At 40.8% G+C, this 72,089-nt stretch overlaps 1 protein-coding gene across 5 annotated transcripts; it reads right to left on the reverse strand.

The window, feature by feature from the left end:
* Positions 1–8,864: 8,864 nt before the first annotated feature.
* Positions 8,865–41,612, reverse strand: LOC139366869 (glycogenin-1-like). 5 transcript variants are annotated; one of them, XR_011626803.1, is made up of 9 exons: positions 41,413–41,596; positions 37,506–37,641; positions 36,834–37,008; positions 36,542–36,704; positions 15,984–16,110; positions 12,050–12,278; positions 11,648–11,740; positions 9,202–11,301; positions 8,865–9,145 (listed from the first exon to the last, which is right to left on the reverse strand). XR_011626803.1 is itself a non-coding variant. In XM_071104568.1 (8 exons), the coding sequence occupies exons 1-8, from the start codon at positions 41,420–41,422 to the stop codon at positions 11,143–11,145; spliced, it is 1,092 nt and encodes a 363-aa protein (XP_070960669.1). In that variant the 5' UTR covers positions 41,423–41,596; the 3' UTR covers positions 8,865–11,142. The 5 variants fall into 5 exon arrangements, 2 of the variants coding, with proteins under 2 accessions (XP_070960669.1, XP_070960670.1); XR_011626805.1 differs by lacking the exon at positions 11,648–11,740 and having other exon boundaries at positions 8,865–9,092; positions 9,234–11,301; positions 41,413–41,559; XR_011626804.1 differs by lacking the exon at positions 11,648–11,740 and having other exon boundaries at positions 41,413–41,559.
* Positions 41,613–72,089: the final 30,477 nt, after the last annotated feature.

The raw sequence follows: 72,089 nt of genomic DNA on the forward strand, positions 1-72,089 counted from the left end.
TTTAGGGTTGGTAGTCATGTTACTGCTGTATTTAGGGTTGGTCGTCATGTTACTGCTGGTAGTCATGTTACTGCTGTATTTAGGGCTGGTAGTCATGTTACTGCTGGTCGTCATGTTACTGCTGTATTTAGGGTTGGTAGTCATGTTACTGCTGTATTTAGGGTTGGTCGTCATGTTACTGCTGGTAGTCATGTTACTGCTGTATTTAGGGCTGGTCGTCATGTTACTGCTGTATTTAGGGCTGATCGTCATGTTACTGCTGTATTTAGGGTTGGTCGTCATGTTACTGCTGTATTTAGGGTTGGTCGTCATGTTACTGCTGTATTTAGGGTTGGTAGTCATGTTACTGCTGGTCGTCATGTTACTGCTGTATTTAGGGTTGGTCGTCATGTTACTGCTGTATTTAGGGTTGGTCGTCATGTTACTGCTGTATTTAGGGTTGGTCGTCATGTTACTGCTGGTAGTCATGTTACTGCTGTATTTAGGGCTGGTCGTCATGTTACTGCTGTATTTAGGGCTGGTCGTCATGTTACTGCTGTATTTAGGGCTGGTCGTCATGTTACTGCTGTATTTAGGGCTGGTCGTCATGTTACTGCTGTATTTAGGGTTGGTAGTCATGTTACTGCTGTATTTAGGGTTGGTCGTCATGTTACTGCTGGTAGTCATGTTACTGCTGTATTTAGGGTTGGTAGTCATGTTACTGCTGTATTTAGGGCTGGTCGTCATGTTACTGCTGTATTTAGGGTTGGTAGTCATGTTACTGCTGTATTCAGGGCTGGTTGTCATGTTACTGCTGTATTTAGGGTTGGTAGTCATGTTACTGCTGTATTTAGGGCTGGTCGTCATGTTACTGCTGTATTTATGGTTGGTAGTCATGTTACTGCTTTATTTAGGGTTGGTCGTCATGTTACTGCTGGTAGTCATGTTACTGCTGTATTTAGGGCTGGTCGTCATGTTACTGCTGGTCGTCATGTTACTGCTGTATTTAGGGTTGGTAGTCATGTTACTGCTGTATTTAGGGTTGGTCGTCATGTTACTGCTTGTAGTCATGTTACTGCTGTATTTAGGGCTGGTAGTCATGTTACTGCTGTATTTAGGGTTGGTAGTCATGTTACTGCTGTATTTAGGGTTAGTCGTCATGTTACTGCTGGTAGTCATGTTACTGCTGTATTTAGGGCTGGTCGTCATGTTACTGCTGTATTTAGGGCTGATCGTCATGTTACTGCTGTATTTAGGGTTGGTAGTCATGTTACTGCTGGTCGTCATGTTACTGCTGTATTTAGGGCTGGTCGTCATGTTACTGCTGTATTTAGGGTTGGTCGTCATGTTACTGCTGTATTTTGGGTTGGTCGTCATGTTACTGCTGTATTTAGGGTTGGTAGTCATGTTACTGCTGGTCGTCATGTTACTGCTGTATTTATGGTTGGTCGTCATGTTACTGCTGTATTTAGGGTTGGTCGTCATGTTACTGCTGTATTTAGGGTTGGTCGTCATGTTACTGCTGTATTTAGGGTTGGTCGTCATGTTACTGCTGGTAGTCATGTTACTGCTGTATTTAGGGCTGGTCGTCATGTTACTGCTGTATTTAGGGCTGGTCGTCATGTTACTGCTGTATTTAGGGCTGGTCGTCATGTTACTGCTGTATTTAGGGCTGGTCGTCATGTTACTGCTGTATTTAGGGCTGATCGTCATGTTACTGCTGTATTTAGGGCTGGTTGTCATGTTACTGCTGGTAGTCATGTTACTGCTGTATTTAGGGCTGGTCGTCATGTTACTGCTGTATTTAGGGTTGGTCGTCATGTTACTGCTGTATTTAGGTTTGGTCGTCATGTTACTGCTGGTAGTCATGTTACTGCTGTATTTAGGGTTGGTCGTCATGTTACTGCTGGTCGTCATGTTACTGCTGTATTTAGGGTTGGTAGTCATGTTACTGCTGTATTTAGGGTTGGTCGTCTTGTTACTGCTGGTAGTCATGTTACTGCTGTATTTAGGGCTGGTCGTCATGTTACTGCTGTATTTAGGGTTGGTCGTCATGTTACTGCTGTATTTAGGGTTGGTCGTCATGTTACTGCTGTATTTAGGGTTGGTCGTCATGTTACTGCTGTATTTAGGGTTGGTAGTCATGTTACTGCTGTATTTAGGGTTGGTCGTCATGTTACTGCTGTATTTAGGGCTGGTCGTCATGTTACTGCTGTATTTAGGGCTGGTCGTCATGTTACTGCTGTATTTAGGGTTGGTAGTCATGTTACTGCTGTATTTAGGGCTGGTCGTCATGTTACTGCTGTATTTAGGGTTGGTCGTCATGTTACTGCTGGTAGTCATGTTACTGCTGTATTTAGGGCTGGTCGTCATGTTACTGCTGTATTTAGGGCTGGTCGTCATGTTACTGCTGTATTTAGGGTTGGTCGTCATGTTACTGCTGTATTTAGGGTTGGTCGTCATGTTACTGCTGTATTTAGGGCTGGTCGTCATGTTACTGCTGGTAGTCATGTTACTGCTGTATTTAGGGCTGGTCGTCATGTTACTGCTGTATTTAGGGTTGGTCGTCATGTTACTGCTGTATTTAGGGCTGGTCGTCATGTTACTGCTGGTAGTCATGTTACTGCTGTATTTAGGGCTGGTCGTCATGTTACTGCTGTATTCAGGGTTGGTCGTCATGTTACTGCTGTATTTAGGGTTGGTCGTCATGTTACTGCTGTATTTAGGGCTGGTCGTCATGTTACTGCTGCATTTAGGGCTGGTCATCATGTTACTGCTGTATTTAGGGCTGGTCGTCATGTTACTGCTGTATTTAGGGTTGGTCGTCATGTTACTGCTGGTAGTCATGTTACTGCTGTATTTAGGGCTGGTCGTCATGTTACTGCTGGTAGTCATGTTACTGCTGTATTTAGGGCTGGTCGTCATGTTACTGCTGGTAGTCATGTTACTGCTGTATTTAGGGCTGGTCATCATGTTACTGCTGTATAGGTTTGTAAAATTACGTTAACTTTCCCCAAATTCCAAGATAGAACGTTGTAGGTGATATTGAACTATTTCTTTTTCAGAGTTAAATATTTGTCAAAGTTGCCTCTGAATATATATTACTTTGTATCTGCTAGGAAGATTTACTAGAACTGCAAATGAATCGTACTTAGATACTGTATAAACTGCATGAGGTGGACTAGGACTGATTCGTCTGTGCTGAAGCCAGATGTAACAACTATTCTGATGTTGATAGCAGATGTGATACCTTGGTGCTGCCTCCATGTTGGTTTGCCTTGCTCTAACCTCATCGCCAGGCACAATGCATGTAATCCTGGGTTAACAACCATTCAAAATTGGCCTTAGTGGGAGTGACCACAGAATTCTATTAGTAAAATATTTGCCATTTAATTTTAGCGAATCACATGACTGTTATACGTGGGAAGTGTTATGGGGAAGGTATTGTGGGAGATGATTGGTTGGTAGATTAAGCTGATTAAGCCGAAAATCTTTGAGCAGGGAGATTTTCCGGGTCTTTCTGTATTGGCTAACGGAGGCCATGTTATCCATTGTGATATGTCAGTTCCCATGGGGGGTTTCGGGGCTGACATCTGCAGAGCTGTGTGTGACTCCTCTGTTATGACTCAGACAGATAATGCATCACGATTCCAACATAGAGAGTATGTTCCTGAGAAGACTAGGCCTGTATATAGTATGCAGTCAATGGAGGATTACATTTGTGATTATGAGGCATGGCAATTCATTTAGTTGTTTATGTGTCAAAATAATAAGGTCTATATGCTGTATACGGGATAGAAATATCATGATATCTGTCCTGAAACACTGTAGTTGATACAGAACATCATGAAAACTGACCTGTTGATACAGAACATCATGATATCTGACCTGTTGATACAGAACATTATGATAACTGACCTGCTGATACAGAACATAGAACATCATGATAACTGACCTGTTGATACAGAACATTATGATAACTGACCTGCTGATACAGAACATTATGATAACTGACCTGCTGATACAGAACATTATGATATCTGACCTGCTGATTATGATATCTGACCTGCTGATACAGAACATTATGATAACTGACCTGCTGATTATATCTGACCTGCTGATACAGAACATTATGATAACTGACCTGTTGATACAGAACATAGAACATCATAACTGACCTGCTGATACAGAACATAGAACATCATAACTGACCTGTTGATACAGAACATCATGATATCTGACCTGTTGATACAGAACATTATGATAACTGACCTGCTGATACAGAAAATAGAACATCATGATAACTGACCTGCTGATACAGAAAATAGAACATCATGATAACTGACCTGTTGATACAGAACATCATGATATCTGACCTGTTGATACAGAACATTATGATAACTGACCTGCTGATACAGAACATAATGATAACTGACCTGCTGATACAGAACATAATGATAACTGACCTGCTGATACAGAACATTATGATATCTGACCTGCTGATACAGAACATTATGATATCTGACCTGCTGATACAGAACATTATGATATCTGACCTGCTGATACAGAACATTATGATAACTGACCCGCTGATACAGAACATTATGATAACTGACCTGTTGATACAGAACATTATGATATCTGACCTGCTGATACAGAACATAGAACATCATGATAACTGACCTGTTGATACAGAACATCATGATAACTGACCTGCTGATACAGAACATAGAACATCATGATAACTGACCTGTTGATACAGATCATAGAACATCATGATAACTGACCTGTTGATATAGATCATAGAACATCATGATAACTGACCTGTGGATACAGAACATCATGATATCTGACCTGTTGATATAGAACATCATGATAACTGACCTGCTGATACAGATTATTATGATAACTGACCTGCTGATACAGAACATTATGATAACTGACCTGCTGATACAGAACATTATGATATCTGACCTGCTGATTATGATATCTGACCTGTTGATATAGAACATCATGATAACTGACCTGTTGATATAGAACATCATGATAACTGACCTGCTGATACAGAACATCATGATAACTGACCTGCTGATACAGAACATCATGATAACTGACCTGCTGATACAGAACATTATGATAACTGACCTGCTGATACAGAACATCATGATATCTGACCTGCTGATACAGAACATTATGATATCTGACCTGCTGATTATGATATCTGACCTGTTGATATAGAACATCATGATAACTGACCTGCTGATACAGAACATCATGATAACTGACCTGCTGATACAGAACATCATGATAACTGACCTGCTGATACAGAACATCATGATATCTGACCTGCTGATACAGAACATTATGATATCTGACCTGCTGATACAGAACATCACCATTTGTCTGTCTTAACATGTTGTGCTGTGCAATTGCATCATCTGGTGGTCAGCTATAATAGTGCACCTTTCCTCTGGTGGTTCGGCTCCAAGTCAAGGAGATGAACCCCCACCGAATGGGAATGAAGGAAATGGAGAATCGTTATCAGTTAGTTGTTTATTCCAGGTCATCTTTGAAAGGAAATCTGATTGCAACATTATTTTATTGTTATCTTTAAATCCACAGATTCCAAACAAAACGTTTTCATCAATTACAAAGTCGTACCTGTTTAAATACAAAATGCTTGTTTACGTTTGCAAGGCCCAAGTCCTCCGATTTATTAAAACCAACCGTGCGGATGATTATAATCTCAGAGAGGAGCCAGCAACACAAAGCCAGTCTGTTGTCATTTCATAGCCTGGAATGAGTCTGGCCAAGTCTCCCAGGGGTCGTACAGTAAGGCAGACTGGCCTGTTCCGGACTGGGCAACAACAGAACAGCAGGAACCCTATAGTTCTTCATCTCTAGCTCTCCATCCAGAAAGCATCTCAGAGTAGGAGAGCTGATCTTGGATCAGCTTAGCCTTTTAGATCATAATAAATAAGAGTGTACGGACAGATCCTAGACCCGTACTTCTACTCTAAGACGGTTTGTGGGTACGGGCCCTGGTCCCTGAGCCAAGCTGACAGCCCAGAAGGGGTCCTGGCCAATCAGAACAAAGGGCCTCCCTCTGCTGAGACAACAGTTAAAACTGAAAGACTCTTTTTGTGGTTAAATGAATGGATATGATGGATGTGATAGATTTGATGGATATGATGGATATGAATGTCAAAGGGACTGCAGTGCATCATGGGTATGATGGATATGATGGAAATGATGGATATTAATGGATATGATGGATGTGAATGTCAAAGGGACTGCAGTGCATCATGGGTATGATGGATGTGATGGATATGATGGATGTGATGGATATGATGGATGTGATAGATTTGATGGATATGATGGATATGAATGTCAAAGGGACTGCAGTGCATCACTTATAACCCATAAGACAGTAACAGTACACCCAGCAGGTCATTAAGACAGTAATGGTACAGCCAGCAGGTCATTAAGACAGTAATGGTACAGCCAGCAGGTCATTAAGACAGTAACAGTACACCCAGCAGGTCATTAAGACAGTAATGGTACAGCCAGCAGGTCATTAAGACAGTAATGGTACAGCCAGCAGGTCATTAAGACAGTAACGGTACAGCCAGCAGGTCATTAAGACAGTAACGGTACACCCAGCAGGTCATTAAGACAGTAACAATACACCCAGCAGGTCATTAAGACAGTAACGGTACAGCCAGCAGGTCATTAAGACAGTAACAGTACACCCAGCAGGTCATTAAGACAGTAACAGTACACCCAGCAGGTCATTAAGACAGTAATGGCACAGCCAGCAGGTCATTAAGACAGTAATGGTACAGCCAGCAGGTCATTAAGACAGTAATGGTACATCCAGCAGGTCATTAAGACAGTAACAGTACACCCAGCAGGTGATACTCTGCCCTACACTATACTACAGAACTGATACTCTGCCCTACACTATACTACATAACTGATACTCTGCCCTACACTATACTACATAACTGATACTCTGCCCTACACAATACTACATAACTATGATACTCTACCCTACACAATACTATATACAGTGGGGCAAAAAATGTATTTAGTCAGCCACCAATTGTGCAAGTTCTCAAACTTAAAAAGATGAGAGAGGCCTGTAATTTCCAACATAGGTACACTTCAACTATGACAGACAAAATGAGAAGAAACAAATCCAGAAAATCACACTGTAGGATTTTTTATGAATTTATTTGCAAATTATGGTGGAAAATAAGTATTTGGTCAATAACAAAAGTTTATCTCAATACTTTGTTATATACCCTTTGTTGGCAATGACAGAGGTCAAATGTTTTCTGTAAGTCTTCACAAGGTTTTCACACACTGTTGCTGGTATTTTGGCCCATTCCTCCATGCAGATCTCCTCTAGAGCAGTGATGTTTTGGGGCTGTTGCTGGGCAACACAGACTTTCAACTCCCTCAATAGATTTTCTATGGGGTTGAGATCTGGAGACCACTCCAGGACCTTGAAATGCTTCTTACGAAGCCACTCCTTCGTTGCCCGAGCGGTGTGTTTGGGATCATTGTCATGCTGAAAGACCCAGCCACGTTTCATCTTCAATGCCCTTGCTGATGGTAGGCTTTGTTACTTTGGTCCCAGCTCTCTGCAGGTCATTCACTAGGTCCCCCCGTGTGGTTCTGGGATTTTTGCTCACCGTTCTTGTGATCATTTTGACCCCACGGGGTGAGATCTTGCGTGGAGCCCCAGATCGAGGGAGATTATCAGTGGACTTGTATGTCTTCCATTTCCTAATAATTGCTCCCACAGTTGATTTCTTCAAACCAAGCTGCTTACATATTGCAGATTCAGTCTTCCCAGCCTGGTGCAGGTCTACAATTTTGTTTCTGGTGTCCTTTGACAGCTCTTTGGTCTTGGCCATAGTGGAGTTTGGAGTGTGACTGTTTGAGGTTGTGGACAGGTGTCTTTTATACTGATAACAAGTTCAAACAGGTGCCATTACTACAGGTAACGAGTGGAGGACAGAGGAGCCTCTTAAAGAAGAAGTTACAGGTCTGTGAGAGCCAGAAATCTTGCTTGTTTGTAGGTGACCAAATACTTGTTTTCCACCATAATTTGCAAATAAATTCATTAAAAATCCTACAATGTGATTTTCTGGATTTTTTTCTTCTCATTTTGTCTGTCATAGTTGAAGTGTACCTATGATGAAAATTACAGGCCTCTCATCTTTTTAAATGGGAGAACTTGCACAATTGGTGGCTGACTAAATACTTTTTTGCCCCACTGTAACTATGATACTCTGCCCTACACAATACTACATAACTGATACTCTGCCCTACACAAAACTACATAACTGATACTCTGCCCTACACAATACTTCATAACTGATACTCTGCCATACACAATACTATAGAACTATGATACTCTGCCCTACACAATTCTACACAAGTATGTGCTCACCTTATTTCCTTTGAACCCAATCCAACCCTCAAGATAATATACAGTGGGAAAGAACAAATACATCAGGATACGAGTACATAACAGATCTCTGCCATACACTATACTACACAATACATCAGGATACGAGTACATAACAGATCTCTGCCATACACTATACTACACAATACATCAGGATACGAGTACATAACAGATCTCTGCCATACACTATACTACACAATACATCAGGATACGAGTACATAACAGATCTCTGCTATACACTATACTACACAATACATCAGGATACGAGTACATAACAGATCAGAGATATGGGGTGTAATGACATATAGTAATGTAATGTCCTGTACCATTGAACCTTCCTGAATGAACCCTGTCTGTCTGTTTTATGGTTAGATGTGCCAAATAAAGACCCAGCACAACTCACTATTTATTCTACAAGTACTTTATTTAGCATGTGACAGCGTCTGTGGTACAGGCACCATTGGGTTGGTAAAACAGCAGTAGGCTAAAAACTAAGAGGTTCAACACGTAGCGGCATTAGGAGCCAGTACCAAGACAAGAGTACAGATGATCAAACACTAGAAGGAGGTGTGAGGGTAACAGGTACTCAAAAGGTCCAACTGTGAGGGTTAAGGCCAACTGAAAACATACCCTGGGTTAAGGCCAACTAAAAAACCTACCTTAGGTTAAGGACAACTAAAAAACCTACCCTAGGTTAAGGCCAACTGGAAACCTACCCTGGGTTAAGGCAAACTAAAAACCTACCCTAGGTTAAGGCCAACTGGAAACCTACCCTGGGTTAAGGCAAACTAAAAACCTACCCTAGGTTAAGGCCAACTGGAAACCTACCCTGGGTTAAGGCCACACAAAAAACTACCCTGGGTAAAACAAACCGGAGAGGAGATCCCTCACAGCAGCTGAAGAAGTGAAGATGGTATGAAAACTAAGGGAGCACAAAAGTCCGTTCAGAAAGTGGTCACTTGACTTATTCCACATGAAAAATTAAACAAATATACAGTATCTTAATTAGGTAAGTATTTAACCCCGAGTCAATACACATTAGAATCACCTTTGGCAGTGATTACATGTGTCTTTCTGGGGAAAGTCTCTAAAAGATTTGCACACCTGGATTGTACAATATTTGCCCATTATTCTGTAAAAAAAAAAAAAAGCTTCATGCTCTCAAGTTGGTTGCTGATCATTGCTAGACTTTTTCAAGCTGCATTAAGTCAAACTAGGCCACTCAGGAACATTCGTCATCTTGGTAAGCAACTCGTGTATAGTTGGCCATGTTTTAGGTTATTGTCCTGCTGAAAGGTGAAATTGTCTCCCAGTGTCTGTTGGAAAGCAGGCAACCAGGGTTTCCTCTAGGATTTTGCCTGTGCTTATAGCTCTGTTTCCTAAAAAACTTGTCCTTGCCAATGACAAGCATACCCAGAACCTGAAGCCACCGCCATGCTTGAAAATATGGCGAGTGGTCCTCCGTAATGTGTTGGATTTGTCCCAAACATAACGCTTTATTCAGGACAAAGTACAGTTCTTTACGTTAGTGCCTTATTGCAAACAGGATGCTTATTCTGTACAGGGTTCATTCTTTTCACTATCAATTAGGTTTGTATTGTGGAGTAGCGGATGGCCCCACAACATTGTATTATCCAATCACAGCCACTAAACGCTGTTAAGTCACCATTGGCCTCATTGTTAAATCCCTGAGCGGTTTCCTTCCTCTCCGGCAACTGAGTTAGGAAGGACGCCTGTTTCTTTGTAGTGTCTGGATGTATTGATACACCATCCCAAGTTTTGTAACTTCACCTCAAATGGATATTCAATGTCTGCTTTTTCTAAAATGTTTACCCCTCTACCAATAGGTGCCCTTCTCTGGCATGGCATTGAAAAACCTCCGATCTTTGTGGTTGAATCTGTTACATTCACATTTAAATGTGTGGGGAGGTACAGCGATGAGTCATTCAGAAATCATGTTCAACACTATTCAGGCAACTTTAGCACTTATTTAGGCCATAAGGGGTTGAATACTTGACATTTCAGTTAATTTAAAATGTGTCTAAAATAAATAAACACACATACTCCGCTGACAAAATGGGATATTGTGTGACAAAATCTCAGTTAAAAATCAAGCTGTGACAACTAAATGTGGATAGAGTTAAGAGTTCTGAACACTTTCTGAAGGCCCAGACTACAGACAGGGCAGGACATCACATCAGCTCAGTTATACAGTGTATAGCCACGCCGACATCTATGAAACTACAAGACGTACTGTATAGATCTTTCATTTGTCAGTGTCCACACGTGGAAAAAAGGCTCATGTCCATATACCAAGGCCATATTTATTTATTATATTTTATTGCGGTTTTAATTCTCTAAACATTTTCTTCACAAATAGAAAAAAACTAGATAGGACTTGTAAAAGCTGGTCAATAAATCGGTGCTTCAGTGTCGTAATCTTCACAGTACATATATGACAGGAAAAACATACTATACAAGTGTTGCTCAGTTGGATGCCCTCTGCCAACAATGTCAGAATGTTTCCCATCGTAACAGAATTGTGTTGTAGTCTTCGGAGCTGGTGGGGTGGGTAATGGCTCACTAATATGGAGAACCAACTATTGGTAAGATGGAGAGTTGGGTGGGGGGGGGGGGGGGGTGAAACTAACTAAACTGAATCAGTCAAACTCAGTTTCCCTTTATTTGAGAAAAGCGTCAAGCTTTTTCTGGATATTGTCAAACGAGTCCATTCCCATGTAGTCTGCCTGGCCCTGCTCCCATTTCTGCTTGCGTTCCTCGGATGTCTCTGGTGACATGTATGGCTCAGTGTGATGGGAGTCATGTGACGAGCTGCTTCCCTGGAGGAGAAGGGAGCACAAAAAAAAGAATATTAGAAGGGAACGATTTGATCAATTACGGAACAAGCCACAAGACTAAGAGCTCTGGAGAAACAGTGGTTCCTTTGCAGTCAGTGCAGCAACAGAACAGTAGCACACCGTGATCTAAAAACCTGGCATTTATATCAAGACATTTCCACTACTGCAAACCACCCATCTACTCGATCATCAGAGAACACACGGCTATGGTATTAGCAAAGCCAGGTGTTTGTTGTACAAACAGATTGTCCACAAGAAGCAGTGACAGTTAGTGACCAGGTGTTTGGTTGTGATGCTGGGCTTAACATACAACTAGTCTTCATCATACCTTCCAGCCACCTTCCTTGTGACTATTGATCTGTGACCATGACCCAGGCCAGTGACCATGGTGGTCACAATTTTCTTTGACAGGGGACTGGAACTTTAGACGGACGAATGAGAGGGTTAAACATCAATAGCCTTCAAGGCTGAAGTATCACTACATTTTAGAAAGACGAATCATAATATATATATATATATATATGTGATGACTTGGATGCTTATTGTTAGTAAAAAGTAATGTTGGACCCACCTCCTGAATGAATATATAGATATATGTAAATATTAATTCATTCAGGAGGGTCCAACATTACTTTTTATTAACAATAAGCATCCAAGTCATCACTTAATTCAACCTGTTATAAACTGTTTTGCTAACATTTTCTGTAGAGGAAGGACAAGAGGTTAATACTTCTAGATGAACTTCCACACAGCCAGAGTGGAAAGGCTGGTCTCCGTATCCCTCCACCATCATGGGCACCACAGAGGAAGAGTAGAGGAACCACCAGTCCTGGAGGAAGCTGGTGTGTGTGGAGGTCTCCTGCATGTCCCCGCTGACCCTCTTGGTCTTGGGGTCGTACGTGTAGCTCCACGGCTTGGTCTGACCCAGGAAGTGGACCACCTTGGCGTTGCCACCGTATCTGGAACAGAGTGCATGTTGATTTACTTAGCTCTTGTTGTGAATGTAACTCATGTCTGTAAAAGTGCAGTTAAAGACTGTTGTAAATGGTTTGATTTGAGAGCGAGCGAGCGAGCGAACCCCACGAGGCCGCCCCCTAAATTAACTGGTAACCTGACGTTATGGCATAAGAACACTAATGACTGTATCGCCTCACGCCGACCCGTTCTCTCGCAGCCCAAGAAGACTTTCCCTGCCAGGAGTTTCACAGGTAGTCTACTATTGAGTCACTGCTGCTGGCTGATCTTCCTCCCCCTTAAGGTCAATGTCCACACCCTGATGCAATCTAATTAGCATAATAAATAAAAAAATCCCATCTAAATCTGTCAGTTTAAACTACAGATGTTTTGTTGCATTAGCTGCTTCTTAAAATCCACCTGTCACACCTGCAGTGAAAGAAGTCAGAGAGGAGATTAAAGGCCTGTGTAGCGTCCGAACGGTTTGGCCTAAAAAAATATTATGACCCCTCTATGAAAAGAGGAGACTCAAGAACACGGTGGTGTTCTCCATTTTGCTCTACGACCCCCCCTCCCCAGGCTCTCAGGAACATGTCAGCTGTTTTCCTCTAGGACACCCCCACAGGCCTCGTCTGAAGGTCCCTGGGTACCAGTTGAACTAATGAATGGAAGTACTGTATACACATATCCCATTTGGAAAGAAAAATAAATGCAGTATATGGAGATTATTGGGGGTTTTGGCAGATAACTACAGGGTTAAATACAAGTTTAAAAAAAAGTGTTGTCTCATCTTTCTTCTCTCAGATATAGGACAGACCCTCAGAACAAACTTCCTTTACATTTTTTTGTGGGTGGACTTTTGTTCCATGTAGTGAATCTGTTGTTCAATGTGTTTCTAATAGCAGTAAGGACTATCTGTTATTCAATGTGTTTCTATGGGCTAATAGCAGTAAGGACTATCTGTTATTCAATGTGTTTCTAATAGCAGTAAGGACTATCTGTTATTCAATGTGTTTCTAATAGCAGTAAGGACTATCTGTTGTTCAATGTGTTTCTATTGGCTAATAGCAGTAAGGACTATCTGTTATTCAATGTGTTTCTATTGGCTAATAGCAGTAAGGACTATCTGTTATTCAATGTGTTTCTATTGGCTAATAGCAGTAAGGACTATCTGTTATTCAATGTGTTTCTATTGGCTAATAGCAGTAAGGACTATCTGTTATTCAATGTGTTTCTATTGGCTAATAGCAGTAAGGACTGTTATTCAATGTGTTTCTATGGGCTAATAGCAGTAAGGACTGTTATTCAATGTGTTTCTATTGGCTAATAGCAGTAAGGACTATCTGTTATTCAATGTGTTTCTATTGGCTAATAGCAGTAAGGACTATCTGTTATTCAATGTGTTTCTATGGGCTAATAGCAGTAAGGACTATCTGTTATTCAATGTGTTTCTATTGGCTAATAGCAGTAAGGACTGTTATTCAATGCGTTTCTATTGGCTAATAGCAGTAAGGACTGTTATTCAATGTGTTTCTATTGGCTAATAGCAGTAAGGACTATCTGTTATTCAATGTGTTTCTATTGGCTAATAGCAGTAAGGACTATCTGTTATTCAATGTGTTTCTATGGGCTAATAGCAGTAAGGACTATCTGTTATTCAATGTGTTTCTATGGGCTAATAGCAGTAAGGACTATCTGTTATTCAATGTGTTTCTATGGGCTAATAGCAGTAAGGACTGTTATTCAATGTGTTTCTATTGGCTAATAGCAGTAAGGACTATCTGTTATTCAATGTGTTTCTATGGGCTAATAGCAGTAAGGACTATCTGTTATTCAATGTGTTTCTAATAGCAGTAAGGACTATCTGTTATTCAATGTGTTTCTATGGGGTAATAGCAGTAAGGACTATCTGTTATTCAATGTGTTTCTAATAGCAGTAAGGACTATCTGTTATTCAATGTGTTTCTATGGGCTAATAGCAGTAAGGACTATCTGTTATTCAATGTGTTTCTATGGGCTAATAGCAGTAAGGACTATCTGTTATTCAATGTGTTTCTATGGGCTAATAGCAGTAAGGACTATCTGTTATTCAATGTGTTTCTAATAGCAGTAAGGACTATCTGTTATTCAATGTGTTTCTATGGGCTAATAGCAGTAAGGACTATCTGTGATTCAATGGGTTTCTATTGGCTAATAGCAGTAAGGACTATCTGTTATTCAATGTGTTTCTATTGGCTAATAGCAGTAAGGACTGTTATTCAATGCGTTTCTATTGGCTAATAGCAGTAAGGACTGTTATTCAATGTGTTTCTATTGGCTAATAGCAGTAAGGACTATCTGTTATTCAATGTGTTTCTATGGGCTAATAGCAGTAAGGACTATCTGTTATTCAATGTGTTTCTATGGGCTAATAGCAGTAAGGACTATCTGTTATTCAATGTGTTTCTATTGGCTAATAGCAGTAAGGACTGTTATTCAATGCGTTTCTATTGGCTAATAGCAGTAAGGACTATCTGTTATTCAATGTGTTTCTATTGGCTAATAGCAGTAAGGACTGTTATTCAATGCGTTTCTATTGGCTAATAGCAGTAAGGACTGTCTGTTATTCAATGTGTTTCTATTGGCTAATAGCAGTAAGGACTATCTGTTATTCAATGTGTTTCTATGGGCTAATAGCAGTAAGGACTATCTGTTATTCAATGTGTTTCTATTGGCTAATAGCAGTAAGGACTATCTGTTATTCAATGTGTTTCTATGGGCTAATAGCAGTAAGGACTATCTGTTATTCAATGTGTTTCTATTGGCTAATAGCAGTAAGGACTATCTGTTATTCAATGTGTTTCTATTGGCTAATAACAGTAAGGACTATCTGTTATTCAATGTGTTTCTATGGGCTAATAGCAGTAAGGACTATCTGTTATTCAATGTGTTTCTATGTGCTAATAGCAGTAAGGACTATCTGTTATTCAATGTGTTTCTATGTGCTAATAGCAGTAAGGACTATCTGTTATTCAATGTGTTTCTATTGGCTAATAGCAGTAAGGACTATCTGTTATTCAATGTGTTTCTATTGGCTAATAGCAGTAAGGACTGTTATTCAATGTGTTTCTATGTGCTAATAGCAGTAAGGACTATCTGTTATTCAATGTGTTTCTATGGGCTAATAGCAGTAAGGACTATCTGTTATTCAATGTGTTTCTAATAGCAGTAAGGACTATCTGTTATTCAATGTGTTTCTAATAGCAGTAAGGACTATCTGTTATTCAATGTGTCTCTATGGGCTAATAGCAGTAAGGACTATCTGTTATTCAATGTGTTTCTATGTGCTAATAGCAGTAAGGACTATCTGTTATTCAATGTGTTTCTATTGGCTAATAGCAGTAAGGACTGTCTGTTATTCAATGTGTTTCTATTGGCTAATAGCAGTAAGGACTATCTGTTATTCAATGTGTTTCTATTGGTTAATAGCTGTTAATGCTTTGGCAGGGAATTATAGACAACACCTCACATATTTAGTTTGAGATTTACCAGAATGTTTCTCAATGTAAGAAATACAGATATCTAGATAATAGTTAGTGCCTAAAACAGCAACTAGATCTACACACAGTTCTCTATCACATGATTACATACTGTTTGAATGCTGGAAGGTAAGTGTAGATTGAGTACTGACTGTTTGAATGCTGGAAGGTAAGTGTAGACTGAGTACTGACTGTTTGAATGCTGGAAGGTAAGTGTAGATCGCTATGCTGCTGAGGTTGTAGATGAAGGGGAGGTGTTTTGATATATCTGCTGTTGCCCAGTTACTGAAGAAGCCATTCAAGACCCCCTGGTCTCCTCCTAGAGAAAAGAAGAACAGCAGTTAGCAACAAGTGTAAATAGGGAGCGCAATACATTTAGCCCCAACCCATATCAATGCATAGGGGTGGTTCAGAACGCAAGGAAGCAGAGTCTAGATCAAGACTTAATCCATCTACCAGTAAAGCATTGATGGGCAAAACGTATACAATATGATCAGCTTGGTATGTTCAGTAATATAAATAGACCAGACAGTGAGGCAGACGCCAAGCCCACCAGTGAGACAAGGGTTACACAGTAAGTTATTTTAAACAGGCGTTGTGAAACGGAAATTCATCTTGATAATATTCTCTTCACTACGGTTGCGAAAGGGAGGTGTGTGTGATATATATAGCTCAGTAAAGAAAGAAACGTCCTCTCACTGTCAACAGTGTTCATTTTCAGCCAACTTAACATGTGTAAATATTTGTATGAACATAAGATTCAACAACTGAGACAAACTGAACCAGTTCCACAGACATGTGACTAACATAAATGGAATAATGTGTCCCTGAAAAAAGCCGGAGTCAAAATCAAAAGTGGCCACCAGCTGCATTAAGTACTGCAGTGCATCTCCTCCTCATGGACTGCACCAGATTTGCCAATTCTTGCTGTGAGATGTTACCCCACTCTTCCACCAAGGCACCTGCAAGTTCCCAGACATTTCTGGGGGGGGGGGGGGGGGCGGCCGGCCCTAGCCCTCACATCCAACAGGTCCCAGACATGCTCCATGGGATTGAGAGCCAGGGTCTTCTCTGGCCATGGCAGAACACTGACATTCCTGTCTTGCAGGAAATCACTCACAGAATGAGCAGTATGGCTGGTGGCATTGTCATGCTGGAGGGTCATGTCAGGATGAGCCTACAGGAAGGGTACCTACCACATGAGGGAGGAGGATGTCTTCCCTGTAACACACCATGACGGACGATCCCGCGCCAGAGTACAGGCCTCGGTGTAGCACTCATTCCTTCGACGATAAACACGAATCACCCCTACCCCTGCTGAGTCACTTGGAGGTGTCTGCTAAAATGAAAAAAATGTAATCTAACGAGCGGAAAGATAATGATTTATGGTTGTCTGAATAGATCTACTTCAAACAACGCCTAATTGCTGTAGATTGAACCGGTAACAGGTGCGTGTGGTTCAGCTGGCTGTCAGTCTCATTCAGCCGTCTATCCAACTGATCATAAACCTGTAACTCCTAAAGCCATGAGGCTTTCTGCCAACACAACCTCTAAAACCTAGTTCACACTGCAGGCCTTGACGCACAAATCAGTTAGCTTTTTTCAAAATCTGTTTGGGAATACCGACTGTCCAAACAGCAAGACAAAAAAAGTGACCAAATCGGATGCGTTGTCATAGTAACGCCAGGTGTGTGCGCAGACAGTATGTAGCTGAAGGTGACGAAGTCCACCATGGACATTTCAAAGTCATAATGGATAGCATGATCCGACTTTCAAAACGAGTCCTTTTTGGCGTCAGTTAAACTGGCTAGCTAGGCAGCGGTTTAGCACATGCAATAATTTGTAAACAATTAACAAGTCAATGAGCTACCACACGTTCTTCTCAAACGGTCAGATTGGCTAGCAAGCAGATATGGCAAATAAAGCCTAGAAACCACTGGAGGGAAAATACAAATCAGATTTGACCGTTCAGACATGTCACATGGCCAGGAATCACCTACGAGGGTAGTTTAAAGTGTGGCTTGAAATATCAGATTCCATGTGCTTTTTGGCTGTTCAGACTGCAGGAAAAACAGATTAGAGAAGCAAAAAATGTAAAGGGTTTGAAACTGCCAACGATGTGAACAAGGCTTTAGTCAGCAGACTGCTCTGTACAGACAGGATAAAAACAGGATGTTTACAATCACACAACTGCCCACAATGTCTACATAGAGTGGATTCGGAAAGTATTCAGACCCCTCCACTTTGTTACATTACAGCCCAATTCTAAAATTGATTAAATTGTATGCGTCTCAATCTAGACACAATACCTCATAATAATGACAAACCATAAACATGTTTAGAAATGTTTGCAAAAGTATAAATAAAAAACAGAAATGTCACAATTACATACGTAGTCCGACCCATTACTTTCTGTTGAAACACCTTTGGCATCAATTACAGCCTCGAGTCTTCTTGGGTATGACGCTAAAAGCTTGGCACACCTGTATTTGGAGAGTTTCTCCCATTCTTCTCAGCAGATCCTCAAGCTCTGTCAGGTTGGATGGGGAGTGTCGCTGCACAGCTATTTTCAGGTCTCTCCAGAAGTGTTGGCTCAGGTTCAAGTCCGGGCTACTCAAGGACATTCAAAGACTTGTCCCGAAGCTACTCCTGCGTTGTCTTGGCTGTGTGCTTAGGGTTGTTGTCCTGTTGGAAGGTGAACCGGCACCCCAGTCGGAGGTCCTGAGTGCTCTGGATCGCTGCACTTTGCTTAGTTCAAATTTCCCTCAAATCCTGACTAGTCTCCCAGTCCCTGCCACTTAAAAACATCTGCACAGCATGCTGCCACCACCACCGCCATGCTTCACTGTAGGGATGATACCAGGTTTCCTCCAGACGACACGCTTGGCATTCAGGCCAAAGAGTTGAAGCTTGGTTTCATCAGACCAAAGAATCTTGTTTCTCATGGTCAGAATCCTTCTTGGCAAACTCCAAGCAGGCTGTCATGTACCGTTTACTGAAGAGTCACTTCCGTCTGGCCACTACCATAAAGGCCTTATTGGTGGAGTGCTGCAGAGATGGTTGTCCTTCTGGAAGATTCTCCCATCTCCACAGAGGAACTATGTAGCTCTGCCAGAGTGACCATCGGGTTCTTGGTCACCTCCCTGACCAAGGCCCTTCTCCCCCAGATTGCTCAGTTTGGCCGGGCGGCCAGCTCTAGGAAGAGTCTTGGTGGTTCCAAACGTCTTCCATTTAAGAATGATGGAGGCCACTGTTCTTGCAGACCTTTAATTTAAAACCTGTTAAGCCTACCCCCTCCTTTTTCGAACATTCTGTTAAAAATCGCGCAACTTTTCAGCGTCCTGCTACTCATGCCAGGAATATAGTATATGCATATGATTAGTATGTGTGGATAGAAAACACTCTGAAGTTTCTAAAACTGGTTAAATCACAGCTGTGACTATAACAGATTGTGTGTTTCATCGAAAAGCGCAAGAAAAACTGCTCACTGAAAGCTAAAAATAATATCCATGCGTCACTTTCATGGATTGTTAAAAGGGCACAAAATTAATTATGGACCTGCATGCAATTCCTACAGATTCCACACGATGTCGCCATTGTCGTCATTATCCGGGGGAGTTTTTTGTTGGTAAATCCAACTAACTGGATTCCATTTCTTCCGGTCTCCGCCAGGATGTTTTGAAGTGCACATTGTCGGCCATTGATTTGAAGACGAGGAGCTATTGAATACACATCGCCCTGTAATCATTTTGATAGATTATAAACGTTTACTAATACCTAAAGTTGGATTACAAAAGTATTTCGAAGTGTTTTGTGAAAGTTTATCGTCGACTTTTTAAATTTTAAAAAATGACGCTGCGTTTTAAAACAATGTTTTTTTATGAATTACACAGCTTCCATAGATGGATATTTTGGGTATATATGGACCGATTTAATTGAAAAAAAAGACCCAATAGTGATGTTTATGGGGCATATAGGAGTGCCAAGAAAGAAGCTCGTCAAAGGTAATGAATGTTTTATATTTTATTTCTGCGTTTGTGTATCGCCGGGTACGCTAAATCTTTTGTTTACGTCGCCTTCAGGCATTTTGGGGTGTTGCATGCTATCAGATAGCTTCTCATGCTTTCGCCGAAAAGCATTTTAAAAATCTGACTTATTGGCTAGATTCACAACGAGTGTAGCTTTAATTCTATACCCTGCATGTGCATTTTGATGAACGTTTGAGTTTTAACGAGTACATTTAGCATAGCGCATTTGCATTTCCAGTTGCCTAGTTGAGACATCTGCGTCTCAAGTAGGATCAAGAAGTTTATGCTGCAAAAAGTTTATGGTACCCTTCTCCAGATCTGTGCTTCGACACAATCCTGTCGTCTCGGAGCTCTATGGACAATTCCTTCGACCTCATAGCTTGGTTTTTGCTCTGACATGCACTGTCCACTGTGGGATCTTATATAGACAGTTGTGCCTTTCCAAATCATGTCCAATCAATTGAAATTACCACAGGTGGACTCCATCCAAAAAGTTGTAGAAACATCTCAAGTATGACCAATGGAAACAGGATGCACCAGAGGTCAATTTCAATTCTCATAGCAAAGGGTCTAATAAATTGGCAAAATTTTCCAAAAAGCTGTCACTGTCATTACAGGATAGTGTTGAGATTAAAGGTACATTTGTATTTATTTAATACATTTTAGAATAAGGCTGTAACGTAACAAAATGTGGATGAAGTCAAGGGGTCTAAATACTTTCCAAATGCACTGTACACTGAATAGGCCGACTAAAAAGTGCCCTGTGTGTACGCGTACTGACTGCTGTCTGGATATTGATGGGGTCGTCTTTCAGTAAACACAGCACTCTGCAAACAGCACAGCCTTGCATTTGTTTACGTCCCAAAACAGCACGTCGGCCATCAAAGTTGTGTTCTTGTAGGTCTGTCCGTTTAATTTTAAAAGACACCATCAGCTACTTTGTGTAGGTCTCCCGCCGAGACCTGGCCGGTGACCACTACACATTACTGGCTATCGACTAGCCGTAAGTATCAGACACATGGCCATGGCTCTGACATGTGAAAGACAAGGAGGAAAGATCTAGAGTCCGGTGGATTTAAACCCCACCGACAGATTAGCACGAGCCTGAAACCTCAACTGTAACTACTATCCCAACAGGAAATACAGCCAGCCACTACACATGAACTCGTTGGGTTCAGCTAGGCGCCAGCTGAAGCATGCGGATGCGTTGCACCATCCAGAGATATAAATAGGAAAAGGAGTGTGGCTGTCACTATAGGACTAAGTCACTATGCATATAGCTGTACATGCAGTCACCATCCAGAGATTTATTTCTAGGTCTGGGCAGTGTGGCTAGTAGTATGTAGCGTGCAAAAGATCACATACAGAACATGGAGTACAGCCTTCCAGAGAGACCCTTGCATTCGTCTGGTAACTGACATGGGGGGGGGGGGGGGGGGGGGGCATCTGGTAGCTAGATGGTCCTGGAAGGTGTTGAAGCAGTTCTCTTTAGGCTTCTATAGTAGTATTACCCATATGTACTGAACAAAAACAAAGATGCAACAATTAACGATTTTACTGAGTTGCAGGAAATCCGTCAATTAGAACTAAATTAATTAGGCCCTAATCTATGGATGTCACATGACTGGGCAGTGGTGCAGTCAGAGTGAGTTTTCCCCCACAGAAATACTCTTCACTTTCATCAGCTGTCTGGGTGGCTAGCCTCGGATAATCCCGCAGGTGAAGAAGCCGGATGTGGAGGTCCTGCGCTGGCCGTGGTTAAACGTATTCTGCGGTTGTGAGGCCGGTTGGACGCACTATCAAATACTCTGAAATGAAGCTGGAGGCGGCTTATGGTAGAGAAATGACAAGAAATATGTAGCCAGGAAGAACTTTAGGATAGGAACTTTAGGATATCAGAGTGGCGGAATCCTTCGTTCATACTGATCCCAGAGGCTGTTCCAAAACAGGCAGAGAAGTCAAATGTTCAGGTCTCTGGATAATGAAGTTGACAAGCTCAGGGCTTCCTTCCAGAGAAACATTAGGACTTGTAACATACTATTTCCCTTTATTTAACTAGGCAAGTCAGTTAAGAACCAATTCTTATTTTCAATGACAGCCTGGGAACAGTGGGTTAACTGCCTTGTTCAGGGGCAGAATGACAGATTTTTACCTCGTCAGCTAGGGGATTCGAACCAGCAACCTCTCGGTTACTGGCCCAACACTATCGACAAGGCTACCTGCCGCCCCAAATGTTTCACGGAAATGTGGCTCTCTCGGGATATAGAGTCCGTTCAGCCAGTTGGCTTCAGTTCATCGCGCAGACAGGAATAAATATCTCCCGGGAAGAAGGGCGGGGGTTTCATGATACCACACCATGAGTAGTTAAACATACAGGAACTCAAGCCCTTTTGTTAACCCGACCTAGAATTCCTCACAAGCAAATGCCGACCGTATTATCTCCCAAGATAATATTCTTCGGTTATAGTCACGGCCATGTATATTCCCCCTCAAGCCGATACCACGACAGCCCTCAAAATAACTTCACTGGACTTTATGCAAACTGGAAACCATATCCTGAGGCCGCATTTATTGTAGCTGGGGATTTTACAGTAAATTTGAGAAAAACCTTACCAAAGTTCTGTCAACACATTGACTAACAGTCACGCTGCTAAACACTCGACCACTGCTACGCCAACAAGGCCCTCCCCCACCCTCCCTTTGGCAAATCTGATCACGACTCCATTTTGCTCCTCCCTTCCTATAGGCAGAAACTCAAACAGGAAGTACCCGTGCTAAGTACCCGTGCTATTCAATGCTGGTCTGACCAATCGGAATCCATGCGTCATAATTGTTTTGATCATGCGGACTGGGATATGTTCCGGGTAGCCTCTGGCAAATAAACTGATACGGTGACTTATATTATCAGGAAGTGTATAGGAGATGTTGTACCCACTGTTAAAACCTATCCTAACCAGAAGCATTCAGATAGATGGAAGCATTCATGCAAAACAAAAGTGCGAACCATCGCATTTAACCATGGCAAGGTGACTGGGAATATGGCTGAATACAAACAGTGTAGTTATTCCCTCTGGAAGACAATCAAACAGGCAAACCGTCAGTATAGAGACAAAGTGGAGTCGCAATTCAACGGCTCAGACAAGACGTATGTGGCAGAGTCTCCAGACAATGACGGACTACAAAGGGAAAACCACCCACGTCACAGACAACTATGTCTTGCTTCCGGACAAGCTAAACAGTCACCGCTTTGAGGATAATACGGTGGCACCGACACGACCCGCTACCAAGGACTGTGGGTTCTCCTCCGTGGCTGACATGAGTAAGACATTTAAGCGTGTTAACCCTGGCAAGGCCGCCGCCCAGATGGCATCCCTAGCCGCATCCTCAGAGCATTCGTATTTATAGTTGTTCCTGTACCCAAGAAGGCAAAGGTAACTGAAGTAAATGACTACCGCCCCGTAGCTCTCACTTCTGTCATCATGAAGTGCTTTGAGAGACTAGTCAAGGATCATATCACCTCCACCCTACCTGACACCCTAGACCCACTTCAATTTGCTTAACGCCCCAATAGATCCACAGACGACGCTATCGCCATCCCACTGCCCTATCCCATCTGTACAAGAGGAATACCTAGGTTAGAATGCTGGTCATTGACTACAGCTCAGCATTCAACACCATATTATCCTCCAAGCACATCATTAAGCTCGGGACCCTGGACTTCCTGACGGGCCGCCCCCAGGTGGTGAAGGTAGGAAACAACATCTCCACTTCGCTGATCCTCATCACTGGGGCCCCACAAGGATGCATGCTCAGCCTCTTCCTGTACTCCTGTTCACCCATGACTGCATGGCCACTTATGCCTCTAACTCAAGCATCAAGTTTGCAGACGAGACAACCTACAGGGAGGAGGTCAGGGCTCTGGGAGTGTGGTGCCAGGAAAACAACCTCACTCAACGTCAACAAAAACAGGAGATGATTGTGGACTTCAGGAAACAGCAGAGGGAGCACCCCCCTAGCCACATCGACGGGACAGTAGTGGAGAAGGTAGTAAGTTAAGTTCCTCGGCGTACACATCACGGACAAACTGAAATGGTCTACCCACACAGACAGCTTGGCTTGTCACCAAAACCCACAAACTTTTACAGATGCACAATTAAGAGCATCCTGTCGGGCTGTATCAGCGCCTGGTACGGCAACTGCAGCACCTGATGTCACAGGATGTACAACAACCACCCGAGCCACTGCCTGTTCACCCCACTATCATCCAGAAGGCGAGGTCTGCATCAAAGCACGGACCAAGAGACTGAAAAACAGCTTCTCTCTCAAGACCATCAGACTGTTAAACAGCCACCACTAACACAGAAAGGCGGCTGCCTACATACAGACTTGAAATCACTGGTCACTTTAATAATGTTTACATATCTTGCGTCACTCATCTCATATGTATATACACTGTATTCTATACCATTTCTTAGTCTAATGCTCTGACATTGCTCACCCAAGTATTTTTATATTCTTAATTTCATTCCTTTATATTGTGTGAGTTGTTAGACATTACTGCACTATTGGAGCTAGAAACACAAGCATTTCGCTACACCCACAATAACATCTGCTAAACACGTCTATGTGACGAACACAATAAGCCCTGCTGTCCACCAAGTCACACCACAACATGAGAAAGTCCTTTAAAAACGGCAAACCAACAGCTGAGCTTTTCTCAGAAGAGGCTCCACAAACACACAAACGCAGTGGAAAAATCTACACTTGAGGTGTCACAGTCCACCAGTCGAACCACGACACAAGGAGTGAATGTATTCATTGTGCACTAGGTGGAGGAGATGGACCTGTAACATGTGGTTAGTCCATTTATTGTACATGGTACAGAACGGGAACAAGAGGACCTTTGTGTTCGACAGCACAGCACTCCCCCAGGCCCCTATCCCCCCCCCCCCAGCCCTAGATACTCCCCGTGAGGCTGTCCTCAAGCAGAGCGTCTCCATAGAGTTAACATGGACCCTTTTCATTTAGAGGGGATGAACAAGGCTCAGCAGGAATGTAGCACTTCCCCAGTATACCTGAACCAAACCACAGGTCTACAATATCTCAGGAAAGTCCAAGATCTGACCTGGGCCGCATGCAGTAGAAAGAGGAAATTGAATAGAGGCGCCCAGGACTGGAAGAGTCTAATCTCTCCTGAACCATTTTATCACTCAGATCTGCCATTGCCCAATAGTTGGTTCTGTTGGTTAGCCAGCGCTATACAGTCAATTTAAAAATGAGGCATAATGATAGTCAAGTTAAGTTCTATAGTGGGTAGTTGGTTTCTCCTGTGTGATCCCAGCCCAGACAAAGAGAGACACACTAGATTCTCCCGTGTGATACCAGCCCAGACAGAGAGACACTAGATTCTCCCGTGTGATACCAGCCCAGACAGAGAGACACTAGATTATCCTGTGTGATACCAGCCCAGACAGAGAGACACTAGATTCTCCCGTGTGATACCAGCCCAGACAGAGAGACACTAGATTCTCCCGTGTGATACCAGCCCAGACAGAGAGACACTAGATTCTCCTGTGTGATACCAGCCCAGACAGAGAGACACTAGATTCTCCCGTGTGATACCAGCCCAGACAGAGAGACACTAGATTCTCCCGTGTGATACCAGCCCAGACAGAGAGACACTAGATTCTCCCGTGTGATACCAGCCCAGACAGAGACACTAGATTCTCCTGTGTGATACCAGCCCAGACAGAGAGACACTAGATTCTCCTGTGTGATACCAGCCCAGACAGAGACACTAGATTCTCCTGTGTGATACCAAGCATGTTGTTTTCCAGTCGTAGAGGACTGTAGCACAAAAAAAAAAAAAAAAAAGTCAGAGGAACTGCAAGTCACGGCTACAGCGCAACATAAAAAGGCCGTACCTGGCTAAAAATACTGCAGCTTTAGCCAATTAGCATATCGCTAGGCCATTACATTCAACAGCACAGGGAATCCAGGGGGTTGAGAAAACAGTCTGAGGAGCAAGAGTCTGACACACACAGCTTCAAATAACAAGAGAGCCTGACATTAGATGACGCAACAGGCTCCTCCCACACAGAGCCTGACATTAGATGATGACGCAACAGGCTCCTCCCACACAGAGCCTGACATTAGATAATGACGCAACAGGCTCCTCCCACACAGAGCCTGACATTAGATAATGACGCAACAGGCTCCTCCCACACAGCTAGTGTGCTCTATAGTGGGCTGTAGTTTGTAGTCTGCAGTGGGCTGTAGTCTATAGTGGGCTGTAGTCTATAGTGGGCTGTAGTCTATAGTAGTCTATAGTGGGCTGTAGTCTATAGTGGGCTGTAGTCTATAGTGGGCTGTAGTCTATAGTGGGCTGTAGTCTATAGTGGGCTGTAGTCTATAGTGGGCTGTAGTCTATAGTGGGCTGTAGTCTATAGTGGGCTGTAGTCTGTAGTCTATAGAGGGCTGTAGTTTGTAGTCTATAGTGGGCTGTAGTCTCTGCTGCCCTACCAAGAAAAAAGGTAGTAACTGCTCTGAGAAAAATGTATTTTATCTACCTCGGTTTCACAGTGTCTTTATACAGTTACTGATAACATGACCCCCATTTACTCCTGAACACAATAGAGGCAGGACACTTGTCCACATGATTAAGCATGTTTTAATGGAGCAAAAACAACATGGACTCATTTAGACCAAATGAGTTAGTTACTGCCTTTTTGCTTGGTAGGGCAGTATAGTGGGCTGTAGTCTATAGTGAGCTGTAGGGAGAGACGGCATTCTTGGGAGACATAAAATTAAAATGGGTAGTTGGTTTCTCCCGTGTCATACCAGCCCAGACAGAGAGACACTAGATTCTCCTGTGTGATACCAGCCCAGACAGAGAGACACTAGATTATCCCGTGTGATACCAGCCCAGACAGAGAGACACTAGATTCTCCTGTGTGATACCAGCCCAGACAGAGAGACACTAGATTCTCCCGTGTGATACCAGCCCAGACAGAGACACTAGATTCTCCCGTGTGATACCAGCCCAGACAGAGACACTAGATTCTCCTGTGTGATACCAGCCCAGACAGAGAGACACTAGATTCTCCTGTGTGATACCAGCCCAGACAGAGAGACACTAGATTCCTGCCAACAGTCACTTCAGTTCGCCAGAACTATTAAGCAAACTAATTGGTGTCCCGAACCATAGATGGAATATTTGAGCCATATTAGACAGAGCTGCTTCACAGATTCACTGTTCTGATGAGGGTGGACTGCTGCTAGCTTTACCGAGCTAGCCAGACAAACTGCAATATGTTCCTGTTTAAAAGGGATTATTAATGTGTTATTGCAGAGCACATACACAAAGCAGGGTGTTTTGTTTGCAATAGGCCCAAAAGTCTATTTTCCCAAAGTTATAACTGTAGCATATTCAAACATGCATTAAAATATCCAGTTTAAGTCTTCATATTGTGGATGAGGACACGTTCGTACCAACAGGCTTGGTAAAATACACAATTCAATTACTATGTGTCCCCTGATGACGAATCAGTACAAACCAGAAGTACTTTTCAAGCCTGCCCTCCCTCAAATAGTTCCATTTAGTTCCATTCCAACAAAGTGACTTCACAATCTGGGTCTCAACGCTTATAAAACGCTATAAAAACAAGTCTGCCATGAAAGAGCGCGTTGTTCTCAGTCTACACCTGCTAAATTCACCATGTTGTTCTCTGAATGCTCTGAAGTGCCATTAGAGAGAGAGAGAAAGAGATACTGCTAGGGTGCCGGCTCCATTTATATAATGGCCTGCCAACAGGTTGCCTGAAGAGAGAAAGAGATACTGCTAGGATGCCGGCTCCATTTATATAATGGCCTGGAAACAGGTTGCCTGAAGAGAGAAAGAGATACTGCTAGGGTGCCGGCTCCATTTATATAATGGCCTGCCAAAAGGTTGCCTGAAGAGAGAAAGAGATACTGCTAGGGTGCCGGCTCCATTTATATAATGGCCTGCCAACAGGTTGCCTGAAGAGAGAAAGAGATACTGCTAGGATGCCGGCTCCATTTATATAATGGCCTGCCAACAGGTTGCCTGAATAGAGAAAGAGATACTGCTAGGATGCCGGCTCCATTTATATAATGGCCTGCCAACAGGTTGCCTGAAGAGAGAAAGAGATACTGCTAGGATGCCGGCTCCATTTATATAATGGCCTGCCAACAGGTTGCCTGAAGAGAGAAAGAGATACTGCTAGGGTGCCGGCTCCATTTATATAATGGCCTGCCAACAGGTTGCCTGAAGAGAGAAAGAGATACTGCTAGGGTGCCGGCTCCATTTATATAATGGCCTGCCAACAGGTTGCCTGAAGAGAGAAAGAGATACTGCTAGGGTGCCGGCTCCATTTATATAATGGCCTGCCAACAGGTTGCCTGAAGAGAGAAAGAGATACTGCTAGGGTGCCGGCTCCATTTATATAATGGCCTGCCAACAGGTTGCCTGAAGAGAGAAAGAGATACTGCTAGGGTGCCGGCTCCATTTATATAATGGCCTGCCAACAGGTTGCCTGAAGAGAGAAAGAGATACTGCTAGGGTGCCGGCTCCATTTATATAATGGCCTGCCAACAGGTTGCCTGAAGAGAGAAAGAGATACTGCTAGGGTGCCGGCTCCATTTATATAATGGCCTGCCAACAGGTTGCCTGAAGAGAGAAAGAGATACTGCTAGGGTGCCGGCTCCATTTATATAATGGCCTGCCAACAGGTTGCCTGAAGAGAGAAAGAGATACTGCTAGGATGCCGGCTCCATTTATATAATGGCCTGCCAACAGGTTGCCTGAAGAGAGAAAGAGATACTGCTAGGATGCCGGCTCCATTTATATAATGGCCTGCCAACAGGTTGCCTGAAGAGAGAAAGAGATACTGCTAGGGTGCCGGCTCCATTTATATAATGGCCTGTCAACAGGTTGCCTGAAGACCCACATTGAATTTTACTTCAGGTAGAAATCAAAATGGTATTTGTCACACGCGCTGAATACAACAGGTGTAGTAGACCTCACAGTGAAACGCTGAATACAACAGGTGTAGTAGACCTCACAGTGAAATGCTGAATACAACAGGTGTAGTAGACCTCAGTGAAATGCTGAATACAACAGGTGTAGTAGACCTCACAGTGAAATGCTGAATACAACAGGTGTAGTAGACCTCACAGTGAAATGCTGAATACAACAGGTGTAGTAGACCTCACAGTGAAATGCTGAATACAACAGGTGTAGTAGACCTCACAGTGAAATGCTGAATACAACAGGTGTAGTAGACCTCACAGTGAAATGCTGAATACAACAGGTGTAGTAGACCTCACAGTGAAATGCTGAATACAACAGGTGTAGTAGACCTCACAGTGAAATGCTGAATACAACAGGTGTAGTAGACCTCACAGTGAAATGCTGAATACAACAGGTGTAGTAGACCTCACAGTGAAATGCTGAATACAACAGGTGTAGTAGACCTCACAGTGAAATGCTGAATACAACAGGTGTAGTAGACCTCACAGTGAAATGCTGAATACAACAGGTGTAGTAGACCTCACAGTGAAATGCTGAATACAACAGGTGTAGTAGACCTTACAGTGAAATGCTGAATACAACAGGTGTAGTAGACCTCACAGTGAAATGCTGAATACAACAGGTGTAGGAGACCTCACAGTGAAATGCTGAATACAACAGGTGTAGTAGACCTCACAGTGAAACGCTGAATACAACAGGTGTAGTAGACCTCAGTGAAACACTGAATACAACAGGTGTAGTAGACCTCACAGTGAAACACTGAATACAACAGGTGTAGTAGACCTCACAGTGAAACGCTGAATACAACAGGTGTAGTAGACCTCACAGTGAAATGCTGAATACAACAGGTGTAGTAGACCTCACAGTGAAATGCTGAATACAACAGGTGTAGTAGACCTCACAGTGAAACGCTGAATACAACAGGTGTAGTAGACCTCACAGTGAAATGCTGAATACAACAGGTGTAGTAGACCTCACAGTGAAATGCTGAATACAACAGGTGTAGTAGACCTCACAGTGAAATGCTGAATACAACAGGTGTAGTAGACCTTACAGTGAAATGCTGAATACAACAGGTGTAGTAGACCTCACAGTGAAATGCTGAATACAACAGGTGTAGTAGACCTCACAGTAAAATGCTGAATACAACAGGTGCAGTAGACCTTACAGTGAAATGCCGAATACAACAGGTGTAGTAGACATTACAGTGAAATGCTGAATACAACAGGTGTAGTAGACCTCACAGTGAAATGCTGAATACAACAGGTGTAGTAGACCTCACAGTGAAATGCTGAATACAACAGGTGTAGTAGACCTCACAGTGAAATGCTGAATACAACAGGTGTAGTAGACCTTACAGTGAAATGCTGAATACAACAGGTGTAGTAGACCTCACAGTGAAATGCTGAATACAACAGGTGTAGTAGACCTCACAGTGAAATGCTGAATACAACAGGTGTAGTAGACATTACCATGAAATGCTTACTTACAAGCCCCTAACCAACAATGTAGTTCCAGAAATATTTACTAAATAAACTAACATTGTAAAAAGTTGACAAGAAAATGACAGAACAACAAGACTACATACAGGGGATGTGTCGGTACTGAGTCAATGTGCAGGGATACAGGGTAGTCGAGGTAATTTGTGGAGTGAGTATGCATAGATAATGAACAGAGTAGCAGCAGTGTAAAAACAAAGGGGGGGGGGGGGGGGGGAGCTCGCGTTTAGAAAGTTCTGAAATCCGCTACAAACCAGAAGGCTGAATAAAATGATACATTGGTCCTTCTGCAGGTAGAAAGGAGAGAGAAGATCCACGACTAGTGTAGTCAACTCCACCTTCAGTATGCTGGTCTGTATAGAGTTTGGATTTTTGGTTTCGAGCCTAACCAAACAGCAAACACTTCCACGTTATGGCCGAGCCTACCCAAAACACTTCCACGTTATGGCCGAGCCTACCCAAAACACTTCCACGTTATGGCCGAGCCTACCCAAAACACTTCCACGTTATGGCCGAGCCTACCCAAAACACTTCCACGTTATGGCCGAGCCTACCCAAAACACTTCCACGTTATGGCCGAGCCTACCCAAAACACTTCCACGTTATGGCCGAGCCTACCCAAAACACTTCCACGTTATGGCCGAGCCTACCCAAAACACTTCCACGTTATGGCCGAGCCTACCCAAAACACTTCCACGTTATGGCCGAGCCTACCCAAAACACTTCCACGTTATGGCCGAGCCTACCCAAAACACTTCCACGTTATGGCCGAGCCTACCCAAAACACTTCCACGTTATGGCCGAGCCTACCCAAAACACTTCCACGTTATGGCCGAGCCTACCCAAAACACTTCCACGTTATGGCCGAGCCTACCCAAAACACTTCCACGTTATGGCCGAGCCTACCCAAAACACTTCCACGTTATGGCCGAGCCTACCCAAAACACTTCCACGTTATGGCCGAGCCTACCCAAAACACTTCCACGTTATGGCCGAGCCTACCCAAAACACTTCCACGTTATGGCCGAGCCTACCCAAAACACTTCCACGTTATGGCCGAGCCTACCCAAAACACTTCCACGTTATGGCCGAGCCTACCCAAAACACTTCCACGTTATGGCCGAGCCTACCCAAAACACTTCCACGTTATGGCCGAGCCTACCCAAAACACTTCCACGTTATGGCCGAGCCTACCCAAACACTTCCACGTTATGGCCGATCCTACCCAAGCACTTCCACGTTATGGCCGAGCCTACCCAAACACTTCCACGTTATGGCCGAGCCTACCCAAACACTTCCACGTTATGGCCGAGCCTACCCAAACACTTCCACGTTATGGCCGAGCCTACCCAAACACTTCCACGTTATGGCCGAGCCTACCCAAACACTTCCACGTTATGGCCGAGCCTACCCAAACACTTCCACGTTATGGCCGAGCCTACCCAAACACTTCCACGTTATGGCCGAGCCTACCCAAACACTTCCACGTTATGGCCGAGATTTTTATTTAGCTAGGCAAGTCAGTTAAGAACAAATTCTTATTTACAATGACGGCCTGGGCCAATTATACACGTCCCTAACAGCCGGTTGTGATACAGCCTGGAATCAAACCAGGGTCTGTAATGATGCCTCTTGCACTGAGATGCAGTGCCTTAGACCCCTGCGCCACTCAGGAGTCAGAGTGCATCACTTGCAATGAGTCAGATTGGATTTTCAATCAACAGCCTACCTGCGCCACAGAAGGTCACCTCTTTCCTGTGGATCCCATCTCCATCAGAACAGCAACCAGTAACGTGTCAATATAAATTGTACTCGACATTCTGCCCTGTAGAGACTGTTTAAAGTTGTTTACAGCGACTTCTTTCAGACTGATCTCCATGGTAACAGTGATGTTTAGGCAAGCCGACGGACAGTGAGCAGACTACTGACGTACGTGCATAGCAGCCATTTCCAGTAGTAGTAAGGCCGAGTCTTAAAATGGGCCTGGACATAAGTAGTGGCCTGTGAGGAACAGGGTAGCATTTCAGCCTGGGGCTGTAGCCAAGACAGAGGTCACTATTCACCAGGGGTCTCACGGGATGTGCAGGGTTAATGTCAGCCAGTGCCCATCTCAAATTCAACCCCACCCTGTAGAGCCCCTCAGAATAACTCCCAGAGTTAGAGGCAGTGTCATGACAGGACCCTGTGTTCAGACTTTAAGTAAGGTCTTTATCAAGCTTAGAGGAAAAGTCATCCCCCCTCCCCCTCCCGTACCCCGTAAAACACCTCAGAATAACTCACAGGGTTAGAGAGAGGCGGTATCGTGACAGGACCCTGTGTTGACAAAAACCCGTTTGACATATGTAGATTGAGCTATTTAAAAAATGGTTAAACCACAAACACTACAAATGGACAGCAGCCTGCTAGCATCCAACCTACAGAACAGCAGCCTGCTAGCATCCAACCTACAGAACAGCAGCCTGCTAGCATCCAACCTACAGAACAGCAGCCTGCTAGCATCCAACCTACAGAACAGCAGCCTGCTAGCATCCAACCTACAGAACAGCAGCCTGCTAGCATCCAACCTACAGAACAGCAGCCTGCTAGCATCCAACCTACAGAACAGCAGCCTGCTAGCATCCAACCTACAGAACAGCAGCCTGCTAGCATCCAACCTACAGAACAGCAGCCTGCTAGCATCCAACCTACAGAACAGCAGCCTGCTAGCATCCAACCTACAGAACAGCAGCCTGCTAGCATCCAACCTACAGAACAGCAGCCTGCTAGCATCCAACCTACAGAACAGCAGCCTGCTAGCATCCAACCTACAGAACAGCAGCCTGCTAGCATCCAACCTACAGAACAGCAGCCTGCTAGCATCCAACCTACAGAACAGCAGCCTGCTAGCATCCAACCTACAGAACAGCAGCCTGCTAGCATCCAACCTACAGAACAGCAGCCTGCTAGCATCCAACCTACAGAACAGCAGCCTGCTAGCATCCAACCTACAGAACAGCAGCCTGCTAGCATCCAACCTACAGAACAGCAGCCTGCTAGCATCCAACCTACAGAACTGCAGCCTGCTAGCATCCAACCTACAGAACAGCAGTCTGCTAGCATCCAACCTACAGAACAGCAGACTGCTAGAGGCCAGCCACGACCCAATAGGAAATACCACAGATATTTGGAATGCTGCACATATTGCCTCTACAGAGTTGGAAAAGCAGCACATTTAATACCAGCAGACCATGGAAACACTACAATTTGCTGCAAGACCTACCAGCAGACCATGGAAACACTACAATATGCTGCATGACCTACCAGCAGACCATGGAAACACTACAATATGCTGCATGACCTACCAGCAGACCATGGAAACACTACAATATGCTGCATGACCTACCAGCAGACCATAGAAACACTACAATATGCTGCATGACCTACCAGCAGACCATGGAAACACTACAATATGCTGCTAGACCTACCAGCAGACCATGGAAACACTACAATATGCTGCATGACCTACCAGCAGACCATAGAAACACTACAATATGCTGCATGACCTACCAGCAGACCATGGAAACACTACAATATGCTGCATGACCTACCAGCAGACCATGGAAACACTACAATATGCTGCTAGACCTACCAGCAGACCATGGAAACACTACAATATGCTGCATGACCTACCAGCAGACCATGGAAACACTACAATATGCTGCATGACCTACCAGCAGACCATAGAAACACTACAATATGCTGCATGACCTACCAGCAGACCATAGAAACACTACAATATGCTGCATGACCTACCAGCAGACCATGGAAACACTACAATATGCTGCATGACCTACCAGCAGACCATGGAAACACTACAATATGCTGCAAGACCTACCAGCAGACCATGGAAACACTACAATATGCTGCAAGACCTACCAGCAGACCATAGAAACACTACAATATGCTGCATGACCTACCAGCAGACCATAGAAACACTACAATATGCTGCATGACCTACCAGCAGACCATAGAAACACTACAATATGCTGCATGACCTACCAGCAGACCATGGAAACACTACAATATGCTGCATGACCTACCAGCAGACCATGGAAACACTACAATATGCTGCATGACCTACCAGCAGACCTACAATATGGAAACCTACCAGCAGACCATGGAAACACTACAATATGCTGCATGACCTACCAGCAGACCATGGAAACACTACAATATGCTGCATGACCTACCAGCAGACCATGGAAACACTACAATATGCTGCAAGACCTACCAGCAGACCATGGAAACACTACAATATGCTGCATGACCTACCAGCAGACCATGGAAACACTACAATATGCTGCATGACCTACCAGCAGACCATGGAAACACTACAATATGCTGCATGACCTACCAGCAGACCATGGAAACACTACAATATGCTGCATGACCTACCAGCAGACCATGGAAACACTACAATATGCTGCATGACCTACCAGCAGACCATGGAAACACTACAATATGCTGCATGACCTACCAGCAGACCTAAACCAGCAGACCATGGAAACACTACAATATGCTGCATGACCTACCAGCAGACCATGGAAACACTACAATATGCTGCATGACCTACCAGCAGACCATGGAAACACTACAATATGCTGCATGACCTACCAGCAGACCATAGAAACACTACAATATGCTGCAAGACCTACCAGCAGACCATGGAAACACTACAATATGCTGCATGACCTACCAGCAGACCATGGAAACACTACAATATGCTGCATGACCTACCAGCAGACCATAGAAACACTACAATATGCTGCATGACCTACCAGCAGACCATGGAAACACTACAATATGCTGCATGACCTACCAGCAGACCATAGAAACACTACAATATGCTGCAAGACCTACCAGCAGACCATGGAAACACTACAATATGCTGCATGACCTACCAGCAGACCATGGAAACACTACAATATGCTGCATGACCTACCAGCAGACCATGGAAACTACAATATGCTGCTAGACCTACCAGCAGACCATGGAAACTACAATATGCTGCTAGACCTACCAGCAGACCATGGAAACACTACAATATGCTGCATGACCTACCAGCAGACCATGGAAACACTACAATATGCTGCATGACCTACCAGCAGACCATGGAAACACTACAATATGCTGCAAGACCTACCAGCAGACCATGGAAACACTACAATATGCTGCATGACCTACCAGCAGACCATGGAAACACTACAATATGCTGCATGACCTACCAGCAGACCATGGAAACACTACAATATGCTGCAAGACCTACCAGCAGACCATGGAAACACTATAATATGCTGCATGACCTACCAGCAGACCATGGAAACACTACAATATGCTGCATGACCTACCAGCAGACCATAGAAACACTACGATATGCTGCATGACCTACCAGCAGACCATGGAAACACTACAATATGCTGCATGACCTACCAGCAGACCATGGAAACACTACAATATGCTGCATGACCTACCAGCAGACCATGGAAACACTACAATATGCTGCATGACCTACCAGCAGACCATGGAAACACTACAATATGCTGCATGACCTACCAGCAGACCATGGAAACACTACAATATGCTGCATGACCTACCAGCAGACCATGGAAACACTACAATATGCTGCATGACCTACCAGCAGACCATGGAAACACTACAATATGCTGCATGACCTACCAGCAGACCATGGAAACACTACAATATGCTGCATGACCTACCAGCAGACCATGGAAACACTACAATATGCTGCATGACCTACCAGCAGACCATGGAAACACTACAATATGCTGCATGACCTACCAGCAGACCATGGAAACAAATAAGTTCCGATGAACTTCACAGGGTGAAAGGTTGATGCTCCTTTCCAATAAATATCAAGGGTCTTATTTTGGTGACATGGTGATCGATGGTTGGCTGCCCGTTTGACCAATAAAAAGAAACCATGTATCAGCGGTTGGCCAGAGTACACATGCCACATGGCCACTTCAGTAAATAGACCACCAATTTGGTTTTTCAGGAAATTCTACCCCTGACATCCATTTTGTTTCCAGTATGAGGGTGAAGAAAATCCCCTTTGATCACAGACATAACATTCTCAAATGAAAGGAAATCACTAAAAGCTCTGACACGTACCATCGAAGCTGCCGTGCTCTGCGCAGTACTGGAGCAGTTTGCTGTACGTTTCGTTGGAGGGTCGGAACACGAACACGCCGGAGTTGAAACAGTCTGGCCAGCCGGGATCCGGGGCCGCAGACAGCTCCTCTCTGTCAAACAACTCATCTATGTTCTGTACCACCTGCAACAAACACACACAGGTGAACTCTACTGTAGCTACCTGGAGGACATACAGGTGAACCCCCCCCCCCCCCCCCCTCATACCAGTGTGTGTGGGTCCTTGAAGGTCAGAGTATCGTGTATATCTCACCAGTGTGTCTGCATCCATGAAGACACATTTGGAGTAGTGTGTAAGGGTCCAGCAATGTAGCTTGGTGAAGGTGACTCCCAGGTCAGGTCTCTTCATCAGGGCCAGGTTAGCTGAGTCTCCGCTGTCCAACACATCTACCAACAGTACCTCGTCAAATATCTTCAGAAGCACTCCTCTGGTGGTAAGAGAAGGAGCGAGGAGTGAGAGGAGGAGGAGGGCGGGAAGGAGAGAGAGAAGGAGCGAGGAGGAGGGCGGGAAGGAGAGAGAGAAGGAGCGAGGAGTGACAGGAGGAGGAGGGCGGGAAGGAGAGAGAGAAGGAGCGAGGAGTGAGAGGAGGAGGAGGGCGGGAAGGAGAGAGAGAGAAGGAGCGAGGAGTGAGAGGAGGAGGGCGGGAAGGAGAGAGAGAAGGCGGCACAGGACAGTTTGGGGGAAACCCCTGGATTAGAAGATGTTGGCGAGAGGACTTCGAGAGATCATGCCAACAATCCTGCATGTGGGAGATGAAGATCATGTTTGATCAAGCCCCAGATCATCATCACCAACAAGGTCTAGGATCAGATCTTTGACTCCCAACGTTAGAAAGGTCATAGGTTACACTAACCAGTTGATGCTCCAGCGTCACTCTAGGACATAATAAACAGTCGTCCCTGGGAAGTGGAAAAGGGTTCTTACTTGCAGGGGTCAGAGACATGGGGTCCGATCATCACCACCAGCTTCCTGGTTGTCTTGTGGTTCCTCAGGGACTTGCCCAGGACCATGGCTCCTCTGGCATAGTTGTCATTGGTCGCCAAAGTCACAAAAGCCTGGTCTGAGTGGGGACATAACTTATTAATAAAAACCTGGAAATAACATTTTGTTCGGTTAAAAACAGTGTGAATCCATCAGAGTTAAATGACTTCATTGCTATAACCAACTCCATGGGTAGGCAACAATGTTCCTGGAGTGCCGTGGGTACAGGTGTGGTGCCTAGTTCCAACTAGGTACCACACCTGACCAACTGAGCTAATTGATGAGTTCAGTGACTGACTAAAGTCAACACACCTGGTCCTCCAGGTTGATTAAATCAAAACCATTAGGTGCCTGAGGCACTCCAGGACCAGCGTCGTCTAAACCTGCCCTACTCAAACACCCCCCCCTCCCCCCAAAAAAAACAACTTTGTAAAGCCTGACTCAATGGTCCATCTCATAACTGGTGTGTCAAAACAAAGGCCTTCGTGTTCGTATGCATGAAGACCGTAACATATTACTTCAGTGAGGGACGGTCTGTGGTTGTTTTACCAATGTCAGCACGTCACACAGAATGGCCAAGGGTTCCACAGCAACTGTGCCAAATAGGAAAGTCTAGAAATTGCCCATAAACTCAAGTATCAACAATGGACTGATTGTAAGATGGCAAAGGACAAAATATAATTATTATAATGACAAAATCTAAACCCTGGAAGTTAATATCAGCAGCCTTGACAAGCCAGTAAATCAACAGTAGTCACTACAGTTGGTCCTGAACAATCCCCTGGATGCAGTAGTCACTACAGTTGGTCCTGAACAGTCCCCCGGGTGCAGTAGTCACTACAGTTGGTCCTGAACAGTCCCCTGGGTGCAGTAGTCACTACAGTTGGTCCTGAACAATCCCCTGGGTGCAGTAGTCACTACAGTTGGTCCTGAACAATCCCCTGGGTGCAGTAGTCACTACAGTTGGTCCTGAACAATCCCCTGGGTGCAGTAGTCACTACAGTTGGTCCTGAACAGTCCCCCGGGTGCAGTAGTCACTACAGTTGGTCCTGAACAATCCCCTGGGTGCAGTAGTCACTACAGTTGGTCCTGAACAATCCCCTGGGTGCAGTAGTCACTACAGTTGTCCCTGAACAATCCCCTGGGTGCAGTAGTCACTACAGTTGGTAGTGACTACAGAAAAGTAATCAACTGTACCTCGCTCCAAGAAAATATCTGATAAGTTATAAGCAAATAAAACTTGGCCATCAAAAGTAGTCAGACGCCTGTTCCTCCGAGTCACTGTTATTCGCCACATTTAATTCACACTTGAAAAAATGCCATTTGATAAGCGACATGACACACTGTACATGGTCCCCTTCTATACAAGTCGTCAGCTATAGAAAGACTAGTTCAGTAATGGACTAGAGCCTAACGTTATTCCTTATATAGTCCAAGGTCCTTCTGTTTAGAGGGAAATTGGCTCTGGCAGCCAAAAAACACCATCTAAAACATGAATCGATTCTCAATTGCGGTTTTGTTCTTTAAAAAATTTAAGAAAAAAAAAAGCACCCTACTTTCAAATCACATGAAAATAATTCCACTAAATATAGCGTGTTGTAACCAGTTTTAACGGTTGCAGCCAACAGTATTTGTCAATGACGTGGCATCTGTCTTCCGTATATAAACACAGGTAGGCGTTAGGACATGGCGTTAGGACATGGCGTTAGGACATGCAGCTCTCAGTCTTCTGTTAGTTGTCCTAACAAGCGATATAACATGGAGACGTGGCTGTGAACCCCAACCCTAGAAGAGGTTCCTAGTAATTCAACTTTTTGTTTTTAGAAAAACATTTCTCACTGATATGAACAGATACTGTCGGTAAAGTTTGGAAACGTAAGGTGATGAGTTTTAATGTTCATAAGGAGCATCGGGGGAACTTAAAACGCCACTGGCCAGAAGATATTATTGTCAATAGGCACTAAAGTTAGCTTCTATGAATGTTTCACATGAAGACATCCTGCTGGCCTTTAGGCCTCAACCCACAGAAAGTGAACAAAAATATGAAGACGCAACACCTGGTGTTGGTCCAATTTTCCCATGAGCTGAAATTGATAAAATCACCACAAAATGCATGCTTCTCTAAACTTTTGGGCACATTTGTGAACATTCCTGTTAGTAAGCATTTATCATTTGTCAACATAATCCATCCACCTGACAGGTGTAGCATATCAAGAAGCTGATTAAACGGCATGATCAATACACAGGTGCACCTTGTGCTGGGGACAATAAAAGGTCACTGAAAATCTAGTTGCCGCAAATTTTAAGTTTTGAGGGAGTGTGCAATTGGCATGCTGACTGCAGGAATGCCCACCAGAGCGGTTGCCAGATAATTGATTTTTCATTTCTAACATAAGCCGCCCCCAATGTCCTTTTAAAGAATTTGGCAGTACGTTCAAATGGCCTCAATCGCAGACCACGTGTATGGCGTAGTGTGGGCGAGCAGTTTGCAGATGTCAAATGTTGCGAACCAAGTGTCCCATGGTGGCGGTGGGACTATGGTATTGGCAGGTTTGGGATGCTCTGGATTGACGTGTACAACAGCGTGTTCCAGTTCCTGACAACATCCAGCAACTTCACACGGCCATTGAAGAGGAGTGGGACAACATTCGACAGGCCACAATCAACAGCCTGATCAACTCTACTTGATGGAGATGTGTCGTACTGCGTGACGTAAATGGTGGTCACACCATACTGACTGGTTTTCTGATCCACGCCCACTCATTTTTTATTAAAAGGTTTGTGACCAATGCCTATCTGTATTCACAGTCATGTGAAATCCATAGATTGGGGCCTAATGAATGAATTTCAATTGACTGATTTCCTTATTTGAACTGTAAAACCCAGTAAAATCTTTGACATTGTTGCGTTAGTATTTGTGTTCAGTACAAATTAAGATTTAATAATCACCACCACTCTTAGAAAGGCAGATGACCAAGGGATGACTTGCAACTTTCGGAAATCATGGGGGACAGACTGGACATCGGGTTTCACTATTGACATTTTGCCAGATACATTTATAACTGTCACATTGGCGGGAGGCACTGTGCCTTTAGGAATATAACATCACAAAACACTGAAGGTACTTCAAGTTCAGAGAGTCACCAAGTTAGGACATTGAGTTTAACATGGACCACTAATTCAATGAATAAAATGACACTTCTAGTAGTCTACAGCGACGTGTCCACTAGGAAGCCTACGAGCGAACATGGTCCAACTAAGGACGAGACTGATGGTGCTGTCAACACAACAGGGAACTCGGATAAATAATAAAGACCCAAGATCTTCAGGTTGGAAAGTGGGAACTAGTAAGAGGCCAGAGTTCACGACTTGGGCTTCAGAGTGGGATCACCTTTCAAAAATCAGATAGTTGTTTTCTTTCGAGTTCCCAGCGGTTTTGAACGCGGCATAATCAACAGCAAAAATGCAACGACCCGACAATTACTCCGTGATCCACACAATTACACCCGCAAAACGTGAATTGATAAGATTGTATTAGAAAACATGCGCTGATGGTAGGTGGAAAAGAGACTCCATTTTAAAATGTCAGCATTGCCACTTTCTTGTTCTTGAGTCAACGATTACACTTCCTTGATATGATACAACAAACCAAGCTGTAGGTTTGTCAAAGTGCCCGTCATCCCCAATCATGTAGGCATACATACCAATTGTTGTAGTTGGGATACTTAGTAACACACTGACTGACAGTCCGAACAATCATGAATAGTTACTTTGTTTCCCCCGTTTCGCCACAGTGCGAAACTTCAACCAGATCGTCCACTGATAAGATTGTTACAAAATGTCAACGTACCTTCTGCCATGATTCTATTACAAGTCGTAGCTACTCTGTTGATGGACTCGGCGTCTTACTTGGGAAAGGAACAACTTCATATAAGAAGGAGAATTTATAGACGCATGAACCAGAACTAGACAGTTGCCCACGTGACCGGTGCTAGGCACACACCCACTTCTGTACTGCATGCGCCATTGAGCACAACTACTCTCTCTCTCTCTCTCTCTCTCCCTCTCCCTCTCCCTCTCTCTCTCTCTCTCTCTCTCTCTCTCTCTCTCTCCCTCTCCCTCTCTCTCTCTCAATGTGGAGGCTATATACAGGCTGTTACGGTACAGAGTTAATGTGGAGGCTAAATACAGGGGGTACCGTTACAGAGTCAATGTGGAGGCTATATACAGGGTGTTATGGTACAGAGTCAATGTGGAGGCTATATACAGGGTATTATGGTACAGAGTCAATGTGGAGGCTATATACAGGCTGTTACGGTACAGAGTCAACGTGGAGACTATATACAGGGTATTACGGTACAGAGTCAATGTGGAGGCTATATTCAGGGTGTTAATCAAATCAAATCAAATCAAATCAAATTGTATTTGTCACATACACATGGTTAGCAGATGTTAATGCGAGTGTAGCGAAATGCTTGTGCTTCTAGTTCCGACAATGCAGTAATAACCAACAAGTAATCTAACTAACAATTCCAAAACTACTGTCTTGTACACAGTGTAAGGGGATAAAGAATATGTACATAAGGATATATGAATGAGTGATGGTACAGAGCAGCATAGGCAAGATACAGTAGATGGTATCGAGTACAGTATATACATATGAGATGAGTATGTAAACAAAGTGGCATAGTTAAAGTGGCTAGTGATACATGTATTACATAAGGATACAGTCGATGATATAGAGTACAGTATATACGTATGCATATGAGATGAATAATGTAGGGTAAGTAACATTATATAAGGTAGCATTGTTTAAAGTGGCTAGTGATATATTTACATCATTTCCCATCAATTCCCATTATTAAAGTGGCTGGAGTTGAGTCAGTGTCAGTGTGTTGGCAGCAGCCACTCAATGTTAGTGGTGGCTGTTTAACTGTCTGATGGCCTTGAGATAGAAGCTGTTTTTCAGTCTCTCGGTCCCAGCTTTGATGCACCTGTACTGACCTCGCCTTCTGGATGATAGCGGGGTGAACAGGCAGTGGCTCGGGTGGTTGATGTCCTTGATGATCTTTATGGCCTTCCTGTGACATTGGGTGGTGTAGGTGTCCTGGAGGGCAGGTAGTTTGCCCCCGGTGATGCGTTGTGCAGACCTCACTACCCTCTGGAGAGCCTTACGGTTGAGGGCGGAGCAGTTGCCGTACCAGGCGGTGATACAGCCCGCCAGGATGCTCTCGATTGTGCATCTGTAGAAGTTTGTGAGTGCTTTTGGTGACAAGCCGAATTTCTTCAGCCTCCTGAGGTTGAAGAGGCGCTGCTGCGCCTTCTTCACAATGCTGTCTGTGTGAGTGGACCAATTCAGTTTGTCTGTGATGTGTATGCCGAGGAACTTAAAACTTGCTACCCTCTCCACTACTGTTCCATCGATGTGGATAGGGGGGTGTTCCCTCTGCTGTTTCCTGAAGTCCACAATCATCTCCTTAGTTTTGTTGACGTTGAGTGTGAGGTTATTTTCCTGACAACCTCAACCTCATTCTCCTGTAACCCCCCTGACACCACACTCCTGTTACGGTACAGAGTCAATGTGGAGGCTAAATACAGGGGGTACCGGTACAGAGTCAATGTGGAGGCTATATACAGGGTGTTATGGTACAGAGTCAATGTGGAGGCTATATACAGGGTGTTACGGTACAGAGTCAACGTGGAGGCTACATACAGGGTATTACGGTACAGAGTCAATGTGGAGGCTATATACAGGGGGTGCCGGTACAGAGTCAATGTGGAGGCTATATACAGGGTGTTACGGTACAGAGTCAATGTGGAGGCTATACACAGGGTGTTACGGTACAAAGTCAATGTGGAGGCTATATACAGGGGGTGCCGGTACATAGTCAATGTGGAGGCTATATACAGCTGGTGCCGGTACAGAGTCAATGTGGAGGCTATATACAGGGGGTACCAGTACAGAGTCAATGTGGAGGCTATATACAGGGGGTGCCGGTACAGAGTCAATGTGGAGGCTATATACAGGGGGTACCAGTACAGAGTCAATGTGGAGGCTATATACAGGGTATTACGGTACAGAGTCAATGTGGAGGCTGTATACAGGGTGTTACGGTACAAAGTCAATGTGGAGGCTATATACAGGGGGTACCGGTACAGAGTCAATGTGGAGACTATATACAGGGGGTACCGGTACAGAGTCAATGTGGAGGCTATATACAGGGGGTACCGGTACAGAGTCAATGTGGAGGCTATTTATAGGGGGTACCGGTACAGAGTCAATATGGAGGCTATATACAGGGGGTACCGGTACAGAGTCAATGTGGAGGCTATATACAGGGGGTACCGGTACAGGGTCAATGTGGAGGCTATATACAGGCTACTACGGTACAGAGTCAATGTGGAGGCTATATACAGGGTGTTACAGTGCAGAGTCAATGTGGAGGCTATATACAGGCTACTACGGTACAGAGCCAATGTGGAGGCTATATACAGGGTGTTACAGTACAGAGTCAATGTGGAGGCTATATACAGGGTACTACGGTACAGAGTCAATGTGGAGGCTATATACAGGGTGTTACAGTACAGAGTCAATGTGGAGGCTAAATACAGGGTACAGTTGAAAACCCCTTGGTTAACATAGAGATTCTGGGAACATCAGAAGGTCGGGGGAAATTAACTATATTCTGGTAATCTGACCAATTGACCATATGCATTGGTACTTAATGAATATGGTGTCAGTTCAGTTGTCATCTGAGACATTCTCATCAATGATAAAATGACATAAACCCTACAGTGTAAAGTCTACACATCAGAGTTATCGGATTCACATGGAATTGTTGTCCAATTTAAATGTTTGAAAATTAAAAATTATTTGTGATGCGATGAAATGTGATTTTAGCTTCTAAAATGTGAGATTTGGGTTTTCACAAGGTTAGGGCTCTGCTCAATCAGTGGCCCGCCCCTGTGAAGGGACATGGGTTATTGTAAGGGTTTTTGTCCTCCTCTTCGTCTGAAGAGGAGAGGCGAGAAGGATCGGAGGACCAATATGGGTACTGGTACATGGTGGTAAGTGTCCATGTTTTTTTAATTAAACACATAAACTGAACACTCCATACAAAACAATAAATGTAACGTGAATAACGAAAACCGAAAACAGTACCATGTGGTATAAAACACAGACACGGAAACAATCACCCACAAAACAACAGTGAAACCCGGGCTACCTAAGTATGATTCTCAATCAGAGACAACTAACGACACCTGCCTCTGATTGAGAACCATACTAGGCCGAACACAGAAAAACAACCTAGACACACAAAACATAGAATGCCCACCCAAGTCACGCCCTGACCAACTAAAACAAACAATTAACACAATAACTAGGGTCAGAACGTGACAGTACCCCCCTCCCAAGGTGCGGACTCCGGCCGCAAAACCTGAACCTATAGGGGAGGGTCTGGGCGGAAGCTCTGGCAGCGCCGGACATGCGGGAGACTCCAGCAGCGCTGGAGAGGAGGAAGGCTCTGGCAGCGCTGGACAGAAGGGCTCTGGCGCCTCTGGACTGAGGGGCTCTGGCGCCTCTGGACTGAGGGGTGGAAACTCTGGTAGCGCCGGACAGGCGGGAGCACCTGTATTGATGGGACGGAGAGACAGCCTGGTGCGGGGTGCCGGCACTGGTGGTACCGGGCTGGTGACATGCACCTCAGGACGAATGCCTTGCATACTACGCCAAATCAACAGCTCTCTCCTCACTCTCCTCCAATTCTATCAACAACTCCTCGAGTGTCTCCTCATCTCCCATCCGTTCACTCGCCTCCAATCTGTCCAATAACTCCTCGACCCTCTCAGACTCAGCCCTCAGCTTCGCCGACAGCTCTGATTCCATCCATGGCTCCTTACGGTAAACAGGGGGAGTTGGCTCAGGTCTGACTCCTGACTCTGCCACACTCTTCCTGTGCCTCCCCCAATACATTTTTGGGGCTGTCTCTCGGGCTTCCTACCGCGCCGCCGTGCTAGTTTCGCCAACCTCATTCTCCTGTAACCCTCCTCACACTGCTTCAGTGAATCACAGGCGAGCTCCGGCACTCTCCCTGGGTCGACCGCCCACCTGTCTATCTCTTCCCTAATTGTATAGTCCAGATAATGCTGCCTGTCCTGTTGCTGCTGGTGCTTCTTCTGCTGCTGTTGCCTCTCCTGCTGCTGCCTTTGCTGCTGCTGCCACTTCCTCTGCTGCTTCTGTTGCTTCTCCTGCTGCTGCTTGCTGCCGCTGTCTGTTACCACGCCGCTTGGTCCTTGGTTGGTGGGTGATTCTGTAAGGGTTTTCGTCCTCCTCTTCGTCTGAAGAGGAGAGGTGAAAAGGATCGGAGGACCAATATGCGGCGTGGTAAGTGTCCATGGTTTTTTATTAAACACATAAACTGAACACTCCATACAAAACAATAAACGTAACGTGAATAATGAAAACCGAAAACAGTACCATGTGGTGTAAAACACAGGCACGGAAACAATCACCCACAAAACAACAGTGAAACCCAGGCTACCTAAGTATGATTCTCAATCAGAGACAACTAACGACACCTGCCTCTGATTGAGAACCATACTAGGCCGAACACAGAAAAACAACCCAAGTCACGTCCTGACCAACTAAAACAAACAATGAACACAATAACTAGGGTCAGAACGTGACAGTTATAAATCTTTTCAGAGTACAGACAGAGTATCCCGCCTATCACACAACGACGTTACTACAACGTATCCAATTGACCACCGTTCTTCAAAGGACAAAGGACTCAGTTTGGCAACACGGCCTTCCATCTACCATCAATCTACAGTAGCCGCAGCTCTGAGTAAATATTTATTGCATTTTCCTTTTCCAAATGGGCGATAATTTAGAATGAATAAGATACTGTATTTACGATAGCACAGCTTCTTCCCTGGTTACTCAGTCTTCCCGCTCTTTCACTCAAACCCAGCCCTTTTCTTTTGTGTAACAAGCTGTCATATCTGTTCCGCCCGCTAGGGACGTTTTCCTTTATGACATAATTTGTAATCAAGTTATGACTAATTATGTGTATGTGTAATTCTGTGTGATTAGTTATGTATTTAGTAAATAAATAATTCAACCCAATTTTGTATTGCTGATTCAACTTGTTAGCCAGGGTTCGTGAAGATAATCAAGAATTTAAAACTTTTGGATGAGACTGAATTAAGGTGACGATTAATATTGACTGCTATTGATGTAAAATATTACTAGGTCTTTAAGAGTTTATTTGGAAGATAACAGCTCTATAAATATTCTCTCGTGGTGCCCCGACTCTCTAGTTAATTACATTTACATGATAAGCTCAATCAGGTCTGTCATATTATAAAAGAGACAGTAGATCTAGCTAGTCTGTCATAATATAATAGAAAGAGTAGATCTAGCTGGTCTGTCATAATATAATGGAGACAGCAGATCTAGCTGGTCTGTCATAAAAATAGACACAGCAGATCTAGCTGGTCTATCATATTATAATAGAGACAGTAGATCTAGCTGGTCTGTCATAATATAATAGAGACAGTAGATCTAGCTGGACTGTCATACTATAATAGAGACAGAAGATCTAGCTTGTCTGTCATAGTACAATAGACACAGTAGATCTAGCTGATCTGTCATATTTTAAAAGAGACATGAGATCTAGCTGGTCTGTCATATTACAATAGAGACAGTAGATCTTGCTGGTCTTTCATAATATAATAGAGACAGTAGATCTAGCTGGTCTCTCATAATATAATAGAGACAGTAGATCTAGCTGGTCAGTCATATTTTAAAAGAGACAGAATATCTAGCTGGTCTGTCATAATATAATAGAGTCAGTAGATCTAGCTGGTCTGTCATAATATAATAGAGACAGTAGATCTAGCTGGTCTGTCATAATATAATAGAGACAGTAGATCTAGCTGGTCTGTCATACTAAAATAGAGACAGTAGATTCAATTTGTCTGTCATAATATATTGGAGACAGTAGATCTAGCTGGTTTGTCATAATACAATAGAAACAGTAGATCTAGCTGGTCTGTCATAATATAATAGAGACAGTAGATCTAGCTGGTCTGTCATACTAAAATAGAGACAGTAGATTCACCTCGTCTGTCAAAATATATTAGAGACAGTAGATCTAGCTGGTCTGTCATATTACAATAGAGACAGTAGATCTTGCTGGTCTTTCGTAATATAATAGAGACAGTAGATCTAGCTGGTCTCTCATAATATAATAGAGACAGTAGATCTAGCTGGTCTGTCATATTTTAATAGAGACAGAATATCTAGCTGGTCTGTCATAATATAATAGAGACAGCAGATCTAGCTGGTATGTCATAAAAAATAGAGACAGTAGATATAGCTGGACTGTCGTAATATAATAGAGACAGTAGATCTAGCTGGTGTCATAATACAATAGAGACAGTAGATCTAGCTGGTCTGTCATAATATAATAGAGACAGCGGATCTAGCTGGTTTGTCATAATATAATAGAGACAGTAGATCTAGCTGGTCTGTCATAATATATTAGAGACAGTAGATCTAGCTAGTCTGTCATATTATTATAGAGACAGTAGATCTTGCTGGACTGTCTTATTTTAATAGAGAGAGTAGATCTAGCTGGTCTGTCATAATATAATAGAGACAGTAGATCTAGCTGGTCTGTCATACTAAAATAGAGACAGTAGATTCACCTCGTCTGTCATAATATATTAGAGACAGTAGATCTAGCTGGTTTGTCATAATATAATAGAAACAGTAGATCTAGCTGGTCTGTCATAATATAATAGAGACAGCAGACCTAGCTGGTCTGTCAGAATATATTAGAGACAGTAGATCTAGCTGGTCAGTCATAATATAATAGAGACAGTAGATCTATCTGGTCTGTCATATTATAATAGAGACAGGAGATCTAGCTGGTCTGTCATAACATAATAGAGACACTATATCTAGCTGGTCTGTCATAATATAATAGAGACAGTAGATCTAGCTGCTCTGTCAAAATATAATAGAGACAGTAGATCTAGCTGCTCTGTCATAATATAATAGAGACAGTAGATCTATCTGGTCTTTCATAATATAATAGATACAGTAGATCTAGCTGGTATCTCATAATATAATAGAGACATAGAGACAGTAGATCTTGCTGGTCTTTCATAATATAATAGAGACAGTAGATCTAGCTGGTCTGTCATAATATAATGGAGACAGCAGATCTAGCTGGTCTGTCATAAAAATAGACACAGCAGATCTAGCTGGTCTATCATATTATAATAGAGACAGTAGATCTAGCTGGTCTGTCATAATATAATAGAGACAGTAGATCTAGCTGGTCTGTCATATTACAATAGAGACAGTAGATCTAGCTGGTATCTCATAATATAATAGAGACATAGAGACAGTAGATCTAGCTGGTCTGTCATATTCTAATAGAGATAGAATATCTAGCTGGTCCGTCATAATATAATAGAGACAGTAGATCTAGCTGGACTGTCATACTATAATAGAGACAGAAGATCTAGCTTGTCTGTCATAGTACAATAGACACAGTAGATCTAGCTGATCTGTCATATTTTAAAAGAGACATGAGATCTAGCTGGTCTGTCATATTACAATAGAGACAGTAGATCTTGCTGGTCTTTCATAATATAATAGAGACAGTAGATCTAGCTGGTCTCTCATAATATAATAGAGACAGTAGATCTAGCTGGTCAGTCATATTTTAAAAGAGACAGAATATCTAGCTGGTCTGTCATAATATAATAGAGTCAGTAGATCTAGCTGGTCTGTCATAATATAATAGAGACAGTAGATCTAGCTGGTCTGTCATAATATAATAGAGACAGTAGATCTAGCTGGTCTGTCATACTAAAATAGAGACAGTAGATTCAATTCGTCTGTCATAATATATTGGAGACAGTAGATCTAGCTGGTTTGTCATAATACAATAGAAACAGTAGATCTAGCTGGTCTGTCATAATATAATAGAGACAGTAGATCTAGCTGGTCTGTCATACTAAAATAGAGACAGTAGATTCACCTCGTCTGTCAAAATATATTAGAGACAGTAGATCTAGCTGGTCTGTCATATTACAATAGAGACAGTAGATCTTGCTGGTCTTTCGTAATATAATAGAGACAGTAGATCTAGCTGGTCTCTCATAATATAATAGAGACAGTAGATCTAGCTGGTCTGTCATATTTTAATAGAGACAGAATATCTAGCTGGTCTGTCATAATATAATAGAGACAGCAGATCTAGCTGGTATGTCATAAAAAATAGAGACAGTAGATATAGCTGGACTGTCGAAAATAATAGAGACAGTAGATCTAGCTGGTGTCATAATACAATAGAGACAGTAGATCTAGCTGGTCTGTCATAATATAATAGAGACAGCGGATCTAGCTGGTTTGTCATAATATAATAGAGACAGTAGATCTAGCTGGTCTGTCATAATATATTAGAGACAGTAGATCTAGCTAGTCTGTCATATTATTATAGAGACAGTAGATCTTGCTGGACTGTCTTATTTTAATAGAGAGAGTAGATCTAGCTGGTCTGTCATAATATAATAGAGACAGTAGATCTAGCTGGTCTGTCATACTAAAATAGAGACAGTAGATTCACCTCGTCTGTCATAATATATTAGAGACAGTAGATCTAGCTGGTTTGTCATAATATAATAGAAACAGTAGATCTAGCTGGTCTGTCATAATATAATAGAGACAGCAGACCTAGCTGGTCTGTCAGAATATATTAGAGACAGTAGATCTAGCTGGTCAGTCATAATATAATAGAGACAGTAGATCTATCTGGTCTGTCATATTATAATAGAGACAGGAGATCTAGCTGGTCTGTCATAACATAATAGAGACACTATATCTAGCTGGTCTGTCATAATATAATAGAGACAGTAGATCTAGCTGCTCTGTCAAAATATAATAGAGACAGTAGATCTAGCTGCTCTGTCATAATATAATAGAGACAGTAGATCTATCTGGTCTTTCATAATATAATAGATACAGTAGATCTAGCTGGTATCTCATAATATAATAGAGACATAGAGACAGTAGATCTAGCTGGTCTGTCATATTCTAATAGAGATAGAATATCTAGCTGGTCCGTCATAATATAATAGAGACAGTAGATCTAGCTGGACTGTCATACTATAATAGAGACAGAAGATCTAGCTTGTCTGTCATAGTACAATAGACACAGTAGATCTAGCTGATCTGTCATATTTTAAAAGAGACATGAGATCTAGCTGGTCTGTCATATTACAATAGAGGCAGTAGATCTTGCTGGTCTTTCATAATATAATAGAGACAGTAGATCTAGCTGGTCTCTCATAATATAATAGAGACAGTAGATCTAGCTGGTCTGTCATACTAAAATAGAGACAGTAGATTCAATACGTCTGTCATAATATATTGGAGACAGTAGATCTAGCTGGTTTGTCATAATACAATAGAAACAGTAGATCTAGCTGGTCTGTCATAATATAATAGAGACAGTAGATCTAGCTGGTCTGTCATACTAAAATAGAGACAGTAGATTCACCTCGTCTGTCAAAATATATTAGAGACAGTAGATCTAGCTGGTCTGTCATATTACAATAGAGACAGTAGATCTTGCTGGTCTTTCGTAATATAATAGAGACAGTAGATCTAGCTGGTCTCTCATAATATAATAGAGACAGTAGATCTAGCTGGTCTGTCATATTTTAATAGAGACAGAATATCTAGCTGGTCTGTCATAATATAATAGAGACAGCAGATCTAGCTGGTATGTCATAAAAAATAGAGACAGTAGATATAGCTGGACTGTCGTAATATAATAGAGACAGTAGATCTAGCTGGTGTCATAATACAATAGAGACAGTAGATCTAGCTGGTCTGTCATAATATAATAGAGACAGTGGATCTAGCTGGTTTGTCATAATATAATAGAGACAGTAGATCTAGCTGGTCTGTCATAATATATTAGAGACAGTAGATCTAGCTAGTCTGTCATATTATTATAGAGACAGTAGATCTTGCTGGACTGTCTTATTTTAATAGAGAGAGTAGATCTAGCTGGTCTGTCATAATATAATAGAGACAGTAGATCTAGCTGGTCTGTCATACTAAAATAGAGACAGTAGATTCACCTCGTCTGTCATAATATATTAGAGACAGTAGATCTAGCTGGTTTGTCATAATATAATAGAAACAGTAGATCTAGCTGGTCTGTCATAATATAATAGAGACAGCAGACCTAGCTGGTCTGTCAGAATATATTAGAGACAGTAGATCTAGCTGGTAAGTCATAATATAATAGAGACAGTAGATCTATCTGGTCTGTCATATTATAATAGAGACAGGAGATCTAGCTGGTCTGTCATAACATAATAGAGACACTATATCTAGCTGGTCTGTCATAATATAATAGAGACAGTAGATCTAGCTGCTCTGTCAAAATATAATAGAGACAGTAGATCTAGCTGCTCTGTCATAATATAATAGAGACAGTAGATCTATCTGGTCTTTCATAATATAATAGATACAGTAGATCTAGCTGGTATCTCATAATATAATAGAGACATAGAGACAGTAGATCTAGCTGGTCTGTCATATTCTAATAGAGATAGAATATCTAGCTGGTCCGTCATAATATAATAGAGACAGTAGATTTTGCTGGACTGTCATACTATAATAGAGACAGAAGATCTAGCTTGTCTGTCATAGTACAATAGACACAGTAGATCTAGCTGATCTGTCATATTTTAAAAGAGACATGAGATCTAGCTGGTCTGTCATATTACAATAGAGACAGTAGATCTTGCTGGTCTTTCATAATATAATAGAGACAGTAGATCTAGCTGGTCTCTCATAATATAATAGAGACAGTAGATCTAGCTGGTCTGTCATAATATAATAGAGACAGTAGATCTAGCTGGTCTGTCATACTAAAATAGAGACAGTAGATTCAATTCGTCTGTCATAATATATTAGAGACAGTTGATCTAGCTGGTTTGTCATAATACAATAGAAACAGTAGATCTAGCTGGTCTGTCATAATATAATAGAGACAGTAGATCTAGCTGGTCTGTCATACTAAAATAGAGACAGTAGATTCACCTCGTCTGTCAAAATATATTAGAGACAGTAGATCTAGCTGGTCTGTCATATTACCATAGAGACAGTAGATCTTGCTGGTCTTTCATAATATAATAGAGACAGTAGATTTAGCTGGTCTCTCATAATATAATAGAGACAGTAGATCTATCTGGTCTGTCATAATACAATAGAGACAGTAGATCTAGCTGGACTGTCGTAATATAATAGAGACAGTAGATCTAGCTGGTGTCATAATACAATAGAGACAGTAGATCTAGCTGGTCTGTCATAATATAATAGAGACAGTGGATCTAGCTGGTTTGTCATAATATAATAGAGACAGTAGATCTAGCTGGTCTGTCATAATATATTAGAGACAGTAGATCTAGCTAGTCTGTCATATTATTATAGAGACAGTAGATCTTGCTGGACTGTCTTATTTTAATAGAGAGAGTAGATCTAGCTGGTCTGTCATAATATAATAGAGACAGTAGATCTAGCTGGTCTGTCTTACTAAAATAGAGACAGTAGATTCACCTCGTCTGTCATAATATATTAGAGACAGTAGATCTAGCTGGTTTGTCATAATATAATAGAAACAGTAGATCTAGCTGGTCTGTCATAATATAATAGAGACAGCAGATCTAGCTGGTCTGTCAGAATATATTAGAGACAGTAGATCTAGCTGGTCAGTCATAATATAATAGAGACAGTAGATCTAGCTGGTCTGTCATATTATAATAGAGACAGGAGATCTAGCTGGTCTGTCATAATATAATAGAGACACTATATCTAGCTGGTCTGTCATAATATAATAGAGACAGTAGATCTAGCTGCTCTGTCAAAATATAATAGAGACAGTAGATCTAGCTGCTCTGTCATAATATAATAGAGACAGTAGATCTATCTGGTCTGTCATAATACAATAGATACAGTAGATCTAGCTGGTCTGTCATATTATAATAGAGACAGTAGATCTTGGTCGTCTGTCATGAAAATAATAGAGACAGTCGGTATAGCTTGTCTGTCATGAAATAATAGAGACAGTAGAACTAGCTGGTCTGTCATAATATAATAGAGACAGTAGATCTAGCTGGTCTTTCATAATATAATAGAGACAGAAGATCTAGCTGGTTTGTCATAATTATAATAGATACAGTAGATCTAGCTGGTCTTTCATAATGTAATAGGGAGAGTAGATCTAGCTGGTCTGTCATAATATACTAGAGACAATAGATCTAGCTGGTCTGTCATAATATAATAGAGACAGTAGATCTAGCTGGTCTGTCATAATATAATAGAGACAGTAGATCTAGCTGCTCTGTCATAATATAATAGAGACAGTAGATCTAGCTGCTCTGTCATAATATAATAGAGACAGTAGATCTAACTGATCTGTCATAATACAATAGAGACAGTAGATATAGCTGGTCTGTCATATTATAATAGAGACAGTAGATCTTGGTCGTCTGTCATGAAAAGAATAGAGACAGTCGGTATAGCTGGTCTGTCATAACATAATAGACACAGCAGATCTAGCTGGTCTGTTAGAATATAATAAAGACAGTAGATCTAGCTTGTCAGTCATAATATAATAGAGACAGTAGTTCTAGCTGGTATGTCATAATGTAGTAGAGACAGTAGATCTAGCTGGTCTTTCATAATATAATAGGGAGAGTAGATCTAGCTGGTCTGTCATAATATACTAGAGACAGTAGATCTAGCTGGTCTGTCATAATATAATAGAGACAGTAGATCTAGCTGCTCTGTCATAATATAATAGAGACAGTAGATCTAGCTGCTCTGTCATAATATAATAGAGACAGTAGATCTAGCTGCTCTGTCATAATATAATAGAGACAGTAGATCTAGCTGATCTGTCATAATATAATAGAGACAGTAGATCTATCTGGTCTGTCATAATACAATAGATACAGTAGATCTAGCTGGTCTGTCATAATATAATAGAGACACTATATCTAGGTGGTCTGTCATAATATAATAGAGACAGTAGATCTAGCAAGTCTGTCATAATATAATAGAGACAGTAGATCTAGCTGGTCTGTCATAATATAATAGAGACAGTATATATAGCTGCTCTGTCATAATATAATAGAGACAGTAGATCTAACTGATCGTTCATAATACAATAGAGAAGGTAGATATAGCTGGTCTGTCATATTATAATAGAGACAGTAGATCTTGGTCGTCTGTCATGAAAAGAATAGAGACAGTTGGTATAGCTGGTCTGTCATAACATAATAGAGACAGCAGATCTAGCTGGTCTGATAGAATATAATAGAGACAGTAGATCTAGCTTGTCAGTCATAATATAATAGAGACAGTAGATCTAGCTGGTGTCATAATACAATAGAGACAGTAGATCTAGCTGGTCTGTCATAACATAATAGAGACAGTAGATATAGCTTGTCTGTCATATTATAATAGAGACAGTAGATCTTGGTCGTCTGTCATGAAAAGAATAGAGACAGTTGATATAGCTGGTCTGTCATATTATAAAAGAGACAGTAGATCTTTCTGGTCTGTCATAATATAATAGAGATTCTAAATCTAGCTGGTCTGTCATAATATAATAGAGACACTATATGTAGCTGGTCTGTCATAATATAATAGAGACAGTAGATCTAGCTGGTCTGTCATAATATAATAGAGACAGTAGATCTAGCTGGTCTGTCATATTATAATAGAGACAGTAGATCTAGCCGGTCTGTCATACTATAATAGAGACACTAAATCTAGCTGGTCTGTCATAATATAATAGAGACAGTAGATCAAGCTGCTCTGTCATATAATAATAGAGACAGTAGATCTATCTGGTCTGTCATAATACAATAGATACAGTAGATCTAGCTGATCTGTCAAAATATAATAGAGACAGTAGATCTAGCTGGTCTGTCATAATATAATAGAGACAGTAGATCTAGCTGGTCTGTCAAATTATAATAGAGACAGTAGATCTAGCTGGTCTGTCAAAATATAATAGAGATTCTAAATCTAGCTGGTCTGTCATAATATAATAGAGACACTATATGTAGCTGGTCTGTCATAATATAATAGAGACAGTAGATCTAGCTGGTCTGTCATAATATAATAGAGACAGTAGATCTAGCTGGTCTGTCATATTATAATAGAGACAGTAGATCTAGCCGGTCTGTCATACTATAATAGAGACACTAAATCTAGCTGGTCTGTCATAATATAATAGAGACAGTAGATCTAGCTGCTCTGTCATATAATAATAGAGACAGTAGATCTATCTGGTCTGTCATAATACAATAGATACAGTAGATCTAGCTGATCTGTCAAAATATAATAGAGACAGTAGATCTAGCTGGTCTGTCATAATATAATAGAGACTGTAGATCTAGCTGCTCTGTCATAATGTAATAGAGACAGTAGATCTAGCTGGTCTGTCATAATATAATAGAGACAGTAGATCTAGCTTGTCTGTCATATTATAATAGAGACTGTAGATCCAGCTGTTCTGTCATAATATAATAGAGACAGCAGATCTAGCTGGTCTGTCATAATATAATAGAGACAGCAGATCTAGCTGGTCTCTCATAATTTAATAGAGACAGTAGATCTAGCTGGTCTATCATACTAAAATAGAGACAGTAGATTCAATTCGTCTGTCATAATATATTAGAGACAGTAGATCTAGCTGGTTTGTCATAATATAATAGAAACAGTAGATCTAGCTGGTCTGTCATAATATAATAGAGACAGTAGATCTAGCTGGTCTGTCATACTAAAATAGAGACAGTAGATTCACCTCGTCTGTCAAAATATATTAGAGACAGTAGATCTAGCTGGTCTGTCATATTGCAATAGAGACAGTAGATCTTGCTGGTCTTTCATAATATAATAGAGACAGTAGATCTAGCTGGTCTCTCATAATATAATAGAGACAGTAGATCTAGCTGGTGTCATAATACAATAGAGACAGTAGATCTAGCTGGTCTGTCATAATATAATAGAGACAGTGGATCTAGCTGGTTTGTCATAATATAATAGAGACAGAAGATCTAGCTGGTTTGTCATAATTATAATAGATACAGTAGATCTAGCTGGTCTTTCATAATGTAATAGGGAGAGTAGATCTAGCTGGTCTGTCATAATATACTAGAGACAATAGATCTAGCTGGTCTGTCATAATATAATAGAGACAGTAGATCTAGCTGGTCTGTCATAATATAATAGAGACAGTAGATCTAGCTGCTCTGTCATAATATAATAGAGACAGTAGATCTAGCTGCTCTGTCATAATATAATAGAGACAGTAGATCTAACTGATCTGTCATAATACAATAGAGACAGTAGATATAGCTGGTCTGTCATATTATAATAGAGACAGTAGATCTTGGTCGTCTGTCATGAAAAGAATAGAGACAGTCGGTATAGCTGGTCTGTCATAACATAATAGACACAGCAGATCTAGCTGGTCTGTTAGAATATAATAAAGACAGTAGATCTAGCTTGTCAGTCATAATATAAGACAGTAGAGCTGGTATGTCATAATGTAGTAGAGACAGTAGATCTAGCTGGTTTCATGTCATATATATACTAGAGACAGTAGTTCTAGCTGGTCTGTCATAATATAATAGAGACAGTAGATCTAGCTGGTCTGTCATAATATAATAGAGACAGTAGATCTAGCTGCTCTGTCATAATATAATAGAGACAGTAGATCTAGCTGCTCTGTCATAATATAATAGAGACAGTAGATCTAGCTGATCTGTCATAATATAATAGAGACAGTAGATCTATCTGGTCTGTCATAATACAATAGATACAGTAGATCTAGCTGGTCTGTCATAATATAATAGAGACACTATATCTAGGTGGTCTGTCATAATATAATAGAGACAGTAGATCTAGCAAGTCTGTCATAATATAATAGAGACAGTAGATCTAGCTGGTCTGTCATAATATAATAGAGACAGTATATATAGCTGCTCTGTCATAATATAATAGAGACAGTAGATCTAACTGATCGTTCATAATACAATAGAGACAGTAGATATAGCTGGTCTGTCATATTATAATAGAGACAGTAGATCTTGGTCGTCTGTCATGAAAAGAATAGAGACAGTTGGTATAGCTGGTCTGTCATAACATAATAGAGACAGCAGATCTAGCTGGTCTGATAGAATATAATAGAGACAGTAGATCTAGCTTGTCAGTCATAATTTAATAGAGACAGTAGATCTAGCTGGTGTCATAATACAATAGAGACAGTAGATCTAGCTGGTCTGTCATAACATAATAGAGACAGTAGATATAGCTTGTCTGTCATATTATAATAGAGACAGTAGATCTTGGTCGTCTGTCATGAAAAGAATAGAGACCGTTGATATAGCTGGTCTGTCATATTATAAAAGAGACAGTAGATCTTTCTGGTCTGTCATAATATAATAGAGATTCTAAATCTAGCTGGTCTGTCATAATATAATAGAGACACTATATGTAGCTGGTCTGTCATAATATAATAGAGACAGTAGATCTAGCTGGTCTGTCATAATATAATAGAGACAGTAGATCTAGCTGGTCTGTCATATTATAATAGAGACAGTAGATCTAGCCGGTCTGTCATACTATAATAGAGACACTAAATCTAGCTGGTCTGTCATAATATAATAGAGACAGTAGATCAAGCTGCTCTGTCATATAATAATAGAGACAGTAGATCTATCTGGTCTGTCATAATACAATAGATACAGTAGATCTAGCTGATCTGTCAAAATATAATAGAGACAGTAGATCTAGCTGGTCTGTCATAATATAATAGAGACAGTAGATCTAGCTGGTCTGTCAAATTATAATAGAGACAGTAGATCTAGCTGGTCTGTCAAAATATAATAGAGATTCTAAATCTAGCTGGTCTGTCATAATATAATAGAGACACTATATGTAGCTGGTCTGTCATAATATAATAGAGACAGTAGATCTAGCTGGTCTGTCATAATATAATAGAGACAGTAGATCTAGCTGGTCTGTCATATTATAATAGAGACAGTATTAGCCGGTCTGTCATACTAGAGACAGTGGTCTGTCATAATATAATAGATAGATCTAGCCGGTCTGTCATACTATAATAGAGACACTAAATCTAGCTGGTCTGTCATAATATAATAGAGACAGTAGATCTAGCTGCTCTGTCATATAATAATAGAGACAGTAGATCTATCTGGTCTGTCATAATACAATAGATACAGTAGATCTAGCTGATCTGTCAAAATATAATAGAGACAGTAGATCTAGCTGGTCTGTCATAATATAATAGAGACTGTAGATCTAGCTGCTCTGTCATAATGTAATAGAGACAGTAGATCTAGCTGGTCTGTCATAATATAATAGAGACAGTAGATCTAGCTTGTCTGTCATATTATAATAGAGACTGTAGATCCAGCTGTTCTGTCATAATATAATAGAGACAGCAGATCTAGCTGGTCTGTCATAATATAATAGAGACAGCAGATCTAGCTGGTCTCTGGTTTGTCATCATAATTTAATAGAGACAGTAGATCTAGCTGGTCTGTCATACTAAAATAGAGACAGTAGATTCAATTCGTCTGTCATAATATATTAGAGACAGTAGATCTAGCTGGTTTGTCATAATATAATAGAAACAGTAGATCTAGCTGGTCTGTCATAATATAATAGAGACAGTAGATCTAGCTGGTCTGTCATACTAAAATAGAGACAGTAGATTCACCTCGTCTGTCAAAATATATTAGAGACAGTAGATCTAGCTGGTCTGTCATATTGCAATAGAGACAGTAGATCTTGCTGGTCTTTCATAATATAATAGAGACAGTAGATCTTGCTGGTCTCTCATAATATAATAGAGACAGTAGATCTAGCTGGTGTCATAATACAATAGAGACAGTAGATCTAGCTGGTCTGTCATAATATAATAGAGACAGTGGATCTAGCTGGTTTGTCATAATATAATAGAGACAGTTGATCTAGCTGGTCTGTCATAATATAATAGAGACAGTAGATCTAGCTAGTCTGTCATATTATAATAGAGACAGTAGATCTTGCTGGACTGTCTTATTTTAATAGAGAGAGTAGATCTAGCTGGTCTGTCATAAGATAATAGAGACAGTATATCTAGCTGGTCTGTGTCATAATATAATAGAGACAGTAGATCTAGCTGGTCTGTCATACTAAAATAGAGACAGAAGATTCACCTCGTCTGTCATAATATATTAGAGACAGTAGATCTAGCTGGTTTGTCATAATATAATAGAAACAGTAGATCTAGCTGTTCTGTCATAATATAATAGAGACAGCAGATCTAGCTGGTCTGTCAGAATATATTAGAGACAGTAGATCTAGCTGGTCAGTCATAATATAATAGAGACAGTAGACCTAGCTGGTCTGTCATATTATAATAGAGGCAGGAGATCTAGCTCGTCTGTCATAATATAATAGAGACACTATATCTAGCTGGTCTGTCATAATATAATAGAGACAGTAGATCTAGCTGCTCTGTCATAATATAATAGAGACAGTAGATCTAGCTGCTCTGTCATAATATAATAGAGACAGTAGATCTAGCTGATATGTCATAATATAATAGAGACAGTAGATCTATCTGGTCTGTCATAATACAATAGATACAGTAGATCTAGCTGGTCTGTCATATTATAATAGAGACAGTAGATCTTGGTCGTCTGTCATGAATATAATAGAGACAGTCGGTATAGCTGGTCTGTCATGAAATAATAGAGACAGTAGATCTAGCTGGTCTGTCATAATATAATAGAGACAGTAGATATAGCTGGTCTGTCATACTAAAATAGAGACAGTAGATTCACCTCGTCTGTCAAAATATATTAGAGACAATAGATCTAGCTGGTCTGTCATATTACAATAGAGACAGTAGATCTTGCTGGTCTTTCATAATATAATAGAGACAGTGGATCTAGCTGGTCTCTCATAATATAATAGAGACAGTAGATCTAGCTGGTCTGTCATATTTTAACAGAGACAGAATATCTAGCTGGTCTGTCATAATATAATAGAGACAGCAGATCTAGCTGGTCTGTCATAAAAAATAGAGACAGTAGATCTAGCTGGACTGTCGTAATATAATAGAGACAGTAGATCTAGCTGGTGTCATAATACAATAGAGACAGTAGATCTAGCTGGTCTGTCATAATATAATAGAGACAGTGGATCTAGCTGGTTTGTCATAATATAATAGAGACAGTAGATCTAGCTGGTCTGTCATAATATATTAGAGACAGTAGATCTAGCTAGTCTGTCATATTATAATAGAGACAGTAGATCTTGCTGGACTGTCTTATTTTAATAGAGAGAGTAGATCTAGCTGGTCTGTCATAAGATAATAGAGACAGTAGATCTAGCTGGTCTGTGTCATAATATAATAGAGACAGTAGATCTAGCTGGTCTCTCATAATATAATAGAGACAGTAGATCTAGCTGGTCTGTAATATTTTAATAGAGACAGAATATCTAGCTGGTCTGTCATAATATAATAGAGACAGCAGATCTAGCTGGTCTGTCATAAAAAATAGAGACAGTAGATCTAGCTGGACTGTCATAATATAATAGAGACAGTAGATCTAGCTGGTGTCATAATACAATAGAGACAGTAGATCTAGCTGGTCTGTCATAATATAATAGAGACAGTGGATCTAGCTGGTTTGTCATAATATAATAGAGACAGTAGATCTAGCTGGTCTGTCATAATATATTAGAGACAGTAGATCTAGTTAGTCTGTCATATTATAATAGAGACAGTAGATCTTGCTGGACTGTCTTATTTTAATAGAGAGAGTAGATCTAGCTGGTCTGTCATAAGATAATAGAGACATTAGATCTAGCTGGTCTGTGTCATAATATAATAGAGACAGTAGATCTAGCTGGTCTGTCATACTAAAATAGAGACAGTAGATTCACCTCGTCTGTCATAATATATTAGAGACAGTAGATCTAGCTGGTTTGTCATAATATAATAGAAACAGTTGATCTAGCTGTTCTGTCATAATATAATAGAGACAGCAGATCTAGCTGGTCTGTCAGAATATATTAGAGACAGTAGATCTAGCTGGTTTGTCATAATATAATAGAAACAGTTGATCTAGCTGTTCTGTCATAATATAATAGAGACAGTAGATCTAGCTGGTCTGTCATATTATAATAGAGACAGGAGATCTAGCTGGTCTGTCATAATATAATAGAGACACTATATCTAGCTGGTCTGTCATAATATAATAGAGACAGTAGATCTAGCTGCTCTGTCATAATATAATAGAGACAGTAGATCTAGCTGCTCTGTCATAATATAATAGAGACAGTAGATCTAGCTGATATGTCATAATTTAATAAAGACAGTAGATCTATCTGGTCTGTCATAATACAATAGATACAGTAGATCTAGCTGGTCTGTCATATTATAATAGAGACAGTAGATCTTGGTCGTCTGTCATGAATATAATAGAGACAGTCGGTATAGCTGGTCTGTCATGAAATAATAGTGACAGTAGATCTAGCTGGTCTGTCATAATATAATAGAGACAGTAGATATAGCTGGTCTTTCATAATATAATAGAGACAGAAGATCTAGCTGGTTTCTCATAATTATAATAGAGATTGTAGATCTAGCTGGTCTTTCATAATATAATAGGGAGAGTAGATCTAGCTGGTCTGTCATAATATACTAGAGACAATAGATATAGCTGGTCTGTCATAATATAATAGAGACAGTAGATCTAGCTGGTCTGTCATATTATAATAGAGACAGTAGATCTAGCTGGTCTGTCATAATATAATAGAGACAGTAGATTTAGCTGGTCTGTCATAATACAATAGAGACAGTAGATCTAGCTGGACTGTCATAATATAATAGAGACAGTAGATCTAGCTGCTCTGTCATAATATAATATAGACAGTAGATCTAGCTGCTCTGTCATAATATAATAGAGACAGTAGATCTAACTGATCTGTCATAATACAATAGAGACAGTAGATATAGCTGGTCTGTCATATTATAATAGAGACAGTAGATCTTGGTCTTCTGTCATGGAAATAATAGAGACAGTAGATCTAGCTGGTCTTTCATAATATACTAGGGAGAGTAGATCTAGCTGGTCTGTCATAATATACTAGAGACAATAGATCTAGCTGGTCTGTCATAATATAATAGAGACAGTAGATCTAGCTGGTATGTCATAATGTTATAGCGACAGTAGATCTAGCTGGTCTGTCATAAAATAATAGAGACAGTAGATATAGCCAGTCTGTCATATTATAATAGAGACAGTAGATCTTTCTGGTCTGTCATATTATAATAGAGACAGTAGATCTAGCTGGTCTGTCATAATATAATAGAGACAGTAGATCTAGCTGCTCTGTCATAATATAATAGAGACAGTAGATCTAGCTGCTCTGTCATAATATAATAGAGACAGTAGATCTAGCTGATCTGTCATAATATAATAGAGACAGTAGATCTATCTGGTCTGTCATAATACAATAGATACAGTATATCTAGCTGGTCTGTCATATTATAATAGAGACAGTAGATCTAGCTGGTCTGTCAAATTATAATAGAGACAGTAGATCTAGCTGGTCTGTCATAATATAATAGGGACACTATATCTAGGTGGTCTGTCATAATATAATAGAGACAGTAGATCTAGCTGGTCTGTCATAATACAATAGAGACAGTAGATCTAGCTGGTCTGTCATAATATAATAGAGACAGTAGATCTATCTGCTCTGTCATAATATAATAGAGACAGTAGATCTAACTGATCTGTCATAATACAATAGAGACAGTAGATATAGCTGGTCTGTCATATTATAATAGAGACAGTAGATCTTGGTAGTCTGTCATGAAAAGAATAGAGACAGTCGGTATAGCTGGTCTGTCATAACATAATAGAGACAGCAGATCTAGCTGGTCTGTTAGAATATAATAGAGACAGTAGATCTATCTGGTATGTCATAATGTAATAGAGACAGTAGATCTAGCTGGTCTTTCATAATATAATAGGGAGAGTAGATCTAGCTGGTCTTTCATAATATACTAGAGACAATAGATCTAGCTGGTCTGTCATAATATAATAGAGACAGTAGATCTAGCTGGTCTGTCATATTATAATAGAGATAGTAGATCTAGCTGGTCTGTCATAATATAATAGAGACAGTAGATCTAGCTGGTCTGTCATAATATAATAGAGACAGTAGATCTAGCTGCTCTGTCATAATATAATAGAGACAGTAGATCTAGCTGCTCTGTCATAATATAATAGAGACTGTAGATCTATCTGGTCTGTCATAATACAACAGATACAGTATATCTAGCTGGTCTGTCATATTATAATAGAGACAGTAGATCTAGCTGGTCTGTCATAATATAATAGAGACACTATATCTAGCTGGTCTGTCATAATATAATAGAGACAGTAGATCTAGCTGCTCTGTCAAAATATAATAGAGACAGTAGATCTAGCTGCTCTGTCATAATATAATAGAGACAGTAGATCTAGCTGCTCTGTCATAATATAATAGAGACAGTAGATCTAGCTGATATGTCATAATTTAATAAAGACAGTAGATCTATCTGGTCTGTCATAATACAATAGATACAGTAGATCTAGCTGGTCTGTCATATTATAATAGAGACAGTAGATCTTGGTCGTCTGTCATGAATATAATAGAGACAGTCGGTATAGCTGGTCTGTCATGAAATAATAGTGACAGTAGATCTAGCTGGTCTGTCATAATATAATAGAGACAGTAGATATAGCTGGTCTTTCATAATATAATAGAGACAGAAGATCTAGCTGGTTTCTCATAATTATAATAGAGATTGTAGATCTAGCTGGTCTTTCATAATATAATAGGGAGAGTAGATCTAGCTGGTCTGTCATAATATACTAGAGACAATAGATATAGCTGGTCTGTCATAATATAATAGAGACAGTAGATCTAGCTGGTCTGTCATATTATAATAGAGACAGTAGATCTAGCTGGTCTGTCATAATATAATAGAGACAGTAGATTTAGCTGGTCTGTCATAATACAATAGAGACAGTAGATCTAGCTGGACTGTCATAATATAATAGAGACAGTAGATCTAGCTGCTCTGTCATAATATAATATAGACAGTAGATCTAGCTGCTCTGTCATAATATAATAGAGACAGTAGATCTAACTGATCTGTCATAATACAATAGAGACAGTAGATATAGCTGGTCTGTCATATTATAATAGAGACAGTAGATCTTGGTCTTCTGTCATGGAAATAATAGAGACAGTAGATCTAGCTGGTCTTTCATAATATACTAGGGAGAGTAGATCTAGCTGGTCTGTCATAATATACTAGAGACAATAGATCTAGCTGGTCTGTCATAATATAATAGAGACAGTAGATCTAGCTGGTATGTCATAATGTTATAGCGACAGTAGATCTAGCTGGTCTGTCATAAAATAATAGAGACAGTAGATATAGCCAGTCTGTCATATTATAATAGAGACAGTAGATCTTTCTAGTCTGTCATATTATAATAGAGACAGTAGATCTAGCTGGTCTGTCATAATATAATAGAGACAGTAGATCTAGCTGCTCTGTCATAATATAATAGAGACAGTAGATCTAGCTGCTCTGTCATAATATAATAGAGACAGTAGATCTAGCTGATCTGTCATAATATAATAGAGACAGTAGATCTATCTGGTCTGTCATAATACAATAGATACAGTATATCTAGCTGGTCTGTCATATTATAATAGAGACAGTAGATCTAGCTGGTCTGTCAAATTATAATAGAGACAGTAGTTCTAGCTGGTCTGTCATAATATAATAGGGACACTATATCTAGGTGGTCTGTCATAATATAATAGAGACAGTAGATCTAGCTGGTCTGTCATAATACAATAGAGACAGTAGATCTAGCTGGTCTGTCATAATATAATAGAGACAGTAGATCTAGCTGCTCTGTCATAATATAATAGAGACAGTAGATCTATCTGCTCTGTCATAATATAATAGAGACAGTAGATCTAACTGATCTGTCATAATACAATAGAGACAGTAGATATAGCTGGTCTGTCATATTATAATAGAGACAGTAGATCTTGGTAGTCTGTCATGAAAAGAATAGAGACAGTCGGTATAGCTGGTCTGTCATAACATAATAGAGACAGTAGATCTAGCTGGTCTGTCATAATATAATAGAGACAGTAGATCTAGCTGCTCTGTCATAATATAATAGAGACAGTAGATCTAGCTGCTCTGTCATAATATAATAGAGACTGTAGATCTATCTGGTCTGTCATAATACAACAGATACAGTATATCTAGCTGGTCTGTCATAATATAATAGAGACAGTAGATCTAGCTGGTCTGTCATAATATAATAGAGACACTATATCTAGCTGGTCTGTCATAATATAATAGAGACAGTAGATCTAGCTGCTCTGTCAAAATATAATAGAGACAGTAGATCTAGCTGCTCTGTCATAATATAATAGAGACAGTAGATCTATCTGGTCTGTCATAATACAATAGATACAGTAGATCTAGCTGGTCTGTCATATTATAATAGAGACAGTAGATCTTGGTCGTCTGTCATGAAAATAATAGAGACAGTCGGTATAGCTTGTATGTCATGAAATAATAGAGACAGTAGAACTAGCTGGTCTGTCATAATATAATAGAGACAGTAGATCTAGCTGGTCTTTCATAATATAATAGAGACAGAAGATCTAGCTGGTTTGTCATAATTATAATAGATACAGTAGATCTAGCTGGTCTTTCATAATGTAATAGAGACAGTAGATCTAGCTGGTCTGTCATAATATAATAGAGACAGTAGATCTAGCTGGTCTGTCATAATATAATAGAGACAGTAGATCTAGCTGCTCTGTCATAATATAATAGAGACAGTAGATCTAGCTGCTCTGTCATAATATAATAGAGACTGTAGATCTATCTGGTCTGTCATAATACAACAGATACAGTATATCTAGCTGGTCTGTCATAATATAATAGAGACAGTAGATCTAGCTGGTCTGTCATAATATAATAGAGACACTATATCTAGCTGGTCTGTCATAATATAATAGAGACAGTAGATCTAGCTGCTCTGTCAAAATATAATAGAGACAGTAGATCTAGCTGCTCTGTCATAATATAATAGAGACAGTAGATCTATCTGGTCTGTCATAATACAATAGATACAGTAGATCTAGCTGGTCTGTCATATTATAATAGAGACAGTAGATCTTGGTCGTCTGTCATGAAAATAATAGAGACAGTCGGTATAGCTTGTATGTCATGAAATAATAGAGACAGTAGAACTAGCTGGTCTGTCATAATATAATAGAGACAGTAGATCTAGCTGGTCTTTCATAATATAATAGAGACAGAAGATCTAGCTGGTTTGTCATAATTATAATAGATACAGTAGATCTAGCTGGTCTTTCATAATGTAATAGGGAGAGTAGATCTAGCTGGTCTGTCATAATATACTAGAGACAATAGATCTAGCTGGTCTGTCATAATATAATAGAGACAGTAGATCTAGCTGGTCTGTCATAATATAATAGAGACAGTAGATCTAGCTGCTCTGTCATAATATAATAGAGACAGTAGATCTAGCTGGTCTGTCATAATATAATAGAGACAGTAGATCTAACTGATCTGTCATAATACAATAGAGACAGTAGATATAGCTGGTCTGTCATATTATAATAGAGACACTAGATCTTGGTCGTCTGTCATGAAAAGAATAGAGACAGTCGGTATAGCTGGTCTGTCATAACATAATAGACACAGCAGATCTAGCTGGTCTGTTAGAATATAATAGAGACAGTAGATCTAGCTTGTCAGTCATAATATAATAGAGACAGTAGTTCTAGCTGGTATGTCATAATATAATACAGACAGTAGATCTAGCTGGTCTGTCATGTTATAATAGAGACAGTAGATCTAGCTGGTCTGTCATAATATAATAGAGACAGTAGATTTAGCTGGTCTGTCATAATATAATAGAGACAGTAGATCTAGCTGCTCTGTCATAATATAATAGAGACATTAGATCTAGCTGCTCTGTCATAATATAATAGAGACAGTAGATCTAGCTGCTCTGTCATAATATAATAGAGACAGTAGATCTAGCTGGTCTGTCATAATATAATAGAGACACTATATCTAGCTTGTCTGTCATAATATAATAGAGACAGTAGATCTAGCTGCTCTGTCAAAATATAATAGAGACAGTAGATCTAGCTGCTCTGTCATAATATAATAGAGACAGTAGATCTATCTGGTCTGTCATAATACAATAGATACAGTAGATCTAGCTGGTCTGTCATATTATAATAGAGACAGTAGATCTTGGTCGTCTGTCATGAAAATAATAGAGACAGTCGGTATAGCTTGTATGTCATGAAATAATAGAGACAGTCGGTATAGCTTGTATGTCATGAAATAATAGAGACAGTAGAACTAGCTGGTCTGTCATAATATAATAGAGACAGTAGATCTAGCTGGTCTTTCATAATATAATAGAGACAGAAGATCTAGCTGGTTTGTCATAATTATAATAGATACAGTAGATCTAGCTGGTCTTTCATAATGTAATAGGGAGAGTAGATCTAGCTGGTCTGTCATAATATACTAGAGACAATAGATCTAGCTGGTCTGTCATAATATAATAGAGACAGTAGATCTAGCTGGTCTGTCATAATATAATAGAGACAGTAGATCTAGCTGCTCTGTCATAATATAATAGAGACAGTAGATCTAGCTGGTCTGTCATAATATAATAGAGACAGTAGATCTAACTGATCCGTCATAATACAATAGAGACAGTAGATATAGCTGGTCTGTCATATTATAATAGAGACACTAGATCTTGGTCGTCTGTCATGAAAAGAATAGAGACAGTCGGTATAGCTGGTCTGTCATAACATAATAGACACAGCAGATCTAGCTGGTCTGTTAGAATATAATAGAGACAGTAGATCTAGCTTGTCAGTCATAATATAATAGAGACAGTAGTTCTAGCTGGTATGTCATAATATAATACAGACAGTAGATCTAGCTGGTCTGTCATATTATAATAGAGACAGTAGATCTAGCTGGTCTGTCATAATATAATAGAGACAGTAGATTTAGCTGGTCTGTCATAATATAATAGAGACAGTAGATCTAGCTGCTCTGTCATAATATAATAGAGACAGTAGATCTAGCTTATCTGTCATAATATAATAGAGACAGTAGATCTATCTGGTCTGTCATAATACAATAGATACAGTAGATCTAGCTGGTCTGTCATAATATAATAGAGACACTATATCTAGGTGGTCTGTCATAATATAATAGAGACAGTAGATCTAGCAAGTCTGTCATAATATAATAGAGACAGTAGATCTAGCTGGTCTGTCATAATATGATAGAGACAGTAGATATAGCTGCTCTGTCATAATATAATAGAGACAGTAGATCTAACTTATTGTTCATAATACAATAGAGACAGTAGATATAGCTGGTCTGTCATATTATAATAGAGACAGTAGATCTTGGTCGTCTGTCATGAAAAGAATAGAGACAGTCGGTATAGCTGGTCTGTCATAACATAATAGACACAGCAGATCTAGCTGGTCTGTTAGAATATAATAGAGACAGTAGATCTAGCTTGTCAGTCATAATATAATAGAGACAGTAGTTCTAGCTGGTATGTCATAATATAATACAGACAGTAGATCTAGCTGGTCTGTCATATTATAATAGAGACAGTAGATCTAGCTGCTCTGTCATAATATAATAGAGACAGTAGATCTAGCTGCTCTGTCATAATATAATAGAGACAGTAGATCTAGCTGCTCTGTCATAATATAATAGAGACAGTAGATCTAGCTTATCTGTCATAATATAATAGAGACAGTAGATCTATCTGGTCTGTCATAATACAATAGATACAGTAGATCTAGCTGGTCTGTCATAATATAATAGAGACACTATATCTAGGTGGTCTGTCATAATATAATAGAGACAGTAGATCTAGCAAGTCTGTCATAATATAATAGAGACAGTAGATCTAGCTGGTCTGTCATAATATGATAGAGACAGTAGATATAGCTGCTCTGTCATAATATAATAGAGACAGTAGATCTAACTTATTGTTCATAATACAATAGAGACAGTAGATATAGCTGGTCTGTCATATTATAATAGAGACAGTAGATCTTGGTCGTCTGTCATGAAAAGAATAGAGACAGTTGGTATAGCTGGTCTGTCATAACATAATAGAGACAGCAGATCTAGCTGGTCTGTTAGAATATAATAGAGACAGTAGATCTAGCTTGTCAGTCATAATATAATAGAGACAGTAGATATAGCTGGTCTGTCATATTATAAAAGAGACAGTAGATCTTTCTGGTCTGTCATAATATAATAGAGATTCTAAATCTAGCTGGTCTGTCATAATATAATAGAGACACTATATGTAGCTGGTCTGTCATAATATAATAGAGATAGTAGATCTAGCTGGTCTGTCATAATATAATAGAGACAGTAGATCTAGCTGGTCTGTCATATTATAATAGAGACAGTAGATCTAGCCGGTCTGTCATACTATAATAGAGACACTAAATCTAGCTGGTCTGTCATAATATAATAGAGACAGTAGATCTAGCTGCTCTGTCATATAATAATAGAGACAGTAGATCTATCTGGTCTGTCATAATACAATAGATACAGTAGATCTAGCTGATCTGTCAAAATATAATAGAGACAGTAGATCTAGCTGGTCTGTCATAATATAATAGAGACAGTAGATCTAGCTGGTCTGTCAAATTATAATAGAGACAGTAGATCTAGCTGGTCTGTCATAATATAATAGAGATTCTAAATCTATCTGGTCTGTCATAATATAATAGAGACACTATATGTAGCTGGTCTGCCATAATATAATAGAGACAGTAGATCTAGCTGGTCTGTCATAATATAATAGAGACAGTAGATCTAGCTGGTCTGTCATATTATAATAGAGACAGTAGATCTAGTCGGTCTGTCATACTATAATAGAGACACTAAATCTAGCTGGTCTGTCATATTACAATAGAGACAGTAGATCTTGCTGGTCTTTCATAATATAATAGAGACAGTAGATCTAGCTGGTCTCTCATAATATAATAGAGACAGTAGATCTAGCTGGTGTCATAATACAATAGAGACAGTAGATCTAGCTGGTCTGTCATAATATAATAGAGACAGTGGATCTAGCTGGTTTGTCATAATATAATAGAGACAGTAGATCTAGCTGGTCTGTCATAATATAATAGAGACAGTAGATCTAGCTAGTCTGTCATATTATAATAGAGACAGTAGATCTTGCTGGACTGTCTTATTTTAATAGAGAGAGTAGATCTAGCTGGTCTGTCATAAGATAATAGAGACAGTATATCTAGCTGGTCTGTGTCATAATATAATAGAGACAGTAGATCTAGCTGGTCTGTCATACTAAAATAGAGACAGAAGATTCACCTCGTCTGTCATAATATATTAGAGACAGTAGATATAGCTGGTTTGTCATAATATAATAGAAACAGTAGATCTAGCTGTTCTGTCATAATATAATGGAGACAGCAGATCTGGCTGGTCTGTCAGAATATATTAGAGACAGTAGATCTAGCTGGTCAGTCATAATATAACAGAGACAGTAGATCTAGCTGGTCTGTCATATTATAATAGAGACAGGAGATCTAGCTGGTCTGTCATAATATAATAGAGACACTATATCTAGCTGGTCTGTCATAATATAATAGAGACAGTAGATCTAGCTGCTCTGTCATAATATAATAGAGACAGTAGATCTAGCTGATATGTCATAATATAATAGAGACAGTAGATCTATCTGGTCTGTCATAATACAATAGATACAGTAGATCTAGCTGGTCTGTCATAATATAATAGAGACAGTAGATCTAGCTGCTCTGTCATAATATAATAGAGACAGTAGATCTAGCTGCTCTGTCATAATATAATAGAGACAGTAGATCTAGCTGATATGTCATAATATAATAGAGACAGTAGATCTATCTGGTCTGTCATAATACAATAGATACAGTAGATCTAGCTGGTCTGTCATATTATAATAGAGACAGTAGATCTTGGTCGTCTGTCATGAATATAATAGAGACAGTCGGTATAGCTGGTCTGTCATGAAATAATAGAGACAGTAGATCTAGCTGGTCTGTCATAATATAATAGAGACAGTAGATATAGCTGGTCTGTCATACTAAAATAGAGACAGTAGATTCACCTCGTCTGTCAAAATATATTAGAGACAGTAGATCTAGCTGGTCTGTCATATTACAATAGAGACAGTAGA

Source organism: Oncorhynchus clarkii, chromosome 15 (genome assembly GCF_045791955.1).
Source record: "Oncorhynchus clarkii lewisi isolate Uvic-CL-2024 chromosome 15, UVic_Ocla_1.0, whole genome shotgun sequence".
Taxonomy (NCBI): domain Eukaryota; kingdom Metazoa; phylum Chordata; class Actinopteri; order Salmoniformes; family Salmonidae; genus Oncorhynchus; species Oncorhynchus clarkii.

What these genes read in the sequence shown, in the direction of transcription:
- LOC139366869 (XM_071104568.1), bottom strand. An exon ending in CATGTCTCTGACCCCTGCAA is followed by an intron (nt 37,009 to 37,505) that starts GTAAGAACCCTT and finishes TCTTACCACCAG; the next exon opens with AGGAGTGCTTCTGAAGATAT. An exon ending in GTGTGGAAGTTCATCTAGAA is followed by an intron (nt 11,741 to 12,049) that starts GTATTAACCTCT and finishes GTCCGTCTAAAG; the next exon opens with TTCCAGTCCCCTGTCAAAGA.